Source organism: Chiloscyllium plagiosum, unplaced genomic scaffold, assembly GCF_037043375.1.
Source record: "Chiloscyllium plagiosum isolate Xiang-an unplaced genomic scaffold, Cpla_swu_hap1 HiC_scaffold_40, whole genome shotgun sequence".
Classification (NCBI taxonomy): Eukaryota; Metazoa; Chordata; class Chondrichthyes; order Orectolobiformes; family Hemiscylliidae; genus Chiloscyllium; species Chiloscyllium plagiosum.
Window position 1 is genome coordinate 21,138,188 of NW_028270178.1, and position 72,089 is coordinate 21,210,276.

The 72,089-nt window shown below is 43.4% G+C and overlaps 1 protein-coding gene across 3 annotated transcripts; it reads right to left on the minus strand.

Annotated features, from left to right (window-relative positions):
* Nucleotides 1-4,412: 4,412 nt before the first annotated feature.
* On the minus strand, nt 4,413-49,857 carry LOC122544122 (equilibrative nucleobase transporter 1-like). Of its 3 annotated transcripts, XM_087981586.1 has the most exons (14): nt 49,842-49,857; nt 49,608-49,674; nt 42,491-42,723; nt 41,744-41,876; nt 41,291-41,337; nt 37,810-37,886; nt 35,479-35,571; nt 33,875-34,014; nt 19,268-19,467; nt 15,684-15,851; nt 13,303-13,422; nt 10,021-10,213; nt 6,979-7,102; nt 4,413-4,806 (listed from the first exon to the last, which is right to left on the minus strand). In XM_087981586.1, the coding sequence occupies exons 3-14, from the start codon at nt 42,678-42,680 to the stop codon at nt 4,645-4,647; spliced, it is 1,647 nt and encodes a 548-aa protein (XP_087837712.1). In that variant the 5' UTR covers nt 42,681-42,723; nt 49,608-49,674; nt 49,842-49,857; the 3' UTR covers nt 4,413-4,644. The 3 variants fall into 3 exon arrangements, with proteins under 3 accessions (XP_087837712.1, XP_087837711.1, XP_087837713.1); XM_087981585.1 differs by lacking the exons at nt 49,608-49,674; nt 49,842-49,857 and adding an exon at nt 45,878-46,003; XM_087981587.1 differs by lacking the exons at nt 49,608-49,674; nt 49,842-49,857 and adding an exon at nt 43,431-43,447.
* Nucleotides 49,858-72,089: the final 22,232 nt, after the last annotated feature.

A 72,089-nucleotide genomic window follows, 5' to 3' on the forward strand; every position in this document is an offset into this window, starting at 1 on the left:
CCAGCCAATTCCTAATGCAAACCTCCAACTCACCCTCAATGCCATACCTCCGTAATTTTTGCAGTAGCCTACCATGGGGAACCTTATCAAACGCCTTACTAAAATCCATATACACCACATTTACCGCTTTACCCTCGTCCACCTCCTTAGTCACCTTCTCAAAGAATTCAATAAGGTTTGTGAGGCACAACCTGCCCTTCACAAAACCATGCTGACTATCCTTGATCACATTATTCCTATCCAGATGTTCATAAATCCTATCCCTTACAATTCTCTCTAAGACTTTGCCCACAACAGAAGTGAGACTAACCGGCCTATAGTTACTAGGATTATCCCTACTCCCCTTCTTGAACAAGGGAACCACATTTGCTATCCTCCAGTCTTCTGGCACTATTCCTGTAGACAACGAGGACATAAAAATCAAGGCCAATGGCTCTATAATCTCCTCCCTTGCTTCCCAGAGAATTCTAAGATAAATGCCATCAGGCCCAGGGGACTTATCTATTTTCACCCTTTCCTGAATTTCCAACACCTCTTCCCTACATATCTCAAAGCCGTCCATTCTAATTAATTGTGACTCAGTATTCACATCGGCAACAATGTCCTGTTCCAGAGTGAATACTGACGATCAGTATTCATTCAGTGTCTCCCCAATCTCTTCAGCCTCCACACGCAACTTACCACTACTATCTTTGACTGGACCTATTCCTACCCTAGTCAATCGTTTGTTCCTGACATACCTATAGAAAGCCTTTGGGTTTTCCCTAATCCTACCAACTAAGGACTTTTCATGTCCCCTCCTTGCTGCTCTTAGCTCTCTCTTCAGATCCTTCCTGGCTACTTTATAACTCTCAATCGCCCCAATTGAACCTTCACGCCTCATCATTACATAGGCCTCCATCTTCCCTTTAACAAGGGATTCCAATTCCTTATTAAACCACAGCTCTCTCACATAAACCTTTCCTCCCTGCCTGAGAGGTACATACTTATCAAGGACACTCAATAGTTGCTCCTTAAACATGCTCCACATATCAATTACGCCCTTCCCTTGAAGACTACTTTTCCAAGCCACGCATCCTAAGTCGTGCCTCACCTCATCATAATTTCCCTGCCCCCAGCTCTAACTCTTGCCCTGCAGTGCACACTTATCCCTCTCCATCACTAGAGTGAAAGTCACCGAATTGTGGTCACTGTCCCCAAAGTGCTCACCTACCTCCAATTCTAACACCTGGCGTGGTTCGTTACCCAGAACCAAATCCAGTATGGCCTCACCTCTTGTTGGCCTGTCTACATATTGTGTCAGTAAACCCTCCTGCACACATTGGACAGACACTGACCCATCTAACGAACTCGAGCTATAGCTTTCCCAGTCAATATCTGGAAAGTTAAAGTCCCCCATAACAACTACCCTATTACTTTCACTCTTCTCCTGAATCATCCTTGCAATCCTTTCTTCTACATCTCTAGGACTATTAGGAGGCCTGTAGAAAACTCTGAACAGGGTGACCTCACCTTTCCTATTCCTAACCTCAGCCCAAACTACCTCAGATGGCGAGTCTTCATCCATCGTCCTTTCCACCGCTGTAATTCTATCTTTGACAAGCAATGCCACACCTCCCCCTCTTTTACCCCCACCTCTGACCCTACTAAAATATTTAAACCCTGGAACCTGCAACAGCCAATCCTGTCCCTTTTCTACCCATGTCTTCGTAATAGCCACAACATCGAAATCCAGGTACCAACCCACGCTGCAAGTTCGCCTAACCTATTTCGTATACTTCTTGCATTGAAGTATACACACTTCAAGCTACTTTCCTGTTTACAGGTACCCTCCTTTGAGATTGATGCCATGTTCCTACACTCCCGACACTCCAGGTCCTGCACCCTAAAGCTACAGTCTAGGTTCCCATGCCCCTGCAGAGTTAGTTTAAACTCCCCCCAAGAGCACTAGCAACCCTCCCCCCAAGGATACTGGTGCCCCTCAGGTTCAGGTGCAGACCATCCTGTTTATAGAGGTCCCACCTTCCCCAGAAAGAACCCCAGTTATCCAGATGCCGGAATCCCTCCCTCCTGCACCATCCCTGTAGCCACGCATTTAACAGTCCTCTCTCCCTATTCCTCAAATCTCTATCACGTGGCATGGGTAACAAACCAAAGACAACAACTATGTTTGTTCTAACTCTGAGCTTCCAACCTAGCTCCCTGAAAGTCTGCCTAACATCCTCAGCCCTCTTCCTACCTATGTTGTTGGTGCCAATGTGGACCATGACTTCGGGCTGCTCCCCCTCCCCCTTAAGGACCCTGAAAACATGATCAGAGACATCACGTACCCTTGCACCTGGGAGGCAACATACCAAACGTGAGTCTCTCTCGCCCCCACAAAACCGCCTATCTGTGCCCCGAACTATCGAGTCCCCAATAACTATTGCTCTGCTCTTCTCCACCCTTCCCTTCTGAGCAACGTGGACAGGCTCCATGCCAGAGGCCTGAACCCCACTGCTTACCCCTGGCAAGTGCCCCCCCTCCCCCACAAGTATCCAAAACGGTATACTTCGTTCCCCATAATGAGACCTCAGTGACAATGGTTAACAAGGGACATGAACCTAATATGCTCTTGTGAGCACTCCCTCAAGCTGCTGCCTAATCTGCTGGACATTTCCAGAATGTTCCATTTTGTTTCCGTGTTTCTCTCGTACCTTCTTATTAGTCATTTTATATCACTTTCAACTTTAATATTGTGGAGGGAAGGAAGTTTAGAGTTTGTTACTGTATCTCTCCCACTTGTGAGAGACTTGCTGTGTTTTCAATGACATCTATCTGCTGGTTTGCGTTTGAGAAGAGGCAGGATCTCATCAAAATTATTTTTTCACTCGTGGGATGTGGGCACCACTGGCTGAGCCCAACAGTTTTTGCCCTCATTGCCCACTTGAGAAGGTGGGGGTGAGCTGCCTACTTAAACTGTTGCCGTCCGTGTGCTGTGTGTTCCCCTTAGGGACGGAATTCCAGGATTTTGACCCAGAGACAGTGAAGGAACGGTGATATGTTTCCAAGTCAGGATGATGAGTGACCTGGAGGGAAACTTGCAAGTGGTGGTGTTCCCAATTATCTGCTGCCCTTGACCTTTTTAGATGAAAGTGGTCATGGGTTTAGATGGTGCTGTCTGAGGATCTTCGGTTAATTTCTGTTGTGCATCTTGCAGATAGTACACATTGCTGTTACAGACAATCAGTGATGGTGGGAGTGAATGTTTGTGGATATAGGGCCAATCAAGTGGGCTGCTCTGTCCTGGATGGTGTCAAGCCTCTTGAGTGTTATTCGAGCTGCACCCATCCAAACAAGTGGGGAGTATTCCATCATACTCCTTACTTGTATCTTGTGAATGCTGGACAGGCTTTGGTTGTTGGGGGGGGGGTGGTGGCCCAGGATTATGATTTTGCAAACAGAGAGGGGATTTCATTCCTGCAGGATACTTCTGAAGACAATTCCACCATTCATAAAAAGCGAATCACTTCTCTGTACAGAATGATACAGCTATAAATGTTGGGATCGTGATTTGGAGGAGTGAAGATCTACAGAGATGTGCAATGGAGAGATGAGAAAGTGCTGCTACAGAAACATAGAGAGGGAGAGAAGGGGGGGGATTGAACAGGAAGGGAGAGATGCAGCATTAGAGTGGGAGCGAGCAATGGGAAGTATATTGTGAAAGGCAGGGAATTGGGAGACGAGATGGGAAGAGGAGACAGAAGTGAGAATGAAAGAGAGGCAGAGGCAGACGACATGAATGGTGAGAGGAGGGGACAGCAAGAAGAATGGGAATCAGGGGAGAAAGTTGAATCGGCGACAATGACAGATGTAGGAGAGAGAGAAAACGAAGAACCAAAGGCGATCCGAAAGAATGGGGGGTTAGTTGCAGAGAGGTTTGTGAAGGAAGGGGAATAAGGAAGCGGGAGAATAGTGAGAGGTAACTACAAGGGATAAGGGAGAAAGAGAAATAACAGTGGAAGGAGACAGTAGAGGGATATTGGTATTGGGTGATCCCCAGACTAAACAAAAACAAACTTATTTCAAAATAGATAACACTGTTTATTAATAACTGAACGGCTTCAGAACAATCTATAACAGAATAGTGCAACTCCTGATACCATCAGAATCGAAAGGTTTTGTCATTGATACTTTCAAATAAATGATTGGCTTGGCATAGGTTTCATTCTGTACTTTACTTCACATCCAAACTTCACAATCACCTTGTCTCAAGCAGTCTTACCCCCCACCATATGAAGGCTCAACCTTCACATCATCACCTCGTCCACCTAACCCCTCCGTACTGCACACCACACTTCTGTGGGTTCCCAGGCTCCACTTTACTCCCAAAGCCCTCCTCGTCTACATCCAAACTGCAGCCCTCAACCCTACTAAATTCAAAACACACCCACAGACACATTGATTATCACAGACACACATACATACTCACAGACACAGAAATAAACATACTCTCACATATACATAGAGATTCACACAGGGACAACAGACACACACACACACAGTCACACACATACACATATTGTCACACAGATACACACAGACTGATGTACACACATAGACGGATAGACCCGACACACACATAACGAGTAACGGGCGAGCAGCTCAGACATCTGTGTCCTTCGTCAGCTCATCTCCCTGTATTTTGACCCCAACTTGGGGATTCTGTTTTGTTCTGCTTTGTTGGAGTTCCTGTCGCCAGTGCAGGTACAGGTTTAAGGGATGTGTGTAGGTTAGGATTACCAGAACAATGAATCCAATGTTCACCTGCATCAAAATGGAGAGAAAAGTTCACAACAATGAGAATATCCCAATGCATTCAATCTCGATCTTCCTTTCCTGAAACAATAGAAAGATGCAGAGTAGGAGAACGCCATCTTTTCCATGTATTTTTCCTGCAGTTTCCAAAAGGAAATCCAATTTGTTCCAATCACTGCCAGGTTTTGCTTTCTATCATTTCAAACTATTTTGCTTTGAGCTGGAATGGCAGTGTGACACAATGGTTAGCACTGCTACCTCGCAGCAGTGCTAACCATTGTGTTAGCAGGGACCTGGGTTCAATTCACCCTAGCATGACTGGTTGAGTGGAGTTTGCAAGTTCTCTCTGTGTCTGTGTAGGTTTCCTCTGGGTGCTCCAGTCTCCTCCTATGGTCCAAAGATGTGCAGTTCAGGTGAATTGGCCATGAAAAATTGCCCAGAGTGTGCAGGCTGGGTGGGCTAGCCATGGGAAGTGTAAGTACATAGATTGGGTGGTGGTTGGTCTGGGTTGGATTCTCTTTGGAGGATCAGTGTTGACTTGATGGACTGAATGGCCTCTTTTTGCACTGTAGTGATTCAATATTGAACCTGTGTCGCATATTAGTTCAAATAATGTACTCAGGAAGACAATGTGCCATTTCATGTCTTAATTCTTCCTTATGCTTGATTAATCTTCAACCTGTCTTTTCTGAAAGTCATTGAGGGCTACAACACAAGGAAGACTCTTCAGCCCATCAAATCTGTGCAAGCCAAAACCAACCACCTAACTATTCCAATCCCATTTCCCATCGCTTGGCCCACAGCCTTATCTTCCTCTGCATCGCAAGTGCATATCTAATTACCTCTTCAGTGTGATGAGTGTTTCTTACTCTCCCACCATTAACAAGCAGTGGGTGCCACAATCCCACCACCCTCTGGGTGAAAAACATTTCCTCATGTCCCCTTTAAAACCCCTGACCCTTTACATTAAATCCATGCCCTGGGTCATTGATCCCTCTGTCAAAGGGAAATATTCCTGCCCTATCTTTGCGCCTCATTATATTATCCATCAAAATCATGTCCCCTCTCAGTCTCCTCTGCTCTAAGGAAAACAGCCCCAGCCTGTCCAAACTCTCTTCATAACTGAGACTCTCCAGCCCAGGTAACATCTTGGTAAATTTCTTGTTCTCAGTTCTACTGACAAGTTGCATTTGTTTCTCTTGTTTGCCTGTGCTTAATATAACGATGATTTAAGTGGATTTTTCTCTGAGGGTTAGTTGCCTCCAGAAAACAACCTAATTCTGTGTCTCAGTATTATATTCCTTTTAGAGGCCCGGACAGATAACAAAGAGGGTGTGAGATCAGCTACACATCTGTCTTCACCTTTTGGAAACTAGAAGAGACTTCTCGTTTGATTATATTTTGAAATAGTGGCGTCAGAGATACTCCACTCATTCCCCTCCTCAACTTATTTATCTTTTCATCTCTCTCTCTCTTTCTCTCTCTCTCTTTCTCACTCTTTCGTGCCCTGTCTCTCTCTTTGGAATTTCTGCCCTTCCCCTTCTCGCTATCCAACCTCACTCCTCACTCTCTTTCTCACTCCCATTTCCCTCTTCCTCCTTTCATACTGTCCACTTCCAAATCCCTTCTCCTTCTCACCTCTCACTCCTTCATCATTTCAACATTCCCTCTCTCCTGATCTCCCTCGATTTTCTCTTATTGCCTCATTCTCTCTCCCTGTGCTCTCTTCTTCCCTCCCCCTTTCTCTTCTCTGTCCCTCTCTCTCTCTTCACTCTCTCCTCTCTCTCCCATTTCCAAACCTCTTCTTTCTTTCTATGTCCTCGCTCTCTCAATCAACTCTATACACCCTATCTCTCTCTCTCTCCCCCTGCCAACTCTTGTCTCTGTCCTCCCCATATTCTTCACTCCTCTCTCCCTCTACTCTCACCTCCTCTCAATTTCTCTCACTCTACATTCTCTAGTTCCAATCTCGATCTTTTCTTCTGTTCCATCTATCCTCTTTTTCTCCATCTTGTGTCTTCCCGCATTCTCTGTGTCTTCCCCATCTTCTGTGACACGCCCTCACACTCCAAGTCTGATACTTCAGAACATGCCTCATATGTGCTTCATATTTGACCCTTGGCTTTTTCAGGAATATTCACAGAGGGGATCTGAAAATCCTGATTGGTGGCACACACTCACAAAAAGAGGGTCATTATTCAAGGGTCCCTGGATCAGTGCGAAGCAAGGGTACTGAAGCAGCGAAATAAATGCTGAGAGAGTCTGTCCCACGCCATAGATTTTCCCAAAATGACAGGAAGGGTACCTGAAGGGAACAAGAAAGAACAGGAATGAAGGAAACGAATCAGAGAATGACATTGAGCAAGATGTTCACTATCAGCCTGCCATAGAATCATGGAGACTTCCAGCACCTAAAGGCTTTTTTTTGCCTTTCAAATCAGCACTAGTCAAAAAACCACCAGCTACCTATTCTAATCCAATTTCCCAGCACTTTCACTTTGTATGCCTTGGCAAATGCACATCTAAATCATTCTTCAATGTGATGAGGGTTTCTGCCTCTCCCACCCTTACAGGCAACAAGTTCCACATTCCCACCCCATCCTCTGAATGAAGGAAATTTCCCTGAATTTCCTCTAAACCTCCTGCTCCCTCACTTGAATCTATTCCCTCTGTTTATTGACACTTCTGTCAAGGGGGAATAGTTTCTGCCTGTCGACACTAGCTATGCCCCTCATGATTTTATACACCTAAATTCCGTCCCCCTTCACTCTCCTCTGTTGCAAGGAATACAATCCCAATCTGTCTAACCTTTCTCCATAACTGAAACTCTTCAGCCAAAGCGCCATCCTGGTAAAACTCCCATTTCCAGTGCAATCAGGGAGAGGTACATTCAGCTTAGCATTATTTTCACACAAACTACCAACCACATATTTTAAGTCATTTGGTTATTAAAACATTTACATTCTCGTCAGTTTATCTGGCATCCCATGTTTGCATTTGCACAATAGCCCGAAAACTTACATTTCGTAAGAAGTTTTATTACTATACCCCTCTCTGGCTAAAACTTTGCTTTATGCTTCGATCAACTATTCAAGGGACCGTGGGTTCAAGAGATTTTTCAAGTAGAGGCTTATTGCATAGATTATAATGTTGGGATTCTAAGCAATCAACTCATCTTGTAGAATCACTGGAGTGTGGAAGCAGCCTTTGTTTCACCCCCCACCCCCCCCCCCCCCCACCCCCCACCCCTTAGTTGACCTCGAGTTGAGCATCTTGCAAACACATTGTTGAGTATCCATCATCACATTGACACCAAGTAAGGGTAGAATGACTTCCTTCCCGTCCTGTTTGTTTCCACAATATCCGATGATGGCTGTCAGTGTCACTATCACTGAGACCACATTTCAAAATCAGATTCTTTGAATCACTTAATGTACCTTTAATGGGATATGGGCATCAGTTGGCAGGTATGATGTCTATTGCCAGTCACTCATTGTCTTTAAGATTGTGGTGGGATCTACTTTCTTAATCCATGGTACCCCTCGTGATGGGGTAAAGATCAAGCCACCATATTCTTAACCAAACACGGGGTGGCTCTTTCGTTACTGCGACGGAATTGGTTGTGGTTTAACCTGAGGCTCAGATGAGTGGAGAATTTGCAAAGGCAAGACCTTCATGGCAACCTCAGCTGGTACGGGAATTGAACTCATGATTTGGCGCCATTCCACACCAGCCATGACACACTGGCAGTAGAGTCATGGATTCATACAGATGTACAACATGGAAACAGACCCTTCGGTCCAACTCGTCCATGCCGACCTGATATCCCAACCCAACTAGCTCCCCCTGTCAGCACCCGGCCCAAATCCCTCCAAACCCTTCCTATTCATATACCAGTCCAGATGCTTTTTAACTGTTGCAATTGTACGAGCCTCCATCACTTCCTCTGGCAGATCATTCCATATATGTATCGCCCTCTGAACGAAACAGTTGACACTTCGGTCTCTTTTACATCTTTCCCCTCTCATCCTAAACCTATGCCATCTAGTTCTGGAATCCCCACTGCGGGAATAAAGGCTTTGTTTATTTATACTATCCATTCCCTTCATGATTTTATAAACTTCTATAAGGTCACCCCTCAGCCTCCAACGCTCCAGGAAAAAACAACCCCAGCCTCTCCCTGTAGCTCAAATCTTCCAAACCTGGCAACATCCTTGTAAATCTTTTCTGAGTCCTTTCAAGTCTCACAACATTTTTCAGATAGGCAGGAGACCAGAATTGTACGCAATATTCCAACAGTGGCCTAACCAATGTCCTGTACAGCTGCAAAGTGACCTCCCAACTCCTGTAAACAATACTCTGAACAATAAAGGAAAGTACATCAAATGCCTTCTTCACTATTCCATCTACCTACTATTAGGAAGGAAGGTTTTTGGATTTTGACAGGAACAGTGAAGGCATTTCCAAGTGTGGAACTTGTGGGTGATGCTCCAATGCGTCTGCTGATCATTTCCATTGTGCTGATAGAGTTGACTGGTTTGGCATGCGTTGGTGAAGGAGCATTGCAAAGGTGCCAGATGGGGCACAAGTTCACGCTCCCTACCTTGTCCTGATGGTGCCAAGGATCTAGAACGTTGGTGGAGTGGGCCCAGAGAAGTGGAGACGATGACTAGTCAGCTGACATTACCACTGCACCATCTTAACCACATCATTCCCAATCACAGATCGAACCGGCTGGGAGGCATTTTTTGTGTTACTAGCTCATTGGAGATGGCCATTGCTGGACTACAATTTATTTCCCATCCATAGTTGCTCTTGAGAACGTGGTGGTAAGCTACTGCTGCAGCCCAGATCGTGTAGGCTGAACAATTGGTACAACTGAGGGCTTGCTGGGCCATTTTAGACAACAGTTGAGAGTCAATCGCCTGTGGATTGCTGTGGAACCTCATGGAGGCCCTCCCTGAAGGGATTAGTCAGCCAGTATTTTTTTTCCTCTGACATTCGGCAATTATTTTTCTGGTCATTGGGAGATCCCTAATTCCAGGCTTATTTTTTATTGAATTCAAATTCTGCCATCTGCCACGGCAGGATTCGAACCTGGGTCCTCAGAATATTACCCGAGTTTCTGGATCAGTAGTCAGATGATAATGCCACGAGGCCATTGCCTCCCCATTGTTACTCGGAAAGAAAGATTTCCCACCAAATAATGGAGGCTAGACTTACACAATGCTGATGAATGCAGCATCTCCCCCGTATAGGAAGGAATGGTTGATCACTTGTAGGATAAAGGACATGTACTGAACCTCCAGGACGGGAATAGTTGCCGATATCGAGAACAGGACACACTGAGTGATGGTGATAATGAGGGAAACCACAGCTGACCTCATGCCAGCCAATCGCTTTGAAACAACTGAATCTGACAAAGAAGGAGAGCAAGGCTGGTTAGATAGAAAGACTTATAATCACAGCCAGAACTAGGATGGACTTGAGTCAAGGGAGGTGGGGGTGGGGGGCGGTGAGGGGAGGAAGGGAATTAGCATCAGTGACTTAGATGCACCAAAGATGCCTGACGATTTGCCAACATTAAGAACTGTCACTGCATCCATTGTTATTTGTGGAAGAGAGTTCCAAACCTCTACTAGTCATTGTGTGTAGAAGTGCTTCCGAACATCTCTCCTGAATGATCTAGCACTAATTCTCAGACTCATTTTACAATTTACAACCAGAGGAAATCGTTCACCTTTATTTACTCTGTTAATAGCTTCAAACTGCACTCGATCACCCCTTACATTTCTAAGTCCTAGAGCAAGCTGACAAAATTTGTGTCCTCGCTTTTCAACCCTGGAGTCCAGGCATAACTCTTATAAACCTACGTTGTACACCTTCCAAGGCCAATGCATCCTTCCTGAGGTGTAATTCCTAGATCTGCTGACAGTACACAAGTGGGGTCTAACCACGATTTTGCATAAATGCAGCATAACTTCTGCATCCTTATACTCAAGTCCTCCAGATATAAGGGCCAGAGGGAAAGATGCGGGATGAAGTGGATCTTAAAAATAAACAGATGAAACAAGCAGAAGAGTGTGAGAAGGGATCTGACTCAAAATGAGGATGATATCTTAGAAACATCCCCCCCTGCAGTTTTGTGAGAGATGAATACCTACATGCGGTTTGCCTGACTCTGTCTATGAGGCTATGCACTTTGTTAGGTACTTTTTGAATGGGGAAAGGTTTCAGAAATCTGAAGCTCAAAAGGACTTGTTGGTGCAAGTTCACGTTATTCTTCAGGTTAACGTACAGATACAGCTGGCACTTAGGAAGGCAAATTCAATGTTAGCATTCATTTCAGAGAGGGCTAGAATGCTAGTGCAGAGATGTGTTGTTGAGTCTGTTTGATGTCAGGCTGTATTTGGAATATTGTGAGCAGTTCTGGGCCCATATCTAAGGAAGGATGTATGGACATTGGGTCCAGTGCAGGTTCACAAGAATGATCCTGGGGATGAAATGTTTGTCACTTGAGAAACAATTGAGGACTCTCGAATAGTACCCGATGGAGTTCAGAAGGATGAATGGAAATCCGATTGAAATGTACAGAATGCTGAGAAACCTGGATAGAATGGACATGGAGAAAATGTTTCAATTATTAGGGAGACTAGGACCCGAGGAAACAGCTTCAGGATAAAGGGAAGACCCTTTAGAACTGAGATGAGAAGGAACTCATTGTCAGAGAAAGGATGTGGAAGCAGAGTCATTGAGTGTATTTAAGATATATGGGTTCTTGATTTGTTAGGTGATCAAAGGTTATGGGCAGAAGGCAGGAGAATGGGTTGAAAAACATATCACTGACGATTGAATGGCAGAGCAGGGTTGAGGGGACGAATGGCCTCACTCTCCTTCTATACCTTATGGACTTACAGAGACAGCGGAGGGAATCTGTGGACAGAAGCAGTAAGCCGAGGGAGTGATCTCAATGAGCAGCCCCCATTCCTCAAAGCTCCCTGAGCTTCTAGTTGCCCGCAACTTCTACACACCCTCTTGTTCCCTGGCCAGCATCTCATTCTCAGGCTTGCTGCAGCGAAGCTCAGCACAATCTGGAAGAACAATGTCCCATTTTCCGGTTGGGGACCCTGTAGCCTTTAGGACTCAACATCAAATTCAATAATGTTAAAGCCTGAACAGCTTCCTCCATGTCCACCTCCGTACAGCCCAGGTCCTGTTATGGCATGTGCTTTTTTCAGCATTATCACTCATTCATAGCCCCATTCCCACCTATCCAAGCCTCATTTCTTCTCTGGCTTACTATCTTCCATCCCTTTTCTATTCAGGAGTTCCTGTCTCTCTTTCTTGGCTCTGTATCCACCTATTCATGTTTTCTTACACCCCCTTCCCTGTCAGCCTTTTCCGATCTGCTGTCAGACTCAAAAAGGGTCACTGGTCTCCAAATGTTCAATGTTCTTTGTCACCACGGACTTGTCCAGCTCTCTCTGTCTTTGAGTCTGAGGGATCTGTGTCCATCTCTGAGGCTGGGAGCTGTTTTAATTGTGACTGACAGAGCACCCAGTCAGTATTGGGAATGTGATTTCGTGTTTGATACCAGATCACCTGAGATGGAAAATGTTCACAACTAGATTAACCTGGGAGTAGGGTTGGGAAGAATGGAGTTTGGGGGAGCGGGGGAGCCGAGGGATCTCAAGTGTCATTCGATGATGCTGAGAGAGAGAGTTGAGTGGACTATTTGAGAGCAAGGGAGGCTGAAATGATGGGAAATGGACTTACTGGGGTAGGGGGCAGAAATACTCAATACCCACAATTGAAACACACAAAGTAGAAGCAGATCACATCTGGATATCCTGAAAAAGAAGGAATTTCGTTTTCCTATGTAAAGGGCCTCAGATTCTGTAAGATCAGAGCTCTGTCATGTGAGTTACAGAGACCTAAAGACCAATGACCGTAAAATCTGAAAGCTGGACAAGCAGGAGGCTGAAAAAACACAGCAAGTCAGGCATCATAAGGAGGTGGAGAAGTCGACACTTCAGATGTAACTGTTTTTCAGGACTGGGGGTAGGGTAAGGGCAGCTGGTAGAAACAGTGAAGCTCTGAAGGAGCTTTGTGTTAGCCTCAGATTTCCTGAGAAAGGACAGCACTTCAGAACACGTCCATGGATTGTTTTAATCTGAGAGTGGGAGTGAGGTGATGCGGGATCTGGATAAAACGTCTGTCAGACCACAGCTGGAGTATTGTTTGCAGCTCTGGAATCCACATTATAGGAGGGACGTGATCACATTAGAGAGGGTGCAGAAGATTTGCCAGGATCAGGGCTGACGCCCGAAACGTCAGCTCTCTCGATTAGCCGAGACTGAGAGGATACTCAACCTTGAAGCCTGGCCATTCATGCATTGGCTCTATTCAAAGAGTGTTCAATTTGCTCATCAGGATTATGCAAGACTGGTTGAAATCTGAGTGTTCCTAACATCGCGAAGGGACTCCATGGTGATTTCCATTTACCTGAAACAGCTTTGGATGTTTTGTCTGTTTGTTGCAGCCAGTCCAACACTATCCCATTCCAGGGAGCACAGAAAAAACCACAGATCTGTGTGAGGGCGAATGCATTTGTATACTTGCTCACTAAGGATGTAGGTAGAAAGAGAGAGAGAGAGAGAGAGAGTTGGGAGGAGGGAACAAAGGGAGATATGAAGTGAGCCAGAGAGGGTGTTAAAAAGTAGAGAAGCAAATAAACAAACAAAGAATTACAATCAAATACAACTTAAATATTTCCTAACACATTTATCTAAACATTTTTCCTGATATGCAGAATGGAAACTGAGATTGCTGCAGAAACTCAACAGGTCTGGCAGCTTCAGTGGAGAGAGAAAGCAGAATAAACATTTTGAGTCCAGGCTGAAGGGTCACGTGGAATGAAAACATTAACTCTATTTCTCTCTCCACTGACGCTGCCAGACCTGCTGCGTTTCTCCAGCAATTTACATGCACTGTTCTTTGTATGTGTGTTCCCCGCCCCGCCCCCCCCCCCCCACCCCCCGATATGTGGATTTGTGGCATAGAGCCATTTTGTATTGGACGACTGGTCTGATTAAAAAATGGAAAGTCATTATTAATTGTCAATTTATTTATTACTGTTTAATTGGCATTTAGCGTGTGGATTGTCCTGATTTGGGGTTGGGATGCAGATCCCATTGTGGAAAAGGTCACCAGATTTTGATGAGGTTTGGGATCCACATGTCATGATGCATTTAGACACAGATATCTAAAAAGGCCCAGTACAGTCTGGAAGCTGAGTATCAGTATCGTTTGGAATGGAACTCTCAATGTATATAAGTTAATATTTGTAAATGTGTGTACAGATGATTTCAAGTTATATCCTACATCAACCATCTTCTTAACACAAAACAAACCCACCTTGAGAAGGCAAACTGAACGTGAACCCTTTAAATTCACACCCATGTGTGGGATAGGTATCATCCTTCGTATGACGAGGTATGCCCCAGTTTGTACCACAACTCAGATCCCAATGTGCATCCAGATATTCATCTGGTAGCCTCTCTAACCTATCTCTCCCAAACTCTCACATCTTACTCTTCTTTCCCTCTGCTTCCTGTCTCATTCTCTCCCCCACTGTCATCCTCCTAGCATTTCAGCCCCACCTATTCTTAAATCAAAGGGTCCCCATTAATTTGCAGATGTGATTGCTCTCCTCTTCTGTGAAGGAATTGGATTGTTATTTGGGAGGTGCTGCATTGAATCAAAAGGGGACCAATGGGCCGTGGAGTGGCAGATGGAGTATAATTTAGGTAAATGTGACGTGCTGCATTTTGGAAAGGTAAATCAGGGCAGGACTTATACACTTAATGGTAAGGTCCTGGGGAGAGTTGCTGAACAAAGAAACTTTGGAGTGCAGATTCTTAGTTCCTTGACAGTTGAGTCCAGGTAGATAGGACAGTGAAGAAAGCGTTTGGTCAGAGCATTGAGTATAGGTGTTGGGAGGTCATGTTGCAGCTGTACAGGACATTGGTTAGACCACGTTTGGAATATTGTATGCAATTCTGGTCTCCCTGCTATCGGAAGGATGTTGCTAAAATTGGAAGAGTTCAGAAAAAAGATTCATTGGAGTGTTTGAGCTATTGGGAGAGACTGAATAGGCTGGGGTTGTTTTCCCTGGAGCGTCAGAGGCCGAGGGAATGACCTTTTAGAGGTTTATAATGTCATAATGGTCTTGGATACGGTAAATAGCGAAGATCTTTTTCTCCACGGTGGTGGATTCCAGAATCAGAAGGCATAGGTTTAGGATGAGAGGGGAAAGATCTAAAAGGGACCAAAAGAATAATGTTTTCACGCAGAAAGTGGTGTGTATATGGAATGAGCTGCCAAAGGAAGTGGTGGAGGCTGGAACAATTAGAACATTTAAAAGGCATATGAATGGGTATGCGAATAGGAAGGCTTTAGAGGATTATGGGCCAAGTGCTGGCAAATGGGACTAGATTAATTTAGGAAGATGGGACGGTTCGGATGAATTGGACTGAAGGGTCTGTTTCCATGATGTACAGCTTTATGAATCTACTTGGGGAGCAATGTCATGCAGAGATATGAACCAAAGGCAGTGGATTGCCACGAGATTATAAAGCGGCTGGTCACATGATGGGCGGAATGACCTCTTTGCACACAGGAGTGATTCTGTGATACTCTTCTCTGTTCTCTGCCATGCAATTGCAAACTCTTCGTGCTCTCCCATTATTTCCATCTGGGCCAAAACTCTCTGGCTCCACCTCAGCCTAGCCATCTTTCCTTTTCTTGTTTCCTCGCTCAGTCTTGCTATTTCTCCCTCCTCTCCAACCTTGGTCATTGATCGCTGACGTGACTCGACGCCTTACCCTCTGTGGTATCACCATTGGACATCAGCATGAGCATGGGGTTCAGGGTGCCGATGAATAAGTAGTGTCGGAGCTGCAGGACGGAAATCCACATCAGGTGAGTGACAAAGAGTCTGGAGAAGATGCAACTTCTGAACGAGCGGACTTTGTCCATCTTCACATCAGTCCCTGCAGGGTGGGCGTGGGGAGGGGGGTTTGGTGTAGAGAGCTAGAGCGTCAAACATGCCAGAAATTACTCTGGAAAGAAAATGTGGCAGCTCTAAGGGACTGCAAGAAGTACTGAGATCAGTAGGTTTCCTTTCCCTTTGCAGCAACACAAAAGGCCATTCATTTGACCTGTCACACCTAATTCAGATCAGGGAGGAGAGCCAGGGAACTGAGATTGGGGAGATTGGGGAGGGCAAAGACAAATTGCTGAGCTAATGTAATGCTGTTCGTTACAGCAGACATGCAGACAAGGATAAAAGGACTGACCCTGTTTTATAAACCTCTACTTCAAGCCCAGTGACAATATTGTTACCTCTTCCCTCAAACACACCTTCTAAAGATGCACAACCTTCGAGAGTCTCAGGGCTTGATTTACGAGAACAAAGTTAAAAATCACACAATACCAGTGTATAGTACAACAGCTTTATTTGGAAGCACTAGCTTTCGGAGCACTGCTCCTTCAAACCACCTGATGAAGGAGAGCAGCACTCTGAAAGCTAGTGTTTTCATATTGACTTGTTGGACTATAACGTGGTCTGTGATTTTTTAACTTCTTACACCCCATTCCAACACAGGCACCTGCAAATGATGACGAGAACAATATCTGATTATGAATTTGAAGGTATGTACTGTACTCTTAAGAGAGAATGAATGCTGTTTTGCACTGATACCTGTCATATGATTAACTAGAAGTCCCAGAGTGTACTGGAAAATTGAAAATATGTGACATTTGGGTGTGAAATTGATGCCTGAGTTGGTTGTTGTTTTGACAACAACTCGAATTTAATGAATCAGTTTAAATTATATCCCAGGATACTAAAACCCAATCGAGTTTGAATTTATTGTTTTGCCAAGATTCAATCAATGAATGATACGATGTTTGGGGTATAAAAAAGGCAGGCACTTTGAAAGTGAGGCAGTGTGACTGCCATCAAGAAAGACTGCCATTCAAAAACATTGAGTTTTTAAAAGAAGTAACAAAGAGGATTGATGAGGGCAGAGCGGTAGATGTAAGGCATTCCACAAAGTTCCCCATAGGAGACTGGTTAGCAAGGTTAGATCTCATGGAGTACAGGGAGAACTAGCCATTTGGATACAGAACTGTCTCAGGGTGTGGGAGGTGGGGGTGGGGGTTGTTTTTTAGACAGGAGGCCTGTGACCAGTGAAGTGCCACAAGGATAGGTGCTGGGTCCACTACTTTTCAACATTTATGTAAATGATTTTGATGTGAGAATAAGAAATATAGTTACTAAGTTTGCAGATGACACCAAAACTGGAGGTGTAGCGAACAGCGAAGAAGGTTAACTTTGATTACAATGGGATATTGATCAACTCAAACAATGAGCTGCAAAGTGGCAGAAAGTTTTAATTTAGATAAATGCATTTTGGAAAGCAAATCTTAGCAGGCCTTACACACTTAGGTCCTAGGGAGTGCTGCTGAACAAAGAGATCTTGGAGTGCAGGTTCATAACTCTTTGAAGTGGAGTCGCATGTAGATAGGATAGTGAAGAAAGCGTTTGGTATGCTTTCCTTTATTGATTAGTGTATTGAGTACAGGAGTTGGGAGGTCATGTTATGGTTGTAGAGCATATTGGTTAGGCCGCTGTTGGAATATTGTGTGCAATTCTGGTCTCCTTCCTATGGGAAAGCATTGTGAAACTTAAAAGGGTTCAGAAAAGATTTACAAGGATGTTGCTAGGGTTGGAGAATTTGAGCTATTGAAATAGGTTGAATAGGCCAGGGCTGTTTTCCCTGGAGTATTGGAGTCTTAGGGGTGACCTTATAGAGGTTTATAATGTAATGAGGGACAGGATAGGAGTAGACAGAACTAGAGGGCATAGGTTTAGGGTGAGAGGGAAAAGATATAAAAGAGACCTCAGGGCAACATTTTCACATAGAGGGTGGTACGTGCATGGAATGTGCTGCCAGAGGAAGTGGTGGAGGCAAGTCCGATTGCAGCATTTAAAAGGCATCTGGATGGGTATGCGAATAGGAAGGGTTTGGTGGGATATGGGCTGGATTCTGGCAGGTGGGAGTAGATTTGGTAGCGATAACTGGTCGGCATGGACGAGTTGGACCGAAGGCTCTGTTTCCATGCTGTACATCTCTATGACTCGGTGACTCTATCAAAGTTACCTTTTCATATGAAGCATCTTCACAGTAAAAGAAAAAAGACGCTCCCGGGAGATATTTGAGACAACAGCCCCTCTGTGGTTTTGAAATTAAGTTGATGTAACTTTGATTTTTTTATATTGGAACAGTATATTAGTATAGAGTTGGAGGCAGATAATAAACAGTTAAAGGAAATGGGGTTTAAAGTTGTAAATAGTTGTTGTTTAATGTTCAATTTTACAACTAAGGAATAAATTGATATTATGTTCTTTAAATATTGATATTTGGGAGTTTACTGTCACTCATATTTTAACAGATTACGAGGTGAGGTGAGCTTTTATGGGTGTTTCATTTAATTAATGGAAGGGTTCACTGATGTGTCGTAACAATATCTACTCCAAAGTTAATTAAGAGCAGAGATCGTCCAAACTCAGATTGTGACGGCTGTACTTTAACATCTCGAAAGGTAATTAATTAATTTTCTCAAAATATGAAGCAGAATGAGATAAAGCACGAATGAAAGGTCGATGTCTGCTGGTTGAGTAATATGGAGCTGCAGAGAGCAAAGTCTTGAAATTAAATCTGCAATTCCAGCTCTTAATAAAGAATAATTTATCTATATTTAGCTGTCATGTTGACCGTGAACCCAAGTAAACATTGAACAGTTTTGAGTCTAATAGGCTCCTTATGGATATGATTGGCAAATGAGTAGAATTAATGTCATTTCAAATACTATACATTTGCCAACTCGACTCACTGGAGTTTAGGGAGGTGATCTCATTGAGAGATGTAGGATTATTGAGGAGTTTGACCGAGCAAATGTTGAGGGAATGTTTCTCCTCATGGGAGAGTCTAGAACCATAAGGCATAGTCTCAGAATAAAGTGACAGCAATTTAAGACAGAAATTATTCTCTCTGAGGGTTGGGAGCCTTTGGAACTCCCTGCTACAGAGAGCTGGGGGAGCAGAGTCCTTATGCATTTTTCAGGCTGAGACAGATAGTTTTATGATCAGTCAGGGCATCAAGCACTACCGGACGAGATTAGGAAAGTGGACATGAGAAATGTCAGATCTGCCACGATCCTAGCAAATGCAGAACAGGGTCGAAGGGCTGAATGGCTTGGGGAAGGGGAGTTAAAGGTGGGGCAGAGAGTAAAGCAGAAGAAAGGGGAAGGGGGCAATGACAGGTGTAAGAAAAGAGAGAATTTATGTAAAGAAGAGGGAGTTTGGAGGCGAATGGGATGGAGAGGAAGAAGGCATTCGCACCTGTTGAGGCTTTGGTTTGGATATTAAAGTGATCAGTCGGCTCCATCTTTTCCACTTTCTCTTCCACCTCCCACTGCTTGTTTTCGGGCCTCTTGTCCATTTCTCCGTCTGCCTCATTTTCTACACGCAAAGGCTTCATCTGCCTTGCAGTCTCCTCTTCACAGGACGATGAGTCTGACCCAAATCTCTTGCAGGTGATTCTGCCCAGCCAAAGCAGAAAGTTTCTCATTAAACACGAGGTGCAAGGATAACCAACAAGACAAGCTATTGCTTTAACGTAATGATGTAATATTTACGATCATTACAAAATACAAATCAGAACAGAAATATTCAAGAGATTATCGACTGGAGCTAAGTGAACTATTTCTAGCTACATTCCATTTCGGTGATAATATTTCATCTAACCCTGCCGTAATCATATCTAACACTTACTATTTGGATCCAAAAGGAATTACCGACATTTCACCTAATGTTTTATTTAAAAGTCTTCATTCACAGAAGCACTGAGATAAGTATCCATGGATCCACAAATCCTTCGTAGAGTGTGCCATCCAGACATAAGAAGCTAGTTGCATCCTAAGTTTTTGAAATGATTTTGTGCAACCTGCCTGTTCTTTTTTTTTGATTCTGTCAACGAAATTCAGGTGTTCTTGGGCTTTTCCACGCACTATCTTTTTGCAAAATTGTTGCTGACAAAATTGAATTAATTTAATCATAGACTGCTGAAGACTGTGAAAAGGTTTGGTCCACTTATCAAAGGCAATAAAGATTGGAGCAGGAGGCACTCCAAAGATGCTTCACTAGGCTGTTCTTATGTATGAAGGGACTGTATTAGTGGGACTGTCTTATGGGGAGAGGTTGAATAGTTTCATAAGTTCATAAGATATAGGAGCAGAATTAGAGCATTCGGCCCATCAAGTCTGCTTCACCATTTGATCATGGCTGATATGCTCCTCCCCTCCCCCATTTCCTGCCTTCTCCCCATATCCCTTCAACCCATTACCAATAAAAGAAACTGTCTAAATTATTTTAAAATTCACTCACCACATTTTGGGGTAGTGAATTCCACAGATCGAAAACCCTCCAGGAGAAATAGTTTCTCCTCAACTCTGTATAAAATTTGCTACCTCTTCTCCTGAGACTCTGGCCTCTCGTCCTAGAATGCTCCACAATTGGAAGCATCCGCCCCACGTCCTTTTTATCCAAACTGTTTATCATCTTGAATACCTCAACTTCATCTCCCCTTAGTTTTCTAAATTCCAGAGAATACGGGCCTAGACAGTTCTTCATACGACAAACCCCTTATCTCTGGGATAAATCCAGTGAACCTCCTCTGAACAGTCTCCTGTGTAACTACATCTTTCCTCAAATAATGGGACCAAACTGCGCACAACACTGCAAGTGTGATCTCCCCAATGCCTTGTATTGTGGCAACAATACTTCTTCTTTACATTTATATTCTATTCCTTTAGCTATAAAAGTCAGCATTCCATTCGCAATGTTGGACCTGTTCTCTTTGACTTTTAAAAGAATGAGAGGCACCCCCATTGAAATGCTTATGATTCTCAGTGTGATTCTTGAGTCAATGCGGGTATGTTATTTTCCTTCATTTGAGAGTCTAAGACCAGAGGGCATAATCTCAGACTATGTGGCCGCATATTTAAGATAGAGATGAAGAGGAATTTCTTCTCTCAGAGAGTGGGGAATCAGTGGAAATCTTTACCATAGAAGTTGGGTCATTAAGCATATTCAAGGCTGACAGAGATTTTATTAATTAAGGGTAAGGAAAATAGAAAGAGAAGTGGAGTTGAGAATTATGAGATCAGCTGATGTCTTGCTGAATGGCAGTGCAGACCCTATGGGCTGAATGCCTACTTCTGCTTTTATGGCCTTAACTATCCCCCTCCTGGTATCTCTGTAAGCTACTTGTAATAGTACTACGTTGTGTAATTCCGTAAAATGCACTGTTCCCAACCTCCCCTCCCCCGCCCCAATTTATTTCCTTCTTGCCATTGGTCTGCCCAATTTGTCCATGTGTGCCCGATATCTAAAGGATCCAATTACATAAGAAATCCGGTTTGATAAGCAGGAAATCCAGCTCCAATTCTCACTTTCACTTTCCAAATTGCGAATGTGTTAATTCTGGTGCCAAGCCAAGTGCTGGATTTAGTACAAAAGCTTGTTTTGTCACTCCCGAGACTCTCAGAAGGGCTTATCTCTCCGTTGCCTTAAATGAGTTGACTCCCACGTGCCTGAATTGCCATTGGTGTTTGTTCAGTTTATTGTTTGACTCCTCTGAACAAACAAGCCACCAAATCATCTGATCAATACGGGGATAAACTGCAACATCCCCTTCAGGGAGCGTACTGCTCTAGGCTGCTATATTTCGCACGGAATGGATCACAAGCGACGATGCAAACATGCATAATATATTAGAAAATTAGCAAGAAAACTCAGAGTGAGGATTCCCTGGGGTTTTTACAAGCTAATCAGTGAAAAGTCTCATTAGCATTGCTCAAGTACAAAGGAATAACTGAATCCTGTAAGAAAGATTCTAAATATGACACTCTGATGTGTATTGCCATCTCCATTGTTGAGTTCAGGGTCACGATTGCCCCAGAGCTGCATGAGCCATGCTCTTGCGTGTAGGTGATAGGCTAGGAGTTCTGACAAAAAAACTCAGCATCAAAGGAGTGAAATCATGTTAACGTTTCAGGTTCAGTGACCTCTCCTCAGGACTGATGGGTCAACCACATTGCTGTGGGTCTGGAGTCACGTTTAAGCCAGATCAGGTAAGAACAGCCGATTTTCTGCTCTAAACTGGACCATATGGTTCCTGACAATCATGAGACTCTTATTTCTCCATTAGTATTTAATTCAAACTCCACCATCTGACATAGCAGGACTCGAATCCAAATCCCCAGAATGTTAGTTGGATCTCTGGATAAAAAAAGTCTACCAATAATACCACCAGGTCACTGGATACTTTCAAGTCAACCTGTTCAGAGATATTAGGGTGCATCTCTGGAGCAGGTGGGCTTGAATCTTGACCTCTTGGCTCAGAGGTAAGGACATTACCAATGCACCACAAAAGATTTTAAACAGAGGCACTATCAGGCTGGAACACGTTGAGACATTCAAGCGGATGGCTATTTCGAGAGAAGCAGTTTGCAAGGGTGTGGAGAGTAAGGGTGGAGATTGTGTCGTGATGCTCATTTGAAGTGCTGATGCAAGCACAATGGACTAAATGGCCTCCTGCTTCCTCCTGTCACAACAATTCGATAACTCTTGACTCCAAAATATTTTCTCAGCGCTTACAAAGTCATAGGGTCATACAGCCTTCAGTTCCACTAGTCCATGCCAACCATAATCCCAAACTAAGTTGATCCCAACATCTGCTTGCCCTTGGCCCATATCCCACTAAACCTTTCCTATTCATGTACCTATTCAAATGTTTTGTTATATTGTAACTGGACCCGCATTCACCACAATGTCTGACAGTTCATTCCACATGAGAAACACTGTCTGTGTAAAAAAGTTGTCCCTCATGTCCTTTTTAAACCTTTCTCCTCCCATCTAAAATTAAATCCTCATTTTGCACTTCTCCACTCTAGGGAAAAAAAGGCCTTTGCTATTCCCCTTATCGATACTCCTCATCATTTTACAAGCTTCAATAAGGTCAGTCCTCAACCTCTTTCGCTCTGGTGAAAAACATGCCAGCCTTTCCAGTCTATTTTAATATACCAAACCCTCCTTTCCCCGCAACATCCTTGGAAATCTTTTCTGAACCTCGCTAGTTTAATAAGATCCTTCCTATAACAGGATAACCAAAACTGGACACAGCACTATAGAGGCCTCATCAACATCCTATATAACCGCAACATGATGTCCCAACTCCTTTACTTAAAGGTCTGAGTAATGAAGCCAAGCGTGCTACGTGCCTTCTTAAACATCCTGTGTACATGTGACGCAAATTTTAAAGGATTATGCCAAATCTACTTGTTTAGAATTAAAAGCTGAAATTGTTCTCAGGAAATACACGACTTGTACATAAACCACTTAAACCCTTCATTAGGTGAAAGCCCACAATGCATTCCCAGGCATTAGACACCTCACAAGGTCCAGTCCCCTGTTAGATCTAAGTCTACAATTTGCTGCTACCCCATTCATTTGATTCCATTCTTTCTTGTACTTCGAGAATGATTGGTGACCAGCTCCATTTTCAGTAAACTAAGTGGCATGCAAGGCCAGGAAGGAGTATATTGAGATTCAGGAACATTGCAGTTCCTCTGGAGCCACCTATATTCCAGCTGTGGTCAGGATAACAGGTTCTGATCACTGCAGTGAACCAAGCAAGCTTTTGTGAAGAGCATGGTTACAATTAACCAGCCTACAAAAACCGACCAAATTTCTGTTTAGATTACAGCCAGCAATTCACTGCAGCATGTTGCATCTTTAAGCGAACATTGCACATTTATCCACAAGCCCAGTGTATGTTGCTCAATGCATAAACCTACCGTCACAAGTCTGAAATATTCCAAACTGTATGTTATTCTTACAAATCCAGCTGAAACGCTAAATTATACCCAACCCTCTAACCAGGTCTGGCTATCTGTAATTCGACTAAGAAAGCATATTCAATTCTTGATTAGATAATAGCCAGCAATGAACTTCTACTTATCACTTATGCAATGTAAACAAACAAGCTGCAACCTTTGCTCAAAGTCCTGGCTAAGAATTGCCAACCATTTGTTTGTTCTTTCAGATTACAGGCTAAAATTAACTCTTGCATGAAGTTTTTACATATCACTCAGAGGAATGAAAAGGCAATTTATTATCTAAATGGAGAGAAAAAACTTAATTCAGAGGAATCAGGGTGTCCTTGTGCAGGAAATACAAAAATCTCACTGGCAGGGACAACAGGTAATAAGGAAAACCAATTGAATTTTGGCATTTATCGCTAAAAGGATAGACTATGACAGAAGGGAAATGTTGCAGTAACTGTACAAATGTTAGTGAGAGCATTGTACGCAATTTTTGTCTATTCATTTGAGTAATTGCATCAATGGTACATCAAAGGAGGTTCACTTGGTTGATTCCAGAGATGAGGGGATTGTGAAATGAAAAGAGACAGAGCAGGTTAGACCGATACTTTCTGGAGTTTAGAAGAATGAAAGGAAATCCAATTGAGGTAGAAAAACTTCTGAAGGGAATTGACAAGGTCGACGGAGAGATGTTTCCTGATGTAGAGCCGTCTAGACTGAGAGGTCATCATTTTAGGATAAGGGTTGAGCAGATTTAAACCAGAGAAGAGGAGAAAATACTTCTATCAAAGGGTCATGAAACTATAGAATTCACTCCCTCAGCATGTGATGGATGCTGGATCATTGAGTAAATTTCAGGAGACAGACAGATTGTTAATTAGTAACAGATTGAAGGCTTGTAGAGAATGGGCAGGAAGTGGAGTTGAGATCAAGATGAAATCAGCCATGATCATATTGAATGGCAAAGCAGACAAAAGGGCCTGAATGGCCTAATCCTGCACCGAGCTGTTATCCAACAGACAAAGCCTCGCCCAGGTTCCAGCTTGGTACTCACTTCTATATAAATCCCAGCTGCTTGAACCCCGGGTTGATTTCAGGATCTACCTAAATCTTAAATATTGGTATGTCTTTTGTACAAATTACACGCACCTTGAAGTGGATTCTATCCTCTACCTAACACCAGTTTAGAACATAGAACATAGAACATAGAAGAATACAGCGCAGTACAGGCCCATTGGCCCTCGATGTTGTGCCAATCCAAGCCCACCTAACCTACACTAGCCCACTATCCTCCATATGCCTATCCAATGCCCGCTTAAATGCCCATAATGAGGGAGAGCCCACCACTGCTACTGGCAGGGCATTCCACGAACTCACGACTCGCTGAGTAAAGAACCTACCCCTAACATCTGTCCTATACCTAACCCCCTTAATTTAAAGCTATGCCCACTTGTAATAGCTGACTCCATACGTGGAAAAAGATTCTCACTGTTGACCCTATCTAAACCCCTAATCATCTTGTACACCTCTATCAAGTCACCCCTAAACCTTCTTTTCTCCAACGAAAACAACCCCAAGTGCCTCAGCCTTTCCTCATACGATCTTTCTACCATACCAAGCAACATCCTGGTAAACCTCCTCTGCACCCGTTCCAGTGCCTCCACATCCTTCCTATAGTAAGGCGACCAAAACTGCACACAATACTCCAGATGCGACCGCACCAGAGTCTTATACAACTGCAACATGACCTCAGTACTCCGGAACTCAATTCCTCTACCAATAAAAGCCAGAACGCCATATGCCTTCTTCATCGCACTATTTACCTGGGTGGCAACTTTCAAACATCTGTGTACATGGACACCAAGATCCTTCTGCTCATCCACACTACCAAGTATCCGACCATTAGCCCAGTACCCCATCTTTTTGTTACTCTTACCAAAGTGAATCACCTCACACTTAGCTACATTGAACTCCATTTGCCACCTTTCTGCCCAGTTCTGCAGCTTATCTATATCCAGCTGTAACCTGACACATCCTTCCTCACTGTCTACAACTCCTCTGACTTTCGTATCATCTGCAAACTTGCTCACCCAACCTTCTAACCCCTCCTCCAGGTCATTTATAAAAATGACAAACAGCAATGGTCCCAAAACAGATCCTTGCGGAACACCGCTAGTGACGGCACTCTAAGATGAACCTTTGCCATCAACTACTACCCTCTGTCTTCTTCCGGCCAGCCAACTCCTAATCCAAACCTCCAACTCACCCTCAATGCCATACCTCCATATTTTTTGCAGTAGTCTACCATGGGGAACCTTATCAAACGCCTTACTAAAATCCATATGCACCACATCTACTGCTTTCCCCTCGTCCACCTCCTTAGTCACCTTCTCAAAGAATTCAATAAGGTTTGTGAGGCACGACCTGCCCTTCACAAAACCATGCTGACTATCCTTGATCACATTATTCCTATCCAGATGTTCATAAATCCTATCCCTTACAATTCTCTCTAAGACTTTGCCCACAACAGAAGTGAGACTCACGGGCCTATAGTTACTAGGGTTATCCCTACTCCCCTTCTTGAACAAGGGAACCACATTTGCTAGCCTCCAATCTTCTGGCACTACTCCTGTAGACAACGAGGGCATAAAAATCAAGGCCAATGGTTCTGCAATCTCCTCCCTTGCTTCCCAGTGAATCCTAGGATAAATGCCATCAGGCCCAGGGGACTTATCTATTTTCACCCTTTCCATAATTTCCAACACCTCTTCTCTACATACCTCAAAGCCATCCATTCTACTTAATTGTGACTCAGTATTCACATTGACAACAATGTCCTGTTCCTGACTGAATACTGACGAAAAGTATTCATTCAGTATCTCCCCAATCTCTTCAGCCTCCACACGCAACTTCCCACTACTATCCTTGACTGGACCTATTCCTAAGAGGTAAAAACAATGACTGCAGATGCTGGAAACCAGATTCTGGATCAGTGGTGCTGGAAGAGCATGTGCTCTTCCAGCACCACTGATCCAGAATCTGGATCTATTCCTACCCTAGTCATTCTTTTATTCCTGACATACCTATAGAAAACCTTAGGGTTTTCCCTAATCCTACCAACTAAGGATCTTTCATGTCCCCTCCTTGCTGCTCTTAGCTCTCTCTTCAGGTCCTTCCTGGCTACCTTATAACTCTCAATAGCCCCAATTAAACCTTCATGCCTCATCTTTACATAGGCCGCCCTCTTCCATTTAACAAGGGATTCCAATTCCTTATTAAACCACGGCTCCCTCACACGACCCTTTCCTCCCTGCCTGACGGGTACATACTTATCAAGGACACTCAATAGTTGCTCCTTGAACAAGCCCCACATATCAATTACGCCCTTGCCTTGAAGCTTCCTTTTCCAAGCCACACATCCTAAGTCATGCCTCACCGCATCATAATTTCCCTGCCCCCAGCTATAACTCTTGCCCTGTAGTGCACACTTATCCCTCTCCATCAGGAGAGTTTCTATTATTCCATCAGGAAATCACACAACTAGCTAAACATCTGGAAATATAGTTCCCAGATTATGACTATCCACTGGAAATTAAGGCACAACTCGAAATCCCCAGCTACTTAACTCATCCCAGATGCTTATAATCTCTTTTCAGTAACTATTATCCCTACTCAAGCCAGCATTCAAATGCACATCTCCCTCCACCAATGTATACTGTCCCACCTACACATCGCTGTCCTTCCTCACTGCACATACACACACATGCACGGGAGCACACACACCATACACACACAAATATACACATACCCAAACGTACATGCACACGAGCATGTGCACAATCACACGTATACACACATGTACATAGACACGTGTACACAAATCCGCTCCACACACATGACCCTTGATAGAATTGAGCGTGTAATCATTGCTTGGTATCAGTTATTCTAACACAAACACAACACTCGGTTGGTTTTCAGCCATTGACTCTCATCAAAGAGCCTGTTTTTCTTCACACAGGATCTTTAACTTACAAACTATTCTGCAGTTAAAATCTTTTTGTTGCTTTTCTAGAAACCATTTCTGAATGACCGAGGACTAGAGTTCTGACTAAATTAATTATAAAGACTCTAATATGTATTGATTCTAGTGGTTTGTAAGGGATACTTGATATTGAATGACTTGCTCGGTTATTTCAGACAGCAATCAAGGATTAACCAAAATCAAACCAAGGACTGCAGATACTGGAGATCTGAAACAAACAACAACAGAAATTGCCTGAGAAACTCAGCAGGTCTGGCAGCGTCAATGGGGAGAGAGAAAAAGAGCAAACACTTCGTGTCGTGTGAATGTCTTCAGAAATCATAGCAGCCAAATAAAGATGGTACTTATGCTGATGATGGGGGAATAGCAGGTTGAAAGGAATGAGCAGATGGGGGAGAGGCGAGAGAGAGAGTATGTGGGCAGACAAAGGAACTGACGATGGTAAGCCAGGGCAGCAGAGAAGCTAAAACAGAAATTGCTGAGATGTTATCAGAACTGGCAGTACATGTGGCGAGAAAGCAGAGTTAAAATCTCAAGTCCAGGGACCCTTCTTAGAGAAGGAAGAGAAGTGATAATGGAGACTATGAGCAGTTGGAATGGGGTTGGCTGTGTCTCAAGCGAAGACCTGGAGTGTAGGGTTGGGAGTAGACTTGGAGTGAAGTGTTCTTGATCTGAAGTTATAAAACTCGATGTTGAAAGCCGGCCACAGTTCTCTGGGAGTAGAGTCAGCTTTTTGACTGTTTGGGAAAAGGATTGCAGATTCCCTTCCCTGAAGTAAACAAGTGAACCAGATTTTTCTGTTTCGATTCTGAGAATCGTTGATAGTTTTGTGGCTCCTGCTCATGAATCTAAACAAACCAGCTCAACTTTCAAATTGATTTTAAACGACGTCACATTGTTACATTCTTTATGCAAATATGGCAGAACTTTCCACTCAGCTCTACATTGTAGGTTGCATCCACAACACAATAATCTGTTATTGCACCCAGTGCTGCAACTATTAGACAACTAACTAGTTGCTTTTTAGGGGGTCAGTTACCTCAGATGGCTGGACAACTTCTTTGTTATTTTTTACAAACATCAGTTGACATCCTTAGTTAAATTGCTCTACATGTACTTAAAAATCTCAAACCATTCTATTTATAATCCACATGAAATTCTTGATGATTTGTTATGCAATTCATACAGCAACACAGCATATTCAGTCTGATTACGTGCCTGTAAATCACTTGTTAATTACATCTCGGTCTGAAATTAACTCTTTAATTGAAATGAAATAAAATAATGAAATGAAAGAATTAATTTCAGATCAAAATGCAAAAGATAATTTTACACTGAAATTAAAGAGTTGATTTCAGTGTAAAATCATCTTTTGCAATTTGGTCTGAAATTAATTCTTTCATTTCACTGTGACATGAACTCTTCTCAACCAACTTTAACTCTTCCATGGCAGTCTGAAATCAACCCTTTACAGCTTGAAATTAGCTCTTGCATTTTGATCGAAAATCAACTCTTCCACTTATGTCATTTTCATTTTAGGCTATTATTATATCTATCATTTCGGTCTAAATTAACTCTTGTGTTTCTTTCTTGGGATTTGTAAATGCCCAGAAAATGTCAGTTACCATCCAGTCTGGATCTCTCTCATTGATGCCTCTAATTTTAGATTATTGCTATTTAATAACTGTGCACAGGTACTGTCACACTGAAACATTCCTTCTCGACCTGGATTCCGAGATGACCACCACCCACAGCACATATGTGCACATACACCGATAGATCCTAGCCAATCATATATTGCAAACTAGTTGCCATTTCAATAGACAACAGACTATAGGTGCAGGAGTAGGCTATTCTGACCTTCGAGCCAGCACCACCATTCATTATGATCATGGCTGATCATCCTCAATCAGTATCCTGTTCCTGCCTTATCCCCATAACCCTTGATTCCACTATCCTTAAGAGCTCTAGCCAACTCTTTCTTGAAAGTATCCAGAGACATGGCCTCCACAGCCTTCCGGGGCAGAACATTCGATATACCCAACACTCTCTGGGTGAAGATGTTTCTCCTCAACTCTGTTCTAAGTGGCCTATCCTTTATTTTTAAACTGGTTCGGCACTCACCCATCAGTGGAAACATGTTTCCTGCCTCGAGAGTGTCCAATCTTTTAATAATCTTATTCGTCTCAATCAGATTCCCTCTCAGCCTTCTAAACTCAAGTGTATACAAGTGCAGTCACTCCAATCTTTCAGCATAAGATAGTACATGGGCGGCACGGTGGCACAGTGGTTAGCACTGCTGCCTCACAGCGCCAGAGACCCGGGTTCAATTCCCGCCTCAGGCGACTGACTGTGTGGAGGTTGCACATTCTTCCTGTGTTTACGTGGGTTTCCTCCGGGTGCTCCGGTTTCCTCCCACAGTCCAAAGATGTGCAGGTCAGGTGAATTGGCCATGCTAAATTGTCCGTAGTGTTAGGTAAGGGGTAAATGTAGGGGTATGGGTGGTTTGCACTTCGGCGGGTCGGTGTGGACTTGTTGGCCCGAGGCCCTGTATCCACACTGTAAAGTAATCTAGTCCCGCCATTCCGGGAATTGACCTCGTGAACTTACGCTACACTCCCTCAGTAGCCAGAAGGTCTTTCCTCAAATTTGGAAACCAAAACTGCGCACAATATTCCAGGTATCGTCTCACCAAGTCCCTGTACAGCTGCAGAAAGATCTCTTTGCTGCTATACTCAATTCCTTTTGTTTTGAAGGCCAGAATTCTATTAGCTTTCTTCACTACCTGCTGTACCTGCATGCTTGCCTTCATTGACTGATGTACAAGAACACTGCCCCTTTACCTACCTTGACTCCATTTAGGTAGTAATCTGCCTTCTGTTCTCGCCACCAAAGTGGATAACCACACATTTATCCACATTAAACTGCATCTGTCATGTATCTGTCCACTCACCGAGCCTGTCCAGGTTACCCTGTAGTCTCCTAACATCCTCTTTACGTTTCACCCTGCCACCCAGCTTTGTGTTATTAGCAAATTTGCAAATATTACTTTTAATACCTTCATCTATATCATTAATGTACATTGTAAAAAGCTTCAGTCCCAGCACTGATTCCTCCTGCACACCACTGGTCACTGCCTGCCATTCCGAAAGGGAGCCGTTTATCACTACTCTTTGTTTCCTGTCAGCCAACCAATTTTCAATCCATGTCAGTATTTTGCCCCAATACCATGTGCCCTAATTTTGCTCACTAACGTCCTATGTGGGACTTTATCAAAGGCTTTCAAAGGTATACTACATCCACTGGATCTCCCTTGTCCATCTTCAGAGTTACATCCTCAAAAAATTCAAGAAGATTAGTCAAGCATGATTTCCCCTTCATAAATCCATGCTGACTCTGACCTATCCTGTTACTGCTATCCAGATGTGTCGTAATTTCGTCCCTTATAATTGACTCCAGCATTTTTACCACCATTGAGGTCAGACTAATTGGTCTATAATTCTCTGTTTTCTCTCTCCCTCCTTTCTTAAAAAGTGGGACAACATTAGCCATCCTCAAATCCGCAGGAACTAATCCTGAATCTATAGAACGTTGGAAAATGATCACCTATGCAACCAATGCATTTTAGGGGTCAGATAGATCAGATGGCTGGGCAACATCTTTGTGGTACAGAATGATGTCAAGACTGCAGGATCAATGTATGCACTAGCTGAGATTGCTATGAGAATGAAAGAAAAATATGAACCAGGGATCTGAGGCAAACAAACATAGTAAGAGCAGGAGGAACTCAGCGGGTCTGGCAGTATTTGTGAAAAGAAAAAATAATTTCAGGTTCAATGACCATGGAAATACTTACTGTCTTACTGCCACCAGTTGTCTGTCTTAAACAATGAAGCATCCATATGGGACTATAGTGAAATATCTGTTAGTGAGATGTGAATAAGCAAGAGCTTTGAATGCATTTCGACTATAAGTGCACTTTAAAGTATTGTAATTTTTAATGTAGGCCTTACATCAGATTCTACGCTAAATCTATAAAAATACTCAGCATTTGTTATCTAGAAGTGATATCTGGAATATCTGAGGACGAAAATTTATACAGTATCTAATTTTTTTCTATCTATGCTCCGATAAATATTACTTTTAAGGATGTGGTTGTGAGTGGAGAGACCAGCATTTGCTGTGTGTCTTTAGTTTAGAGTCATAGAGATGCACAGCATGGAAACCCTTCAGTCCAACTTGTCCATTTCGAACAAATATCCTAACCTAATCTTGTCCAATTTGTCAGCACTTGGCCCATATCCATCTAAACCCTTCCTATTCATATACGCATCCCGATGCTTTTTAAATGATGTATTTGTAACAGCCTCCACTACTTCCTCTGGTAGTTCAACTGTATATCCAGCTCTCTGTTAAGCCCTCCTACGGAATCTGCCTCCACCACTCTCCCAGACATCACCCTCCCACTCTCTGAGTAAAGAAGCTTCTTCTCATGTCTCTCCAAGCTCCCTCGCTGACAATCTTTGAAACTGTGAACGTCAGTTACTGACATAACCAGCCCAAACCTTGTGATTAGAAGGTAGCCCGTTACCTGCCACTGGTGCACTTTGTCTTCATTACAACATGGAATTGACATCGGATATTTAACAAACAAACATATCCCAGGATGGCATTCATTTCCAAAAACTTTTTAACTCCATTGTGTTTCCCAGCTCCTTACTTAGATACCAGACAGGAATTCAGTGATTATATTCTGGCATGTTTCGAAACTTTGGAAATCTGCCCCCAATCTGGACACGCCGTTTAAAGTCTGCAAATCTATTCTGGATAGAAATTATAAACATAGGAACAGGAGGAGGCCATTCAGCCCCTGGGGCCTGTTCCACCATTCAGTGGAACCATGGCTGATTTTTGGCCTCAGTCCAAAAACTTGCCTGTGGCCCAATTCTCTTCACATGTTTGCTTAACTAAAATAATGATCGAGCTCAGATTTTCCCTGAACAACTGATTCAACATCCACTGCTGTTTGTGGAAGAGAGTTGCAAACCTTTCAATGTGCTTCCTAACATCTCTCCTGAACGCGCTGGCCCTCATTATCTGACTGTGCTATCATTCCAAAATCTCCAAGCAGTGGAAATAGTTTAGCTTTATCTTCCTTGTTAATCCCTTGAAGACTTTAAGGAGATCACACCTTAACCTTCCAAATTTCAGTGAAAACATACCAAATTTGTACAATCTCTCCTCATAACGTAACCCTTAGACTCTACGTATTATTCCTATCAGCCTACAGTGTACTCCCTCCAAGGCCAGCTTAACTTTCCTGTGGTTTAGTGCCTAGATCTGTTCACATTGCTCCATGTGGGGTCTAATCAAGGTTTGTATAACTGCAGCATAAACTCTGTATCCTTATACTCCAGTCCTCTCTGTATATATTACTTAACATGTAATTGTTCGTCCCACACAATGGTCAATATCCCTTATTGATTCCAGTACTTAACTCATTCTTGTGTGCTTTAGTCGATGAGATCATAATCTACCTCCCAACGTAATTTTAGTCTCCAATTCATCTGCTGGACTGTATACCACTTCATTGATTGTTTTTCAGTCTCTCATACTTTTCATTCTGGCGTATCCGTTATTCTTTATTCAAGTCAGGTGAAGCCTCGATTAGATTCCAGTGTATCACACATAACCAATAACACATAAATTCCATCCCACTCGCCTATTAAATAGACTCCCCCCCGCCCCCCCCCCCCCCCCCCCCCCCCCCATAACTGAGTCTTGGTACAAGTTAAAATAAATGGAAACTACGTCCAGTACTTCAGTTCTATGTTTGGCTCTCTGGTATTATAGTTGTCAAACACATGACTGTGATTGGATATCGATTATTGTATTAGTAAACCACATGCATTTCTCCTGTCGTTCCCAGTGTTTAACATATTCCAATTTCTACAATTAATCCCCAATCCCAAGCACCCAATTTTATTCTAGCCTCTAATTTAAACGCACTCTCTTTCTTACCCGTATGTGTAATCCTCTGGTAGAGGATAAGGGATATTTTTCCGGGGGAGGAGGAATAAGACACGCAGCACGTGGACAATGCTCATTGAGCTGATGAACAAGAAAATAGATCTCACTGAGAAACCAGCCTGGTACAAAACCTAGGGGATTATGAGGGAAAATAAATAAAGCAAGAGAAGGCAGTTAAAATCCACTCACGCCTGACTGACCACATCAACATTACCCATCCTCTATTTCAGGTTACCCCGTCTTTCTTGTTCACCTTTGACCCATCTCCAACCACTGTGTTATTCTCTCTTTCTCTTCACCAATCTCTCCCACATGTGTACCCACGCTGCCTCTCACTTCAATCCAACGTCCTCCCCAACTCTCTGACCCCCACCCCCAATCTAATCCACGCTCCTTCCTATGCTCTCCTTATTTGTTCATACTTGCTTACTGATCTTTCCTCACTATCTCTGCCTTCAAATATTTTCAACCTCCTCATCTCCCGAACCTTGCATAATGTGCCATCTCTATTCAGTCTTCCTCGTCTTCCGTTTCTCTCCATTTCAACCTTGTTTACCTCTCCTTTCCTCTCACTGAACGGAAATGTACCCAGTTTTTTTTTACTTCACACGCTGTCCTTGTGTTTAACTTTGCGGTTCCGCACTCTTCCTCTCGCCTCCTTTGTCCAGCTATCTTCCTGTCTTCTCTCCCCACACTCGCACCAATTCCCACTCCCACTCGGCACCCCTGTATCCTTATTCCTAATTCCCTCCTTCTGTATCAGATAGAGTGCTGAGGGTCATCTTTCTGACAGGCTGGCACTAATTCGATCCAGTAACTTAGATACTAACACAACAGGCCATTAAGTTTCTCTGCAACATTCAGACCTACTTTTCGAGTTATACAGTAGACCGTTCAGTCCAACTTGTCCATGCCGACCAGATATCCTAAACTAAGCTAATCCCATTTGCCAGCATTTGGCCCTTATTGCTCGAAACTCTTCCTATCCATATACTCATCCAGATGCCTTTTAAATGCTTCCACTATTTCCTCTGGTAGTTCATTCCGTACCAACACCGACCCTCTGCATGAATAAGTTGCCCTTAGGGACCTTTTAAATCTCACCTTAAATCTGTGCCCTCTAGGTTTGGACTCCCCTACCCTGAGGGAAAAATACCTTGATTATTGACCCTATCCATTCCCCTAATGATTTTCTTAACTTCTATAAAGTCACCCCTCAGCCTCTGAAATTACAGGGAAAACAGTCCCAACCCATTCAGCCTCTCCCTGCAGCTCAAAACCTCTGACCCTGGCAACACCCTTGTATATCTTTTCTGCGTTCTTTCAAGTTAAACAGCACTTCATGTGCTTGGTGAGAAAAAGCAGATTACAGTGTGAATCATCATCCCTGTTTCATTCAGTTATAGCATTTGAAAGGCATTTGGATGGATATATGAAGAGGAAGGGTTTAGGGGATATGGTCCAGTGCTGGCAAATGTAACTCGATCTATTTAAGATATCTAGTTGGCATGGACGACTTTTACAGAAGGGTCTGTTTCCGTGCTGCACATCTGCCTGACTCTATGACTGTATTAACTGGTCCTCATATGACTCACTTTAACGAGCAGAAATGCACAGGATGAGGAAGCGAAGGCTCCATTGTACAAAGTGATCACTGTGGACCGTCGATCTCCAAACAGATTTCCAATCTAGGAATCAGCCACACACAAAAAAAAAACAACAATCAGTGAAACCTGGAGTGTAGAGATGGACTTGCTGTATCACTCCCACTTTCTGTGGCCCAAAGAGAGCAGGAACTCATCAGACCCCCCAGTTGCATTATTTACAGTGTTAGAGCAATGTAAAATACAACCTGTAACAAGTGAAACAGAGGGTCTTCCATGCCACTCACTTTCCTGTGACAATGAACGATCAATGGGAGAAAATGGAAGCCTTTGACAAGCTAACGCGAACCCTAATTTTTATTTTTCGCATGAGTGAGTGGGACAAACATTGGCGGAAGAAATACAATGTGGAAATAAATGTGAGGTTTTGTAGTTTGGCCGGAGAACAGAGGGGTGGATTATTATTGAAATGGAGAAAGACTTCTGAGAGGTGTAGAACAAAGATAGTGCTTGTCCGTGAATTACAAAACACGGGTGAAAAGTTTCAGTGTGTCATAGGGAAGGAAAATGGAAAGTTGGCCGCTATTTCAAAGAGAAGGAAGCCTAAACATTAAGGAGGTCTTGCTACAATAATGCAATGCACTAATTGGACCACAGCTAAATTTGTGAACAGTTTTGGTCCCCTTATCTGAGCAACGATGTCCTGGCACAAGGAAGTCTACAGAAGGTTTAACCTTAATATAGAGTCTTATGAGGAGAGTTTGAGTAGGTCGGGCCTGTAATTACTTTATTTGATTCGATTGTTGTCACATGCACCGAGATACATTGAAAAGTATTGTTTTGTGTGCTGACTAGGCAAATCACTACTTATGTAAGAACAGGAGGGGAATAGAAGAGAATCCAGAATATAGTGTTACAGCTTCAGAGAAGATGCAGAGAGAGATCAAATCTAATATATGAGAGGTATGTTTGAAAGTCTGACAATAGTAGAAAAGAAGCTGTTCTTGAATCTGTTGTTAAGTGATTTCAAACTTTTATATCTTCTGCCGAATGGAAGAGAACGTAAGAGAGCATACTCGGGGTCTTTGATGATGTTGGCTGCTTTCCTGAGGCAGTGGGAAGTGTAGATGGAGTTAATGAATGGAAGGTTGGTTTATATGATGGATTGGCCTCTGTTCAGAACGTTGTTGGAATTTAGAAGAATGGGATGCGACCATATTGAAACGTATTGGAGACCTAAGGGACTTGAAGAGGAAATATGGAAAGTTTGTTTCGCCCTGTGGGAGAGTCTCAGAACAGAGGGCAAAATCTCAGAAGAAGAGTTTACACATTTAAGATAGCAATGAGGAGGAATTTGTTCTGTCAGTGAGCAGTGAATCTGCAGAATTCGTTATCGAGGTCGAGTTTGGGACACTGACTGTGCTGGATGGTAAGGATCTACCTGGAAGTGAGGGGGAAGGGGGGAGGGGGAGCGGCGGTGTGGTGTAGAAATTGGGAGACCCTGAGTGGTTACAGAGAGGCTGCAGCCAATGCGTAAGGACGGTGATGGACAGATGAATGTCACGTGGCACACAGCGGTAGTTTCAAGCAGCTGCAAGGTTAGTTGACCACAGATTCAGAAACTTAAATGGAAACCCCTCCTACCCCAATGTTGGAATGGATTATGTAAATAGATTACACTCTGGCCTCTTGAAGTCTCCCATTTTCTCTCCATTCAGAGCAGGAGTGGGTGTAACAGACAGGTGGCTTAGTGGTTAGAACCAGTGCCCCACAGCGCTCGGGACCCAGTTTTTAATTTCAACCACAGCCATTTGGCTGAGTGGAGTTAGCAATTCGCCCAGTGCCTGCTTGGGTTTCCTCTGGGTGCTCTGGTTTACTCCCATAGCCCGAAGATGTGAAGGTTAGGGTGGATTGCCCGTGCTGTTAGTGTCCAGGGAGATTGGGACGGGTTTGCAATGATAAAAGACCAGTGAGCAATGGGTTTGCGTGGGATACTCGGAGAATTGGTGCGGACTTCAGGCACTGAGTGGCCTTTTCTCTGCACTCTCTGGATTGCTGGAGTATCCAAGCAGTGCTGCGTTACTTCCCAGTGTGCTCCGCCCATGATTGGCGCCCCCCTATCAGCTCCAGTTTTACCTTATTGCTCATACTAAAGCAGTTCAGCCCTCTCTCGATACTGGTACCACAACAACGAGGCACTCCTGCCCTGCCCTGCCTTTCAAACAGCAGCACGGACGCTGACAGAAATAAAGTCTGGAAATGACACAGTACCACGCTACGTCACTGCCCCGTTCTGTTCTGTTCCACGTTATGAAACACTACCTGCATGTTGGAGATGTAGAAAGTCCCTCCTCCCACAGCGAGTAGGCAGGCGGCAGGGAATAGCAGCACGGCGGACGCTGTGGACAGAGATGAGAGGAATATGTCAGAAACAAAGTGAGGCTCACCTGTGTGACACCTTTCAGCATCTCACTGTAAGAAGACCCTTCGGAACAAGGACAATACTTTATATGAATTGCACTCACTACAGTCACATCAGGAACATTATCAGAAAAATCCTCTCTGTTAGCTGTGATATTGTTTCGCCACGGGGCCAGCATTTATTACTCACAAATACTTGTCCTTGAGAGGGTGGCGGTTGTAACGATGTTAATGAGATTAACTGGCTGGACCTCAGAGAATCTGAGATCCCTGACTGGGGCTGTTAATCTGCTCCAGTCAGGGAGCCCTGGCTGACAGATTAAAAAAAAACATCAGAGTTGGCGAAATGGAATTGTCACTGGACAGTTAATGCAGAGAGCCAGGTTAAAATCCGATCATGGCAAATGGTGCCACTTAAATTCAATAAAAATTCGGTAATTAAGAATTTAATGATGACCATTAATCCAATGTTGGAAAAAAAAACATCTGGTTCACTATTGTACGTTAGGGCAAGAAACTGCCATCCTTACATGGTCTGACCTACACGTGACTCCAGACTCATAACTGGTTAATTTTCAAATGCCATCTTGACCATTATGAATGAGACCTAAATGCTGGCTTAGCCAACAACACCCTCATCTGATGTGTGAATAAAAGAAAATAATTCCTGATTCCTCTGGTAACTTATTCTAAAGTCAAGGACTGTCCACAAATAAAGGCAGACTTAGTGATGGGATACAGGCCTCTGTGGAATTATTTCAAGGGTGAACATCCTTCGTCATCCCTAGAGTCTTTATTCTGTAGCTACACCATTGATGCTGATATGAAAGAGGTTCCACAGTATGGACTCAGTGTCAGTGAAGGAAAGGCAATGTGTTCCCAAGTCAGGCTTTTATAGCAATTTGCAGGGCGTTGTTTTCCCATCTAACTGCTGCCCTTGTTCCTTGGTATGGAAGTGTTGAACTATCTGGAAAGGTCTTGTCGAAAGAGCCTTGGTAAGTTGGTGCTTGGAGGAACACAGTCGTAAATTGGTGATGGATGGATGCAGTGCCGATTGGGTGTGTGGCTTTGCTTAGGATGGTGTTAGAAGTGAATTGGATGCTGGGAAACTGGGGTTAGCTCTCTCCTGGTCTTGTTGCCCTCGTGATGGCAGCTTCTGCACCCAACAATATTTCCTCAGAGCGTATATATCAGTACACACCATTTGTCAGTGTCACGCTCTGTCACTCCATTCAACATGCGTCAGAGTAAGTCACTTTCCATTCTGCCACTCCGAACATGTAGGCTTCCATCATGGTTGTCCGAACAAGCTTACACAAATTAAAGGAAACGCAGGGATGCTTTCTCATTAGAGAGACAGAGAGAGGAGGCAGTTTAAGTTGAGTGTTACCGTGCCTCAGACGAGGGGAGAGGTCGAGAAGGAGAGTTCTTCAGGTTAACCCCTGCTGTTGTGGGAAGTGAGCCTACACGCTGCATAGCAAATCACCTAACTGAGCTACACTGAGTAATATCAGGGGCACAATGACTGCCCAACCACACCTGGGGTTATTGTTTAAGTTTATTAGTTAACTGCAGCAGCCCTGCTCCTTAAACTAGTTATACATCTTGTGTGTGCTCTACTGAGTTTATTATTCCAGTAACACCAACATAACAGTCCCATTCCTTAAATCATGCATCGAAATTATAGTAGGTTATCTTGCATTAGTAATCCAGTAGTGTAGAAACCGTACCACCATGTGTTGACTTAACACTGAAATAAAACAATACTGCTAGAGAATCTTAGATTATAAATCGAGGAACAATGTTGCACCCATACACTTTGCTAATTAGTTCAGTATTAAACCATTATACTGCTATACAGGGAATTATTAGTTTAACAATATAACCATGTTAAAGCAATCTTCTGGTTTATTGTTACAGTCACGTAGTCAGCAGACTTATCGAGTTGTGGATTAATGTCTCACAGATATAACAGTTATGCTATAGAATCCTTCAAATGTAATTCCAGGAATTTAACCAGCAACGTATGGCATGCTGGATAATTAATCCAGGATACTCGCTTGGTGAGGGATGCAGTTGCTTTGGAGGCGGTTCAGAGAAAGTTCACTGGATTGATACCAGAGATGAGGGGATGAGAAAATATTGAGCAGTTTAGGCTGATACTCGCTGGAGTTTAGAAGAATGAGGAGAGATCCAGTTGATGTTTGTAAGATCCTGATTGACAAAGTAACTGTACAGAGGTTGTTCCCTCATGTTGGACAATCTCGAACGAGGGGCCATCGTTTAGGATAAGGGTTTAGAAGATTTAATCAACTTGAAGAAAGTGAGATCAGAGACAAAAAGTGTGGTGCTGGAAAAGCACAGACGGTCAGGCAGCATCTGAGGAGCAGGAGAATCGACGTTTAGGGCATCTTTTCCTGCTGCTTGGATTCTACTGCTCCTCGGACACTCTCTGACTGGCTGTGCTGTTCCAGCACCACACTTTTTGACATGTGCACATTTAAGTCAGAGATGTGGAGAAATTACTTCTCCCAATGTGTCATGAATCTGTGGAATTCACTCCATAGAGTGCAGTGGATGTTGGGAGGTTTAGTAAATTTAGGGCAGAGGTGGACAGATTTTGACTTAGTCATTGAACAAATGGTTATGAAAGAAAGTAGAGTTGAGGCCGAGATGAGATCAGCCATGATTGTGTTGAATGCCAGAACAGGAGTAAGGGTCTGAATGGCCTCTTCGTGCGTCTAGCTCAAGATTTCTTATGTTCTAGAATAATAGCTGCCCTGCTGTAGTCTGGAACAAGAGATCAATAACATAATCACTGTCTGAACGTTTTATACATAGTCAGAAAAAAATATAACTAATGCATTACCACACACCAGATAGAACGTTAACCAGTCTAGGGCTCCCTCCTGGATTATTAATCCAGTAATATAATCCGAGTCCGAGTCTAATATTCTGAGAACGAGGGTCAGAGTGTTGAGGAGAGATGTTAGGAAGCACTTTGACACACAAAGGCTTGGAGAGGTTTGGAATTCCTTTCCACAAACAGCAGTGGATGCTGGATGAGTTGTTAATTTTAAATCTGAGAGATAATTTTCTGTTAAGCAAAGGACTTGAGCCAAAGGGAGGTTTTTTCAGGGAACCACAGTTCATCCACGATCTGACTGAAGAGCAGAACAGGGTCAAGTGGCTATGTTGCTATGCCTGGGCCACCCGACCTGATGCTAATTAACCTAATGTTGCACAGCGACCTTGAGGAGATTCACTTTGTACCTCCATTTAAAATTGAAGGCTCTCTGTTGGTGTCTGTGAGAAGACAGTGAATTGCCCTGGAATGTAGAAATTTCCCTATCCACAACCAGGGAAATCCTGGAATACTCACCAGCTGTAGAGAAGGCGACCAGCAGTGTTCCCGTGGTGTACATGGATCTGAAAAAGGTTTACAGAGAGAGAGAAACACATAATTAATCCGTTGCATCCACCTCCATCTCCCCTGAGACGTGTTTTCTAGCATCTCGTCCGAATGGCTAGTTTTGAATTCACAGACTGTGGCCCTTCTCCCCTCCTCTGGCCTCCTTCAATATCTGCTCCTCCTGCTGCCCTTCCACTTCTGGCCCCATCCCTCGCCCGTACCCGTCCCACTCAACGCTCTGTATTCCCGCTTTCCACTCCACCCATCCCCTTGTATCCCCACTCCTATTCACATATAATGTATCCCGCCCACCCCTCACAGTCTCTTCCTCCATCTCCGCTTCCCCTCTGACCGGCTCCTCTCTCCCTTGCACGGGGCCCACAGGGGAACCAACCCACAACAAAGAGTGCCCAAAGTACTCACATGGCCATGAACTGAGCCGGCATGGTGCCAAAGCGATCAAAGATGTAGCCACCAGGGAGGGTGGTGAAACTGTCCATGAATGAAGCCATGGTAAAGATGAGGGCAAAACGTTCATCTTGGAGGTAACAGTCCACTATGAAACCGAGAAAGAGAGTGACTCTGAGGTAAGAGTGAGGTATCTGAGATAGCATGGTGTGCACGTTTGGACCCCATATCTCAGGAAGGTTGTACTGGCCCTGGAGCGGGTTAGAGGAGGATCACAAGAATGGTCCCAGGAATTAAAAGGCTTAACAAATGAGGGGCGTTTGAGAATTCTGATTGTACACTTGATGGAGATTGGAAGGATGGGGGTGGGGTGGGGCTGGGATCTGATTGAATACTGCGCGGCCTAGACAGCACAGATATTGGGAAGGTGTTTGTATTGGTAGGAGGGCACAGCTTTAGAGCAAAGGGAAGACCTTTTGGAATGGAGATAAGGAGACAGATCTTCAGCCAGAGAATCAATGAATTCGTTGCCACAGAAGGCTCTGGAGGCCAGATGATTGAGTGCATTTCAGACTGAGACAGATATGTTCTTGAGTGGCAAGGGAATCAAAGGTTACTGAAAGAAAGCAGGAAACTGGGGTTGAGAAACTTATTGGCCATGATTGAATAGCAGATCAGACACGATGGGCTGAATGGCCTAATCTGGATTAAATAATCTCGTGATAATGCCAGGAGGCATTGACTCCTCAAGGATAGCCTTACCTGTGCCATTACTGCCTCCAGGTTCGCTGGAATTGTGCGGCGAGACACAGAGGTTATAGAAATAGCCCTCCTCCTTCAGCACAAAGACCAGCGAGGCCCAGCCAAAGATGGCACCAGCGAAGCCAATACACTCGAAGATCCCTGAAGCAAACGTCAGGTAACGCTTGACTCTCTCCCCCAGCGACAGCATTTGCCCTGATTCTGGGGTAAATTCCCTTCACTCTTCAAGAACTCTGTAACATCAAAAAGAGCTGCTGCTAAAAATAAAACACATATGTCCAGGATGAGAAGCGAAGACCGGACAGAGAAGTGAACTGGGGATTAACCCCGATTAGGAGCAGTGGCAGGAATTGTTAACTTCAAAGTCAAAGTTCCTGATACACTGTTGAGGCAAACCTTGCTTCAAACAATCAGCAGCTTTTGCTCACTGTTTCTAAATGCGTTTACAACCTCATCAACACTGCAGCACTCTTCAGCACTGACCTACTGTAAATGCAGCAATCCCTCAGTACTGGCCCTCCGAGAATGCGGCACTCTCTCAGAATTGACTCTCCAATGTTGCAGCACTCCCTCAATATTGACCCTCCAACAGTGTGGCACTCCCTCAATATTGCCCCTCAGACAGTGCAGCACTGCCTCAGTACTGAACATCTGACAGTACAATATCCCCCCATGCTGACCACTGAAAGAGGGGGGCTCACTCAGTACTGACCATTTGACAGTGCCGCATTTCCTCAGTACTGAATGTCTGATAGTGCAGCACAATTTCAGTACTGACCCTCCAACAGTGTGGCACTCCCTCAGTAATGACAATCTGACAGTGTGGAATTTCCTCAGTACTAACCCTCCTATATTGCAGCATTCACTCAGAACTGACTCTCTGACAGTGCAGTGTTCCTTCAGAATAGACACTCTGATATGTGCAGCACTCAGTACTCACCCTACAACTGTGTGGCAACGTCTCAGTACTGACCTCCTGACAGTGCAATACTTCTTCAGTACTGAACCTCTGCTAGTGTGGGACTCCCTCGGTACTGACCCCCTGATAGAGCGGCACTCCCTGATTACTGATCCTCTGACAGTGCTGCACTCGCTCAATATTCAGTGACCAACAATGCAGCACTCTGTCAGTACTGACCCTCTGATAGTGCTGCACTCTCTCCATACTGACTATCTGACAGTACGGTATTTGCTCAATATTGGCACCTTGAGAGTTCAGCACTCCCTCAGTACTCTCCCTCTGATAGTGCAGCGGTGCCTCTGGAGAAAGTGAGGACTGCAGGTCCTGAGATCAGAGTCGAAAGTGTGGTGCTGGAAAATCAAAGCTGGTCAGGAAGCATCTGAGGAGCAGGAGAATCTATTTTTGCGTAAAAGCCCTTCATCCAGAATAAGGAACCCTCAGTACTAACTCTGATAGAGTAGCATTCCCTGAGTACTGATCATCTGACAGTACAGTATTTCCTCAAAACTGATCCTCTGATAGCACGAGCCTCCCTCAGTACTGACCATCTTACCGTACAATACACTCACAGTACTGACTGTTCAACTGTGTGGCTCTCCCTCAGTACTCAAACTCTGACAGTGCAGCAGTCCCTCTGTACTGACCCTCTGACAGTGTGGCACTCTCTCAGTGCTGACTCTCCGACACTGCAGTACTCCCTCAAAACTCACCAAACTATAGTGCAATACACCGTCAATCAGACCCCCCAGAGAGTGCGGCACACCCTGAGTGCTGACGATCCGACAGTGCAGCACTCACTTGGTCCACACTATCCAACAGTGCAGCACTCCTATCAGTACTGACTCTTCGATAGTACTGTACTCCTTCCACACTGACCATCTGACAGTACAATATTCGCTTAGTACTAACTCTCGTCAGTGCAGCAATCTCTCAATACTGACCCTCTGACAGTGCGGCAGTCTCAGTACTGACCCTCTGACAGTGCCGCACTCACTCCGTACTGACCCTTTGACAATACGGCTCTCCCTCAGCACTAACCATTTGGCAGTACAGTATTCCCTCATTACTGACCATTCAACAGTGCAGCGCTCCCTCAGTACTGACACTCTGACAGTGCAGCAGTCCCTCAGTTCTGACTCCTGACAGTGTGGAATTCCCTCAGTATTGACTCTCAGTGCGGCATCCCCTCAGTCCCGACCCTCCGACAGTGCGGCACTCCCTCAGTACTGACCAATGGACAGTGCGGTACTCCATCTGTCCTAATCCCCTGACAGTGCGGCACTCCCTCTGTATTGACCCTCTGACAGTATGGCACTCCCTCAGTCCTCAGCATCCGTCAGGTCAGCACTCCCTCAATGCTGACTCTCTGACAGTGCAACACTCCCTCAGTACTGACCACACCGACAGTGCAGCACGCCTTCAGTACTGATCCTGCAACAATCCGATAGAGGGCTGAGAGTCATCCCTCTCATCCCTCTGCCAGGCTGAGACCGATTGGATTCAGTAAATTTGATGTGAACACAACAGGCCCTTGTGTTGCTCTGCGCCACTCAAACCTACTTCTGAAGTCAAACAGCACTGAAATAGACCTTTCAGTCCAACGTGTGCATGCCAGCCAGATATCTGCGTCCCATTTGCCAGCGTTTCGGCCTTAACTCTCCAAACCCTTTCTATTCATATACCCATCCAGATGCCTTATGAATGCTGCAATTGTTCTAGCCTCCCCCATTTCTTTTGGTAGCTCATTCCACATACACACTGTCCTGTGCGTGAAAAAGCTGCATCTTAGTTCCCTTTTAAGTCTTACTCCAATCACCTTAAACCTATGCCGTCTAGTTCTAGACTCCCTTGCCCTGCTAGAGAACAACCTTGTCTGTTTAGCCTATCCATGCCTCTCACGATTTTGTGAACCTCTATAAAGTCATCCCTCAGCTTCCTACACTCCAGAGAAAACATCCCCAGCCTATTCAACCACTCCCTCTAGCTCAAACCCTCCAATTCTGCCAACATCCTTGTCAATCTTCGTTGATTGACACAACATAAAAACAGACCCTTCGTTCGAAGCAGTCCATGCTGGCCATAATCCCAAACTGAACTCGTTTCACTTGTCTGCATTTGGTCCATATCCCTCCTCATCTTTCCTTCTCATGTACTTATCCAAAAACCTTTCTTGTGAATCTACCTGCATCCACACTTCCTCTGGAAGTTCATTCTACGCTGCCTGCTTAAAAAAAACAAGTTGCCCCTTATGACTTTTAGAAATGTTTCTCTCCTTGTCTTAAGGAAAAAAAAACTCCTCCATAAGTTGAAATCTTTGTTATCAATTCAAGATGATGGTGGCTGATCTGTAGCCTAACTTCCAAAAGCTGCCTTTGTCTGAAAAGCCAGGAGAACGTCGGACTCAAAGCCATCCATCAACCACTTACTTAAAAACTCGACAAATCTTCTGCATCTATTCCCGTTCTCCAAACAGAATGCCAAACAGCTACTGCTCTTCGCGTGATTAATTGGCCCGTCTTTCTGCTCTGTAACAAAATCGATCTCGATTCCTGTATTCCCCGATCAAAGCTAATAATTAATTACCTGTCGATCTTATTTTCCTATTATTTACCTATCCCGATTAACATCTTGTAAACTTTGATCGACCCAGCCCACTCCTTGATTGTCCAAGTTATAAGAAGGGTTGTTCTAGTTTATTTGTTGGAGTAAGAACATTTTATAGCGCAATTTATTAATCATCTGTGTAAATAGCTACTCCATATCCAGCCAATCTAATGTCTATGACAGACATTATTGTGCACTGCAGCACTGGTCATATCCCATCATTATTGAAAAGAGGAAACCCTGGAAATAAGCAGAGGGAGAAAATGAGCTGATATTCCAAAGCAACCAAGAAAGTCTCTAATGGACTTTCATTAGTGAGATAGATGATTGGTGGTGGTTTAAACTAAGGGTCACCATACCTCAGGTGATGGGTTAACTTGAGAAGGAGAATTCTTCCTGGTCACCTCAGCCAGTGTGCGAATTGAACCTGCCCTTTCCGTGTTACTTTACAATAAAAGCCATCACTCTGGCCAACTGAGCAAACTGCTCCCCCCCCCCCCCCACACACACACAGAATTGTGTGGCAATATCTTAGCGTTTAATGTCTAATCTAAGGTTGGTTCTGTTCTGAAGACGCATGACTGGACCCAAAAAATTAACTCTGCTTTCTCTCTCCACAGATGCTGCCAGACTTGCTGAGTTTTTTTCAGCAATTTCTATTTTTGTTTCCCATCGAAGGTTTCTTCAGCTCAAAATTGCCTCGTGAGCCAGCCCCTTTTGAAAAAAGTTCTAGAAACACCATTAGGTAACTCAATTCTGTCCAATGTATGGTCTATGATCTAAACACCCATATCCGTGCGTGGTTGATGGCTCCTTATCTATAATTTGTAACTTCCATTAATAAGCAGACTGCTTTCTTATTACAGGTACCCCCAATTTTCAAAACTTAGCCTTATGCCACTTTGCTTTTATTAAGGACTTACATTATTAATTGTTTTCATTAACTGAATGAAATCCGAAGAGGACTTTCGCTTTTCCACAAAAAGGTGCCATTTTTCCCACACAAATTAATGCTTCTTTGCTTTATGCCATTTCGGCTTCCGTAAGGTTTCATAGGAAAGCTCTACTTTCCGATATTGGGAGATATGTGTAATGGGATCCAAAGTGGATAAATCTTTTTGGCTTAGGTTGACATTTTGGAAGTCGACAGCTACAAATGTAACCATCCGGAGCCTGGTCTGTGCCTGTAATATCGCAGGCATGTGGATTACGTGTGTACAGTCATTGCCACTATAAAATCCATGATCAGCTGCATTCTGTTCCATAACGCTTTTATCAGAACACAGCCATGCATCTGAGGTACAAAGTGCCGAGTTTACTTCAGAACTGTTCAAGGTCCTGGACCCTGTTATTAATTAAGAACGGCCTTAATTAGTGAAAGTTAAGTTTGATTGCTGTGTGTGACAACAACAAACTTGCCCTTTTGACTTTTTAATCTTATCAATTCCTTTCCACTTTACAACACCATCTTTATTCTTTAGTTTTACATTGAATTGTCTGAATGACCTCGCGTCTCAGATCAGCTGATACCCTGCCTCAGCATTCTGTGAGTTGTCTCTGTGATTTAAACTTTGTTCACAACCTGTTCTATAGTTCCCTCCACCCAAAATTGCTGGTGAAACTCAACAGGTTTGGCAGCATCTGTGGAGAGAAAGCAGAAGTTAATGTTTCTGGCCCAGTGACCCTTCCACAGGACAGTTCTGAACTCTACGTTGTCTCCACGGATGGTGCCAGACCTGATGAGTTTTCCCCAGCAATTTCTGATTCCGAGCATCAACAGTGCTTTGGTTTTTAATTGCCTCAAACAACCTTTAAATGATTTTGCTAAACGCCTCTCGAGGAGGTGGTGTGTGAACCTGGTTCAGAGGTAGGAACACTGCCAATATGCCACAGTGATCCCTCTGTTAGCTGGGCTTATGAAAGACTTATGTCTGTTTGAACCATGGGTTTAAACTTTCACAGTGTGAGCAAACTTTCTATGAAACAACAAAGAATGTTTTGCTTATCCCGATTGTATTCATTAACACCCTGTGATGATAAAGCATTATTTATTTTGACGGGGTTGCAATTTATTTCTTGCCTGGTACGATTTTCAGGTAAATTAACTTCCCAGAATGAATTGCCTTATTATGCCCCTTTCAAGTTCCATCTGTGTTTATTTGGATCAGCCAACAGCAAAGGAACTGAGCGAATTTCTTTTATTATAGATTTCCTCAAAAACCTTTCACGGAGAGCTTTAATCTGGAATGCACATTGGTCAGGAATGGATAATGCCAATCCATATAGCATTTCATCTTTCCTAAGGAGTTCGCTGCCTTCCACATCCAATTCACTCTTCCACATCCAGAGCTCAAGAGTACCATGCCAGGGCAAATTAGAATTAATTCTCAGCTCTCGTTAGGACATCTTTTCTGTTATCAAGCTCACATCAACTCCCACTGTACCCGTAAAGCAGTGAGCTCCAGTCCATTACCATTCTAACTCTCACACCCAAACCTCAACAGTCAAATATGTGTCCAGTATCCCGTGTACTGTGCACTGACGGAGAGGGTCAGCAGCTCAGTTGGCTGGTTTGTAATGCCAACATGGGCCAGATCAACCCCCCTTTACATATGTGAAGGAGATAGCCTGGACCCTACTGTTTATCATATTTAAAGACAAATGTAAAGCACTGTGTTCCATGATTCGATACAAACAAAACAAATGTATTAGCATAATTTTAACGCAATCAAAAATTAATAAAAAATGTATATTATTTAACTGCCAGGCATCAATTGCTACAAGGTAGCAACCCACACGCACACTCTTGCCAAAGGCAAATTCAGCAAAACAGATTTCCCTCACTTGCTATCTCCCTCCATACTTGTAAGTATTCAATATATCATTGCTGGTTTCTCAATGCATCCGTTTACGATGTTCAAAATCAACATATGTTTGCCAATTGCTCGCTCAAGTGGATTCGCCACTCTGAAGGTTGTGTGGATGCTGGATCTCACTTCTGTTGTCCCAGTATAGTATTTTGATGATGGGCTGATAGGTTACCTGACAGCCTATTGTGGTGAATTTGTATCTCTCAACCTCCACTCGTGGCATCAATGACAGATTTCGTAAGTCGAGATCTGAAGAATAGTGGTCCACGATAGATCCTTGGAGTTTCTTTAGTTCAGAAAACAATATATCCAGGAACTGTAGTTTTCTGTTCTGAAAACCTTTCTTTTCTACCCAAAGGAGACACATCAAAATAAAGGCAGTAAATTAGCTTGGAGTGATTTATCTGCTGTGTCTATCCTCCATTAACTCAGATATCTCTAATAAGCTTTTTTGGTTGCAATTTCCAAATTAATGCTCCTTAGACTTTATTGCAATTATTGCAACTACGTTCTCTGTCTGAATGTAGGGACAGATTATAGCTGCTGCCATTGAACATGACAAACTGAGTAGCAATTGTTTCAGCCCCACAGTGAGCAGATACTCCGGACAAATACACCGTGCACTGATGTTAACCGAGAGTTTGGAATTAATTGCCCGAACATCGCTCGTTTGCATACATACCACTATCCAATGCATTTGAGATGCAATCGGAGACTGGGGATGTTGTTACTCAAGACTCACTGTCCCACTGTAAACAAATACCCAGTTCAGTCTTAGTACAATTTGTTTTTTTTTAAACCTTCGCATCAGTTATTCATATTTTCTTTTTACTTCCATTTATTTTAATCTTTTTAATTCCCTGACCAGGCAATAGCCCCTGAGTATTGTAAGGAAATACCATGTTGAAATTCCTACCTGAAGTATTCCAAGTTGAGAGATTTAAACTACCATCTTTTTCCGATACTGCGGATTATCACTGCCACTGCAGGAATAACCTTTACACTCTGTTTATTGAGCACACTCTCTGCTACACCTTATCCGGTGAGCACTTCGGGTATGCTTGATACTGCTTCATTTGGAGACGTGCGAAACAAGGAATTAAAAGCAGCAGGAGGTCATTCATCACCTGACCTTACTCCACCGTTCAACTTGATCAGTTCGTTTTTTCTTCTATTATTCCTTGGTATCTTTAACATTGGAAAATTAGCCTCTGTCTCTAACAGTCTGATCCGTTCAGGGCTGTTGTGGAATGTAGTTTCTCCTCAGTAAAACCCAACGTGTTTCATTTCATTTGGTGATGAAAGTACAATGAGTAAACGTGAAACAAACTTAAATCAGTTGTTGGGGCAGTTGTGCCATTCCATAATTGTCTTTCTCACTCAGTCTGCTGATGTACTTTGAGATTTCCAGAGGGCTTCGACAAAATCATTCAAAATGGAGTGAGTGAACACGTAGTCAACATCATCATTGGTATGAATTTCCATCATACACGGAGAGATGCAATTGGAAAAAGGGAGCTTGTGCTGTTTAAATTAGCCTCCTTTAAATACAATGGCTTTGGTGCAAATTGCCCCGTAGGCCAAAATACCCAATTTCAGAAGCATCACATGAACAATGACAATTTAATAATAACATTTCTACAAAAGACAAGTGAAATATGCTTTTCCAGCACCACGTTAAGAGTCTGATCTCCAGCCTCTGCCGTCCTCACTTTGCCCTGCTCTTTATAAAGCAATAATTTGTACTTGGGTGTGTCTTGCACTCAGTGGAAATGTCGGAATTCTTTACTTCTCTGCTGTGATTCAAATTCCCTCATTCCTTTTGTGAAGTTATTCTTTGTGTTTCTGACAATCTTTCTAGAATAACAATTTTCAAAAACAGTAAAATTGCCATTCGTTGGACCATTATTTAACAGAGCAATATTATGAACTGAATGCTGACCAATGAATCAAGAGAAATATCACCCCCAAGGAGAGTTATTGTAAGTACTATTGTGTCTGCCTTTGATATTGTCAAATGGTTGTTCAATTGATCAGTTGTATTGAAATCACCCAGATTTATTCCAGTTATTTGAAATGGCCTTTCATACATGCAGGGAGTGGAATAGTGGTATGTAAGGTCGTGGAGTTAATATTACACCGTGGCCAGGTTAAGTGCCTGGAGATATGAGTTCAAATCCAGCCATGGCAGGTGGTGACAGGGATGTATTCTATGTTTACTGATGAATCTGGATTGGCAGGGACAATAAATGGGAGGTAAATGATATATTCAGGTGGACAGTGACTGCGTATTAGCACAGCTGCCTCACAGCACCAGGGACTCGGGTTCGATTCTACCCTCAGGCGAGTGTGCCTGTGGAGTCTACCTGGGTTTCCACTTGGTGCTTCAGTTCCTTCTCACAGTAAAGACGTGCAGGTTGGGTGGATAATAAATGGTTCATAATGTCTAGGGAGGCATTTGCTACCTGGATTTGTTATGTGAGGCATGGGGACAGGGGAGAGGGATGGGTCTGTGTGGGATGCTCATGGGAGGGCTGGTCAGAAGTCAATTGGTTGAATTACCTTCATTCACGCTGCAGGGATTCTTTAATTCTTTGAATACTGGCGAGGCCAGTGATGTATCGAGAAGGACAGTGAGAACATCAGGGAAGTCAGTGATGTAACTGGCTGGACAGTGGCAATACAATGAGGGCACTGATGCATCTATTGTTGGAATTCCACCTTTTTCACTGGGTCTCCTTCCCTCAGGAACGGCAGTATGTTTTCCTCCCTTGATGATTCATGTGATTCCAGGTCCTGGAGATGGGGGATAAATGATGATCTCAGCAGGACTGCACACATGCAGTGCCTGAGAAGGTTCATACTTCAATCAGAGAACGAAATGTTCTTATTAAAGAGGGCAGCTCCTACCATAGAGTGCAGAAGGAAAGCTCTGAGACATATTTTCACACTTGGAATAACCTTACTCGATGCAGCATCGGTTGAAATATTTTGTGACCTTGGAATAGGTGTTAGAGTGGGCAGTGTTATTGTTGACAGATACCAGATTCTGTTTTTTTATTTCATTAGGGTGTACGAGCAGCAACACTCCTTCATAACTGACATCAAACTTATTATTATAATTAATTTGTTCATTTACAGAAATTTGAAAACCTGGAATAAAGCTGAGCAATGTTGTAACCTTGATCTCTCCAAGGAGCTTCCCATATAGTATATGTCAGCAGCTCTGAGTTTCAAATAAGGAGCTGGTCAGCTGCTTGAAGGGACAGATCACCTCACACGTAGATATACACCGACCAATTCAATAAGTAGAGAAGGTGTTTCACGTCATCCTTGCTTTCATTGGCATCCATGGTATGTCTTTATAATAATTGAACGTGTTTTAATTTGCTGCTGATCTGTTCTCTGGTTTTATCTTTGAACAATAACATCTCCAGCTCACTGACTGGTCATCCTTATCCAGGCACCAGGGCAGTGATAGCCATTCACTGAGCAGCATTCTCGGTACAATTCTCCACTGACAGATATTCCCAACTTCACTGCTGCTGCAGCATTTTCTGATCTCAGTGTTCTGTCATCTGTTCTGGTTTCATGTGGTTTGAGGGTGTAAAGAGAGATCATGCAAGTCAGGTCTGAAGAAGAGTCATTGAACTCGGAAGTTTAAATCTGCTTTGGCTCCAGAGATTCTACCAGCCCTGCTCAGTTTCTCCAACAATTTTTGTTTTGTTACACAAATGAAGCCTCCTCGCTCTCGAATTTAGAATGTCAAGGGTGATCTGAGAACATTCATATGATATTAATGAAAAATATTGGAAATCATAAACTATTCTCATTGGGTAGGGATTCTAGAATGAGGGAACGTACTGTGAGAACACCTGTCAGAGTGTTCCAGCTTGGGAAACACTTTGACATACAAAGGATGGTAAATCGTTGGAAACGATTTTCGCAAATAACAGTGGATGCTGGATCAGTTTTGAATTTTATATCTGAGGTGGTACATCTTTTGCGCATCAAAGAAACTAAGGGATGTGTGCCCCATTTTGCTTTGTAAAACGTAGTCTAACTATCATCCTTCCAGGAAATTCTCTCCTCCTCCCCGTATCTGGCCAGTGAAATCAAATCTTGACAGCTTGCTGTCCTAATCCCTGTATGCCAAGAGTTTTGTCATGTACAGATGTGTAAATTTAAAGTGGAAATTTTGGAACAGTCCAAATACTCACACATTTTAGTGATCAGTCACGTCTGGAAGAGGCTGAAGGTTGAGAGCAAAGGAGAGAATCGCAGAGACACAAAGATGGAGAGCAGAGGAATATCTGTGATTGTGGTTGTTACGACCTCTGTGTGTTTCATCCATCTGTGGTTAATCTATGTTGTAAATGTCTTATATTATGTCATTCAAGGAATCAATCCTCACGATTACTCGAGTTTTGTGTATCACTTCAGGAGAGTTGGTTACATGCTGCGGAACCTAAGTTGTTGCACAAACACACTTATTTACGCAGCAACATTGTCTGTTTTCAGAGCAAAGATCAGTATTGCAATAAAAATACCTGGTTACATGAATTCCTCGTGTTATAAGTAAGTAAAACTCCTCAGTGGACCCACAGAAATGTCATATTGATTCCAGAGCATGAAATAATCTTTTAAAGGTATTCACTTGTGCGATATGGGCGTCGCTGGCTGGGTCAGAATTTATTACCAATCCCCTGTTGCCCCTTGAGAAGGTGGTGGTTCACTGACGTCTTGATCCACTGCAGTCAACAATGCCCTGAGGGGAAAAAAAATCCAGGATTTTGATCCAGCAGCAGTGAAGGAACGGCAATACAGTTCCAATTCAGGAAAATATCTAGTTGCATGAATTCTTTACACAATGAACAAATGAAACTTTTTAACGATAACTATACCGGGCTCACTATTTTTTAATATCAAGCTTACAAATTCCACTGGGCTGCTAAATTAATGCAACCCGTAAACAGCTATTTCCTGTCATCGATTGCAGATGCAATAAAATGCAAGAAATCTGGCTGCTGTTAAAAGTGGTACAATGCAGCCCTCTGCTGTCGTACCCAGGCCTCTGCATGTGATGTAGAGGAGGATTCAAACTCTCAAGGAATTCAGTCAGCGAGAGGGAGAGAGAGCAGCAATTTACAGCATAATCCAAACTAACAGCACCATCCAAACACAGACACACACTCACATACACACGTCTGGTGTGGAGGCAGTTGCATTTGGGATGAGATCCATCAGTGTGGAACATGCTCGCATTTGCTTCATCTGCAAAATGGAGTTTGTCTTTGAGCAGTATTTCTAATATTATACGCATCAAATGCAGTATTTCCATTGATATTCTCTACAGGTACATTCGAGTGAGCCATTTTGTGGGAGGAAGGGTAAGTTTTACATCACTTTCTGCAGCTTACAATGTTTTCTGGTGTGCTCTCACAAATTCGAAGTGAGAAAGGATTTCAAGGTCAAGGGGATGAGACCAGCACTGAGCATGTTCACCTCTTCCTCCTCATATCTCATGGACAACATCGCAAGGGATAGGGCAAAATGATTCTGAGTGTCCAAAGGTATTCTTTGAAGAAATAAACCAATGCACAAAATGAGCCATTCACAGGCTTTGATGTTTTCTCCAAAATCAATCTGATGCTTGTGCAGTGGCTTGGGGAGTCCAGTAGTGGATGGAATTGTATCACTTAAAATACAAAAAGGACAGGCAGAGAGAGAGAGAGAGAGAGAGAGAGAGAGAGTCTGAGCCCTTGATTCACCACATTTTAATTTATTCGTTTAACTGTCTATTCGGACAATGTGATTCCCATCGCAGGCAGAGCTGGTCCACAGGCACCTATACAACCATTCACACACATGAACACATGTATGCATCAACATAAGTATCAACATGTGATTTTTATAAATGACTTGAATGAGTAAGCGGAGGGATTGTGTACTAAATTTGCCAACGAAGTTTGGTGTAGTGGTGAATAGTGTGGAGGGCTGCTGTAGTTTGCAACCAGATATTGACAGGATTCAGAGCTGAGCTGAGAAATAGCAGATGGAATTCAAGCTGGAAAAGTGCGAAATCATTCATTTTCGAAGTTCGAATTTGAATGCAGATTACAGGGTTAAATACAAAACTGTTGGCAAAGTGGAGGAATAGGGGGATCTTGGGGGTCCACGTCCATAGATCCCTCAAAGTTGCCACCAAAGGTGATTGGGTTGTTAAGACGGTGTGTTAGCTCTCATCAGCAGGGGTTTGAGTTTAAGAACCGCGAGTTTATGCTGCAGCTCGAGAAACCCCTAGTTTGGCCACACTTTGAATATTGTGTTCAGTTCTGGACACCTCATTGTAGAAAGGACTTGGAAGCTTTACAGAGGGTGCAAAAGAGATTTACCAGGATGTTGCCTGGACTGGAGGGCATGTCTTATGAAATAAAAACGTTGAGGAAGCTAGGGCTTTTCTCATCGGAGTGGAGAAGGATAAGGGGTGATTTGATAGAGGTGTACGGAATAATAAGAGGTATAGATAAAGTGGATAGCTAGAGACATTTTCCCAGGGCAGAAATGGTTTCACAACGGGGCATAGTTTTAAGGGGGTTGGAGGAAGGTCTTGCAGAGATATCAGAGGTAGTTTGTTTTTTTCACAGAGTGGTGCGTGTGTTGAATGCACTGCCAGCAGTGGTAGCAGATTCAGATGCATTAGAGACTTGTAAGCCACTCTTGGATAGCGCATGGATGAGAGAAAAATGAAGGCTATGTCGGCTAGTGTAGTCTTAAAGTAGAGCAGAGAACATAGAATGTTACAGCACAGAACGGGCCCTTCAGCCCTCGGTGATCCGCCGACCTGTGAAACTAATCTAAAACACATCTAACCGACATTATTCTATTATCATCCATATGTTTATCCAGTGACCAGTTAAATGTTGGCAAGTCCACTACCCTTGTAGGCAGAGCATTCGTCGCTCTTACTAATCTCTGTGTAAATAACCTACCTCTGACAGCTATTCAATATCTATTACCCCTCAGATTAAAGATATGAACCCTCATGCTAGCCATCGCCATCTGAGGAAAAAGGCTCTTACTGTCCATCTTATCTAATCCTCTTATCATCTTTTTAGTCTCTATTAAGGCATCTCTTAACTTTCGTCTCGCTAACAAAAGCAGCCTCAGATTCCACAGCCTTTCCTCATACCTTCCCTGCATACCAGCCAACAGCCTAGTCAATCACCTCTGCATCTTTTCCAATGATTCCATATAATGCCTTGTCGACAACTGTATGCAATACTCAAAATGCGACTGCAATAGTGTTTTGTACAGCTGCAAAATGGCCTCATGGCTCCGAAACGAAATCCCTCTGCTGATAAAAGCAAACACAGAATATGCCTTCTTATCAACCCAATTGACATTGGTGGCAACTTTCAGGGATCTATGTACGTACACACCAAGATCACTCTGCTCATCCACACAACCAAGGATCTTACAATTAGCCCAGCAATCTTTATTCCAGTTGTTCCTTCCGTTGTGAAGCACCTCATACTTTTCTGCATTAAAATGCATTTGACACCACTCAGCCCAGCTCCGCAGCTTATTTATGCATTAAAATTTAATAACTTTTAATATTCTTCTACGTCCACATCCAGGTCATTTAAAGAACTGTCAAACAACAGTGGCCCCAAAACAGATCTTTGTGGCACACCACTAGTAACTGAACTCCAGGATGAACATTTCCCATCAACCACCACCATCTGTCTTCTTACATCTAGACAATTTCTGATCCAAACCGCTAAATCACCCTCAATCCTATGGCTCCGCAGTTTCTGCAATAGCCTACCGTGGAGTACCTTGTCAAATGCTTGACTGAAATCCATATAAAATGAAATGTTTTACCTTCATCTACAATTTGGTCAAATTCTCGAAGCACTCAATAAGGTTTGTGAGGCACAACCTGTCCTTCAAAAAACCGTGTTGACTCTCCCTAATCAACGTATTCATGTCTAGATGATTATAAATCTTCAGTCTTATAATCATTTCCAAAACTTTACCCACAACCGAAGTAAGGATCACTGGTCAATAATTACGAAGGTTGTCTCTACACTCCTTCTTGAACATGGGGACAAAAATTGCTGTTCTCCAGTCTTCTGGCACTATTCCTGTGATGACATAATATCAGAGCCAAAAGCTCTGCAATTTTCTCCCTAGCTCCCCAGAGAATCCTAGAATAAAATTCATCTGGCCTAGTTTCACACTTTTCAGAATTTCTAACTCCTCCTCCTTATGAGCATCAGTTGCATCGAGTCTGATAGCCTGCATCTCAGTATTTACCTGGACAACTTCGTCCTTTTCTGTGTAAATATTGACGAAACAAATATTCAATTAGCGCCCCTCCAATCTCTTCGGACGTCACATACAACTGACCTTGATTGGCCTTAACTTTACGCTAGCCATTCTTTTATTCCTGACATACCTATAGAAACCTTTCGGGTTTTCCTTGATCCTACCTGCCAAAAGACTCTTCATGACTTCTCCTGGCTCTTCTTAGTTCTGTCTTTAGATCTTGCCTGACTAACCTGTAACTCTCATGCACCCTAACTGACCTTTCACATCTCATCTTTACATAAGCCTCCTTCTTCCTCTTGATTCGAGATTCAACTTCTTTAGTAAATCATTGTTCCCTCGTTCTACCACTTCCTCCCTGTCTGACAGGTACATACTTGTCCGGGACTCACAGTAGCTGTTCCTTGAACAAGCACCACATTTCAATTGTGCCCATCCCCTGCAGTTTCCTTCCCCACCTTATGCATGCTCAATCTTGCCCAACTGCATCATAATTGCCTTTCCCCTAGCTATAACATTTGCCCTGTGGTATATACCTATCCCTTTCAATTGACAAAATAATGTAACTAAGTTGTGGTCACTATGACCAAGGTGATCACCTACTTTGAAATCTAACACCTGGCCTGATTCATTCCCCTCCTCGAGTAAGATAAGCGTTCGGCACAGCATTGAGGGTCAAAGAGCCTGTACTGCCCTGTCCTCTTCCACATTCCATGTTCTATTAACATTGGATCACTTTAAACACAAGAGGGACAGACAAAGAGAGAGACAGTTTGACCCCATTTCAATGGCTTCATCTCCAAAACAACAGATACCCCATTGCACAGCGATACAGACACAGATACACACAGCTGAAAGATGCATTTCCAGCCGTTTCGTCACCTTACTATGTAACATTTTCAGTGCGCCTCAGGCGAAACTCTGCGGAAAACTCCTGCTTTCTATTTATATGTTTGCGTTTCTTTTAATTGGTGATGTCATTTCCTGTGGTGATATTATTTCCTGTAGTGAACTCACAAACAAGTCTGCTTGCTTGGTTTGTTGCTGAGAAATCGCAGAGCAGAGGAAAGTCCCGTGTATACAAAAAGAATGGATACCCAAAGAACACAGTCCGCCGATTTCGCAGCAACAAACTCAAATAAGCAGACAAATCACGTCCAGAAACCCTAGCCACTCTCCCCTACATCAAAGACACCTTGGAGATGACTGCCAGACTACTCAGACCCCTTGGCATCATGGTAGACCACAAACACACCAACACACTAAAACAGCAGCTAATGAATTGAAAGACCCTATACAGACAACAAGCAAAATTAATGTCATTTACAAAATACTGTGCACGGACTGTAACAAACGCTATATTGTACAAAAAGGCAGAAAACTAGCCACCAGGACACATGAACACCAACTAGCCACAAAAAGACGTGAGACTCTCTCACTAGTATCCTCACATACGAATGAGTAGGGACAACACTTCGACTGGGACACACATCCATCCTAGGACAAGTGAAACAAACACACACACAAGAATTCCTAGAAGCATGGCATTCCAACCGGAACTCTATCAACAAACACATCGAGTTAGACCCCATCTACCACCCTCTGAGAAAAGGAACTGGAAACGACTTCACTATAGGAAATAACACCACAACAGGAAAGAACATCACCAACCCAAAGAAACCCAAACATATAAATAGAAAGCAGGAATTTTCAGCAGTGCTTCGCCCGAGGCCCACCGAAGATGTTATCAAGTAGGGTGATGATATGTCTGGAAATGAACCTTTCAGCTCAGTGAGCAAAACTGCGTCCAAAACCTCAACCTGAGCTACAAATCTTCTCAAGACTCGCTAACAGATGCACACAAATACAGATAGATTGTTACATTAATACGCAATAGGCACACACACATCAACACAGAGGCATACCCAGATATGCACACAAACAAAAAAAAACACTGAAATACACACATTAATGTGCACTAGCACACAAACACACACGGACAGACACACAGAGAGTGTCACTTACATAGATATGGTCAGAAACACTTATGGACAGGCAGGCACACAGATACATATATAGGGGCAGAAACGTACAGAGATGACCACAGAGAGGCACACAAACACACACGTGCATGCAGACATTCACAAATACCTATCTGTGCACACACAGACAACCATACACATACAGACACAGAGACACACATGAGAAAAAGAGCCATTTTAACAGCAGAAGGTTGGTGGAGGGTTGCTGCATGATTTGAAAGTTGAGAGTGATCCAATGATTGAACTGTGGTTGCAGACGAAATGAGTTATTTACAGATAGAGTTTTGGTTTGCAGCAAATAGCTTATTGGTTTGTGAATTAGTGACCAATTATCATTGACAAAGGGCTTCTGTTTACCAGTAGAGATGTGATCGGTTCTCAGTCTGCTGAACATCTTGGAGCTAGGATCCAGATTCAGAGAAGCCTTCAGGCCTCCATTTTCTAAGGATCTCTGTTCTCTCAGGAAAAGCTACTTTAAATCTGAAGAAATGTGTTTTATTGTTCCTTCAGCAGTTCTTATGAGCTCTCCCTCTTAATGAGTCTGTTAGAGACCAGTTATGTGTGACCCAGTCTGAATGTCTCTTTTCAATCACCGAGAACCTCCAGAGAAGGAAGATTGTGAAGCAGCAATCTGAACAGCACAGGAATCAATACAATCATCTCATCCTCCATGTGAAGAGGAACCACTAAGCGTCCTTCTCAGTCTTTCTCCTCATCGATTACAGCCACGTTTATTTTGTCTACTGAGTCTGAGTTTATCTGTGTGTGTGTGTGTGTGTGAGAGAGAGAGAGAACGTTGCATGAATGTGTGGGTATGTGCGTGTGTGCATGTTCACGTGTCTGTGTGTGTGAGTGGGTGTCTGTCTTTCTATGTGTGTGCACGTGGAAGCATATCTGTATGCGTATGTATAAGAGTGAGTTTCTGAGGGATTAAAGGTGAAATTCATTTGGATATGTGCTGATGAATTCCTTGAGAGTTTGAATCCTCCTCTACATCACATGCAGAGGCCTGGGTACGACAGCAGAGGGCTGCATTGTACCACTTTTAACAGCAGCCAGATTTCTTGCATTTTATTGCATCTGCAATCGATGACAGGAAATATCTGTTTACGGGTTGCATTAATTTAGCAGCCCAGTGGAATTTGTAAGCTTGACATTAAAAAATAGTGAGCCCGGTACAGTTATCGTTAATAAGTTTCATTTATTCATTGTGTAAAGAATTCATGCAACTAGATATTTTCCTGAATTGGAACTGTATTGCGGTTCCTTCACTGCTGCTGGATCAAAATCCTGGATGTTTTTTTCCCTCAGGACATTGTTGACTGCAGTGTATCAAGACGTCAGCGAACCACCACCTTCTCAAGGGGTAACAGGGGATTGGTAATAAATGCTGATCCAGCCAGCGACGCCCATATCGCACAAGTGAATACCTTTAAAAGATTATTTCATGCTCTGGAATCAATATGACATTTCTGTGGGTCCACTGAGGAGTTTTACTTATTTATAACACGAGGAATTCATGTAACCAGGTATTTTTATTGCAATACTGATCTTTGCTCTGAAAACAGGCAATGTTGCTGCGTAAATAAGTGTGTTTGTGCAACAACTTAGGTTCCGCAGCATGTAATCAACTCTCTTGAAGTGATACACAAAACTCGAGTAATCGTGAGGGTTGATTCCTTGAATGACATAATATAAGACATTTACAACATAGATTAACCACAGATGGATGAAACACACAGATGTCATAACAACCACAATCACAGATATTCCTCTGCTCTCCATCTTTGTGTCTCTGCGATACTCTCCTTTGCTCTCATCCTTTAGCCTCTTCCAGACGTGACTGATCACTAAAATGTGTGAGTGTTTGGACTGTTCCGAAATTTCCACTTTAAATTTACACATCTGTACATGACAAAACTCTTGGCATACAGGGATTAGGACAGCAAGCTGTCAAGATTTGATTTCACAGGCCAGAGACAGGGAGGAGGAGAGAATTTCCTGGAAGGATGATAGTTAGACTACGTTTTACAAAGCAAAATGGGGCACACATCCCTTAGTTTCTTTGATGCGCAAGAGACCTCAGATATAAAATTCAAAACTGATCCAGCATCCACTGTCATTTGCGAAAATCGTTTCCAACGATTTACCATCCTATGTATGTCAAAGTGTTTCCCAAGCTGGAACACTCTGACAGGAATTCTCTGACGACGTTCCCTCATTCTAGAATCCCTACCCAATGAGAATAGTTTATGATTTCCAATATTTTTCGTTAATATCATAGGAATTTTCTCAGATCACCCTTGACATTCTAAATTCGAGAGCGAGGAGGCTTCATTTGTGTAACAAAACAAAAATTGTGGGAGAAACTGAGCAGGGCTGGTAGAATCTCTGGAGCCAAAGCAGATTTAAACTTCCGAGTTCAATGACTCTTCTTCAGACCTGACTTGCAAGATCTCTCTTTACACCCTTAAACCACATGAATCCAGAACAGATGACAGAACACTGAGATCAGAAAATGCAGCAGCAGCAGTGAAGTTGGGAATATCTGTCAGTGGAGAATTGTACCGAGAATGCTGCTCAGTGAATGGCTCTCACTGCCCTGGTGCCTGGATAAGGATGACCCGTCAGTGAGCTGGAGATGTTATTGTTCAAAGGTAAAACCAGAGAACAGATCAGCAGCAAATTAAAACACGTTCAATTATTATAAAAACATACCATGGATGCCAATGAAAGCAAGGATGGCGTGAAACACCTTCTCTACTTATTGAATTGGTCGGTGTATATCTACGTGTGAGGTGATCTGTCCCTTCAAGCAGCTGACCAGCTCTTCATTTGAAACTCAGAGCTGCTGACATATACTATATGGGAAGCTCCTTGGAGAGATCAAGGTTACAACATTGCTCAGCTTTATTCCAGGTTTTCAAATTTCTGTAAATGAACAAATTAATTATAATAATAAGTTTGATGCCAGTTATGAAGGAGTGTTGCTGCTCGTACACCATAATTAAATTAAAAAAAAAACAGAATCTGGAATCTGTCAACAATAACACTGCCCACTCAAACACCTATTCCAAGGTCACAAAATATTTCAACCGATGCTGCATCGAGAAAGGTTTTTCCAAGTGTGAATATATGTCTCAGAGTTTTCCTTCTGCACTCTATGTTAGGAGCTGCCCTCTTTAATAAGAACATTTCGATCTCTGATTGAAGTATGAACCTTCTCAGGCACTGCATGTGTGCATTCCTGCTGAGATCATCATTTATCCCCCATCTCCAGGACCTGGAGTCACATGAATCATCAAGGGAGGAAAACATTCTGCCGTTCCTGAGGGAAGGACACCAAGTGAAAAAGGTGGGATTCCAACAATAGATGCATCAGTGCCCTCATTGTATTGCCACTGTCCAGCCAGTTACATCACTGACTTCCCTAATGTTCTCATCTGGTTATGGGGATGTTCGCTGAGCTGGGACGTTGATTTATGGATGTTTTGTTCCCCGTCGAGGTGTCACGGTGACACCTTCAAGTGCTTTGGAACTCCCGTGAAGCGCTGCTGTACTGCTGTTACACTTGAACTGCCCTCCGGGCAATTCATGTTGGGCAGAAATTGGCATAGATTTTTTTTCGGCGGCAGTTGCAATGGGAAGAGCTACAGCGAGGACTAGGGGCCTGACCGAAAGGTAAATTTAAAGCATAAAAGCTTACCACATGTTCAGCTTTCTTCGTTTCTTTCGGTGACAATTTCAGTGGAGGAACGATGGCGAGAACCGGACCCTGACCAGAAAGTAAATTTTAAAGTATAAAAACAAACCTCACGTATAAGCAGAGCGCACTCTGTGAAAGAATGGACACGGGACTGCCAGGTGAGTGACGTTATATATTGGGTGGTTGCTTTACCCGAAACATGACTCAGACAGTGTCTCCCATGCATCGTCCTCCCCTAACCAAAACAAAAGGGTTTCTTTCTGCTGGATTGGTAGGGTGACTAGATTTTAAATTTTTTTTTGTTTCCAGTTTTCAATAATCTTGTTGGGAATTTAGAATAATGAAAATGGAGCTTAGGGCAGTTGAATGTTCCTCCAGCCGAATGTGGCAAGATAAAAGTGACCACTAGTGTCCGTGCTAACTGCATGTGTGGGAAGTACACCCAAAGCCAGCTCCCCGAGATCTGCATTAAGGAACTGGAACTGGATGAATGTCGTATCATTCGGGAGGTGGGGGTGGGGGCGGGGGGTTACTGAGAGCATTTGTAGGGAGGTAGTCACACTCTGATACAGGAAAAGGATAGATAAGTTACCATCGGGGGACGGAAAAGGAACAGTCAGGCAGTGCAGGGTTCCCCTATGGACCATGCCCTCAACAGCAAGTACACCATTTAAGATACTGTTGGGGGAGACGACTTACAGGGGTAAGCAATGGGGCACAGGCCTCTGGCACAGTACCTGTTCCTGTTGCTCAGAAGGGAAAGGGGAGGGGGAGCAAGCATTGGTAATTGGGGACTCCATAGTTAGGGTAATAGATAATGGGTTCTGTGGGAATGAGAGAGACTCGGATTTGATGTATGGCCTCCGAGGAACCAGGGTCCGTGATGTCTCTGATCGTGTTTTCAGGATCCTTGAGGCAGAGGGAGAGCAGCCCCAAGTCATGGTCCACATAGGCACCAATGGCATCGGCAGAAGGAGAGATCGGGATTAAAGGCAGAAATTCAGGCAGCTTGGGTGGAATCTTAGTGCTAGAAGAAACAGAGTTGTTATCTCTGGCTTGTTGCCTGTGCCATGAGCTAGCGAGGCGAGGGAGAGCGATGATTTGAACACATGGCTACAAGAATGTTGTAGAAGGGACGGTTTCGCATTCCTGGATAATTCAGGCTCCTTCTGGTGTAGGTTCGACCTCTACAATCAGGATGATCTTCACCTGACCCAGAGGATACCAATATGGATGAAAATGAAATAATATAAGTTAGATGGGCTTCAGATTGGTTTCATAGGTGGAGACAACATTCTGGGCCTGTACTGCGCTATAAGTTTCTACGTGCCATATTTAAATAACTGCTGCGAGCCAGTGATGCCCTCATAGTTTCACAGTAATAGAAGGAGGAGCAGGCCATTTGGCCTATCGTGCCTACTCTGCCATACGTTAAGGTCATGACTGATTGATCCATCATCTCAGGTCCTCCGACCTGAATTTTCCCCATAATCCTTAATTCTCGACCATGCATAAACCCATCATGAATGTATTAAATGAAGCTGCCTCTACTGCTTCTTTGGACAGAGAATTCCAAAGATCTACTCCTCTCTTGGAAAAGCAATTTTTCCTTATCTCTGTCCTAAATTTACTTCCCCTAATCTTGAAACCACGTTCCCTCGTCTTATTCTACCAGTGGAAACAACTTGCCTGTCTCTATACTATCCAGCGGAAACAACTTGCCTGTCTCTATACTATCTATTCCTTTCATAATTGCACATGTTTCTATAAGAACCCCTCTCATTTTTCTAAATCCGAGCGAGTGCATTCCCAAGCTGTTCAAACTATGCGCACCCCCTCATCTCCAGAATAAACCTGTTGCTCCTCCTCTGCACTGTCTGCAAAGCCAGGATACACTTTATAAAACAAAGAGACCAGAACTGGTACAATACTCCAGCTGTGGCCTCACCAGCACCTTGTAAAATTGCAGTACCACAATCTCGACTCTGACCTCCAGCATCTGCAGTCCTCATCTTTTGCTCCTCCAATTGCAGCAGAATCACCCTGCTCTTAAATTCTGTCCATCCAGTAAAGAAAACCAATATTTCATTTGCCTTCCTAATTACATACTTTCACTGTAAATTAACTTTAGCAATTCACATCCAATCATTTCTAAGCCATTCTGCACAACAGCACACTGCAATCACTCACCATTTAAATAACACTCTGACCTACCCTTTTACTTCCAAACTTGATAAACTCACATTTACCACCATTGTACGCCATCTGCCAGACCCTTGCCCACTCAATTTTACTATCTAAATCTCTCTTCATTCCCCAAACAACCGCTGTGTAGTTTCCTTTTCCATTCAATTTGGTCTTATCAGCAAACATCAATCTCCTCTTTCAAATCATTTATCTCTACCATGAACAGTTGTGAGCACAACGCCGACCTCTGTGGCATCTCGCTCACCACTGATCTCCAACCAGGGAAACACCCAATGATCCCAACTCTCTGTTGTCTGTTGGTTAACCAGTCCTCAATCCACGTTAGTCGATTCCCCAAAACTCCATGCACTCTTACATTATGAATGAACCTTTTATGTGGCACCTGATCAAACACCTTCTGGACATCCATGTCCACCTATTCCCCTCCATCCACAAAGAATGCCAGTAAGTTTGTTAAACGCGACCTTCCCCTTCCTGAATACATGCTGTGTCTGCCTGATGGAACGCTTTCCATCCAGATGCCTCACTATTTCTTTTTTAATAACAGTCTCTGGCATTTTCGCGCCTGCAGATGTTAAACTAACTGTCCTTTAGTTACCTGCCTTCTACTTACACTCTTTTCAAAAAGCAGCACGACATTCGCTATCTTCCAGTCTGCCATGACCTGTCCGAAATCCAGTGATTGTTGGTAAATTGCCACTAACGCATCAACTATAAGTTTGCAACTTCTTTCAGCAAACTAGGGGATGTATTTCATCAGGATCAGGAGATTTATCTACCTTTCGACCCTTACGTTTTCTCGGCGATATCCCTTTAGTGGTAACAATTGAATTGTGGACCTCATTTCCCATTGTATCCTTAACATAATTCTTTGGCTCGTCAGACACATCTTCCATTGTAAAGAATGACACTAAATAGTTATTCAAGGCCTTAGCCATTTCAGCACTACCCAGCATTAATTCCACTTCTCATCCTGAAAGGGCGCTACATCCACTTCAACCACCCTTTTCTGTTTTATACATTTATAGAAAAAATCCCAACGGTTTTTTTTTTTATATTCTGAGCTAGTTTGCATTCATAAACTATTTTTCCTTTCTTTGTTGTTTGCTTCGTGGTCCTCTGTTGCTTTTTTAAAGTTTCCAAATCTTCCTGTTTCCCACTATTCGTGTCTACTTTATAAGCCTGAGTTTTTAATCGGATGCCTTTCTTTATTTCCTTGGCTTATCCCACCCTTGCTATCTTTGTTTTTGTCTATAATATACTTTCTTTGAGCACAGTGAAAATATCTTTATATGTCACCCACTGTTCCTCCACTGTTCCACCATGTAACTTGTGCTCCCAGCCGAATTGAGCCAATTCCTTCCACATCCCGTTATAGTACCCCATGTTTAAGCATAAAACTCTGGTCTTATATGATATTATTTCACCCTCCATTTTTACTGGAAATTCGAACATACTGTGATCACACTTTCTGAGAGGAACTACAATATCAATAATTTTACCTATCTCATTCCACAAGACCAGATCTAAAATTGCACGCTCTATCGTAGGTTTAGTAACATGCTCTTCAAGGAAGTTACCACGGATGAGTTCTATGAACTCCACTTCAAGACTACCTCTACCGACTTGATTCGGCCAATCAATGTTCCCATGACTACTGTCGTTCCATTTGGATCTACGTCAGATATTTCGTGATTTATCACTGTGTCACTGCAGCATTATTTTTGTGTGACCTGTAGATAGTCCCACCAGTGACTTCATCCCCTTATTATCCCTGATCTTCATCCAAATGGATTCAACAGTTTCCTTCTTAGATACGATATTGTCTCTCCCTATTGCTCTAATGCCATCCTCAATTACGAGCGCGTACCTCCCTTACCTTCCTGTTTATCCTTCCGAATTAACTGAAAATCTTGGATACTAAATTCCTAGCCATCAACACCCTGTAACCAAAAAAACTTCATCCACTGCCTATGTCCCACTTTCTCAAAGAATACATTTAAAATTGTCAGATATCACCTGCCCTTAGAGAAAGTGAACGCTGCAGATGCTGGTGAATCAATTTCGAAAAGTGTGGAGCTGGAAAAGCACGTCTGCTCAGGGAGGCTCAGAGGAGCCGGAGATTCGATATTTTGGGCATAAGACCTTCATTAGGAATGTCAACTGTCTAGTATTGACTAATTTTTCTCCAGCTTTATAGTTAACATATGTTGTATCATATTTCTTACAGTTGATGTCAAATCAACAAGTCTGTAGTTTATAGGGTTATCCATTTCCCCGTTCTTGAACAACAGTTTCACATTTGCAATCCTCCAGACCCAAGGGTAAGTCCCGTGTTCAGAGAAGCCTGGAAAATGTCCCCCACTCATTTTGCAAATGTCTCCCTTAGCTCTGTCAGCAATGGGATGGATGAATCTCATCGGGGCTTGGAGACTTGCAAACCTGGAGTGCTGCCTACTTTTTATCACCTCTTCTTTATCGCTCACTGTCCAGCTCAGATACTCAATGGTAACTCAGTAAAGACGGAAGCAAAATATTCATTTACTCACTCTGCCTTATCTTCAGCTTCACTGAGCAGTTCATCCTGCATGTTCCTTTTGTCCCCAATCTATTCTTCAGTGATGTTTTATGATAAGTTCGTGTATTATTACAACTGACAGCTCATTGATCAACATCTCCTGAAGGGTTACTCCCAAGTTCAGCAATCACGTCAGGTACTGAATGTCAAATTACAATCTAATTTGGAATTAAAATGCCCATCCATGTCTCCATAAGCCCACCTTGTTCATTGTGCCCCCTTTCCTCAGGAAAGACAGTATGTCTTCCTCCTTTGGAGTACAGGTTCGTAGGTCCTTGCAAGTGGAGTCACGGGTTGATAGGATAGCGAAGAACGTGTGCTTTGCTTTATTGGTTAGAGCACTAATTTTAGGAGTTGGGTGGTTATGTTGCGGTTGTGCAGGACATTGGCTCGGCCAGTTTTGGAATACTGTGTGTGGTTTTGGTCTAACTCCAACAAGAAGGATGTTTTGAAACTTGAAATGGTTCAGAAAAGATTTACAAGGATGTTGCCAGGGTTGGAGGGTATGAGCTAACAGAAGAGGCTGAATAGCCTGGGGATGTTTTCCCTGGAGTGTCGGAGGCTGAGGGTTGACCTCGTAGAGGATTATAAAAGCATGAGGGGCATGGGCAGGAAAAATAGGTAAAGATTTTTTCCCGGGGTGGGGGGGGGGGGGGGGGAACTGTAAAAGAGAACTAAGGGGCAACTTTATCATGCAGAGGGTGGTGCGTGTACAAAATGAGCTGCTAGGGGAAACGATGGAGTCTGGTACAATGACAAAATGTGAAAGACATCTGGATGGGTGTATGAATAGAATGGGTTTAGAGGGACATCGACCAAGTGCTGGCACAAGGGGCTTGATTAGTTTAGTATCTCTGGTCGGCATAGTCGAGTTGGACGGATGGGTGTGTTTCCATGCTGTGCATCTCTATGACTATGACTTTCTACTTCATGTGCCTCCAGATCCTGCGCATTTGGGGATGGGGAATAAACGTTCACCTCAGCAGTAATGCACACAATCAGTTTGTGAGAAGATTCACATTTCAATCAGTGAGTGAAATGTTCTTATTTAAAAATGGGAGCTCCTGCCCTAGAGTCTAGCAGGACAGCTCTGAGACATACTTTTGCACTTGGAATAAACAGTCCTGGTGCCGTGGTGATTGAAATAATTTGCGGTCATCGGATGGGGTCATGGTGTTTGACTGGATAGTGTCATTGTCGGCAGATCCCGGGTTTTATTTTTGTTATTTCTTTATGATCTACCGAGCAGCAAATATCGTTCATGATTGGAAGTAAAATCGTTATTGTGAGCAATTTGCTCATTTACAGAAATTTGAAAAACAGCAACGAAACTGAGCATTTCAATTACCTTGATCTCACCAGCGACCTTCCATATAATATCAGGCTTTTCTGCAATGCGTCAGCTCAGAGTTTCAAATAGGAGCTTGTCAGACCCCTGAAGGAACAGGTCACCTCACACAAAAAAATGCATCGATGAATTCAACACGTGGGGGAAATGTTCTACACCATCGTAGATTTGTTCACATTCCTGGTAAGGTCTTCTGAGGTTTGAACGTTTTTAGTCTTCTGCTGATCTGCTCTCTGGTTTTATCTTTTCAATAATATTGTCTCCAGCTCATTGACTAGTCAGCCTTATCCAGAAACTAGAAAAGTGACAGCAATTCGTTGAGCAGCATTCTCGGTACAATCTCCACTGACAGAGACTCCCACCTTCACTGCTGATGCAGCACTTTCTGATCTCAGTGTTCTGTCATTTTTTTCGATTTCATACAGTTTGAAGGTATAAAGTGACACCATGCAAGTTAATTCTGAAGAAGGTCTCAATACTTTAATTCTGCTTTGTCTCCACAGATTCTACTACACATGCTCAGTTTCTTCGACAATTTCTGGTTTGTTACACAAATTAGGTCTGTTTTCTCTAACATCTGGAAAGTGAAGGGCTGATCTGACTAAACGCTTTCAAGATACAAACAGGAGAAGGCAAGCTGGACAAAGATAAGCTATTTCCACTGGTTGGGGACTCTAGAATGAAGGACTTTGAGAATGAGGGCCAGAATGTTCAGGAGAGGTGTGAGGGAGCACTTGTCCACACAAAGGGTGGGAAATGTTTAGAACTCTCTTCCAAAAATGGCAGTGGATGCTGGATCAGTTTTTGATATTACATCTGATATGCACAAATTTTTGCCGAGCACTTGCATTAAGGGGTATTGGACAAAAGCCAATGTATGGAGTTAGGTCACAGATCAGCAATGATCTCAGTGAATGGCAGAACACGCTCGATATGCTGAATATATTTCTGTTTGGATGTTCCATTGTAAAATTCAATATGCACGCTATGTGCATTGAGAATTTCTGAGCCATGAGTGAGAATCTCTGTGAGTAAAGAATTTTACTCAGTATGTTGCATTTAATATGATGAAAATGCTGACTATTTTGTATTTAACATTTTGCTTTGGAACTGTCTATTTATATATTTCGTGAAAGTGCCTCTATGTTTATGCAATTTTGATATGCATGTGAAAGTAACTGTTTTCTGAAGTCTAGAGTGTAAGAAGTGAAATAGCACTGATTTTCTGTTTCTGAGAGAACTTGCCTAGTAGAAAGAGGTGGAAGCAAGTGTCACTCTGTGGAGAAAGTGAGGACTACAAATGCTGGAGATCAGATTTTTTAGAGTGTGGTGCTGGAAAAGCACAGCCGGTCAGGCAGCATCCGAGGAGCAGGAGATTCGACGTTTCCGGCAGACGTTCTTCATCAGAAATGAGGCTTGTGGCCGAAGTGGACAGAGAGATAAATGGTGGGCGGGATGAGGCTGGGATGAAGGCAGCTGGGAATGCAATAGGTATATCAAAGTTAGGGTGATGATAGTAGGTCTGAGAGGAGAGTAGATCAGATTGGTGGCGAAGGAAGGTAGACAGGTAGGCAAGTTAAACAGGGCAGTACAGAGTTGGATGGTCGGATCTGGGATATGGTAAGGGGAGGGGAGTTGAGCAAACTGATGAAATCCATATTATTCCCTTGTGGTTGGAGGGTCCCAAGGCAGACGATGAGGCGTACCTCCTCCACGTGTCTGCTGCTTAGAGTTAAATGATGGAGGAGGCCAAGGATTGCATGTACTTGGTGTACTGGGAGGGGTTGGAGGGTTAAAGTTTCAGCCACAAGGCGGTGGGATTGTTTGGTTCTGGTGTCCTAGAGATGTTCTCTGAAATGACCTGCAGGTTGGCGTCCTGTCTCCCTGATGTAGAGGAGATTAAATGGAGAGGAACGGACAGAGCAGGTGATGTGTGTGGAAATACATGTGAATCTCTGTCAGATGTGGAAGGAACCTTGGGGGCTTTGGACAGAGGTAAGGGGGAGACGTGGGGAATGGCAGGGGAAGATGCCAGGAGTGGAGGGTGGGGTGGTGGGGGACATGGACCTAACAGGGGAGTCGCGGAGAGAATGCTCTCTCTTAAACGCAGATGAGGGTGGGAAAGGAAATTTATCCCAAGTGGAGGGGTCTGTTGGCTGGTGGTGGAAGTGGCGTTGAATGATGCGACGTATTTGGAGGTTGGTAGGGTGGAAGTTGAGGACCGGGGAATTTTGTCTTTGTTGAGAATGGAGGGGTAGGGTTCAAGGATGGAGGTACGGGAAGTGGAGGAGATGCTCTACAGGACATTGTCGACCACGTGGGATAGGGAATTGCGATGTTTGAAGAAGGAGACTATCTGGGATGTTCTATGGTGGAATGGGTCCTCTTGGGAGCAGATTTAGTGGAGGCAGAGGAGTTGGAAATACGGATTCCTTGTTGAGTCGATCACTGTAAATAGAGATAGAGAGGTCCAGGATGGGAGGGAAGTGTCCAAGATGGTCCAGGTGAACTTGATGTCAGGGTGGAAGGCGTTAGTAAAGTTCCCACTCTTCCTCTTTTATATCTCCTACGAACGCACAGGCTACCAAAGCTTCCTGGACTACACTTTCATCTGGTTTATCTCTGATTCCTCCCATCCCGCCCTCGACTAAATCCATCTCTGATTCAGTTTCTGGGGGATTGAATTGACACCATAAACCCATCGACTCCCACAGCTACATGGACGATACATTCTCGCACTGTGCTTCCTATGAAGACCCCACTCCATTCTCCCAATTCCTGCATCTCCATAGCAAGTATTCCAACGTGGCCTACTTAAACAAGCGAGCCTCCAAATGTGCATCTACTTACTCAACCGAGGTCTTCCCAACACTGCTGTTGACAGGGTCCTCAACTTGGTCTGACCCATTTCATGCACTTCTGACCTCACCCTGTCTCTTTCCTCCCGC

What these genes read in the sequence shown, in the direction of transcription:
- LOC122544122 (XM_087981586.1), bottom strand. Translation starts at nt 42,680, where the DNA reads ATGCTGTCGCTGGGGGAGAGAGTCAAGCGTTACCTGACGTTTGCTTCA. An exon ending in CCGGCTCAGTTCATGGCCAT is followed by an intron (nt 41,338 to 41,743) that starts GTGAGTACTTTG and finishes AACCTTTTTCAG; the next exon opens with ATCCATGTACACCACGGGAA. An exon ending in TCTACATCTCCAACATGCAG is followed by an intron (nt 35,572 to 37,809) that starts GTAGTGTTTCAT and finishes GCTGATTCCTAG; the next exon opens with ATTGGAAATCTGTTTGGAGA.